This window comes from Biomphalaria glabrata, chromosome 12 (genome assembly GCF_947242115.1).
Source record: "Biomphalaria glabrata chromosome 12, xgBioGlab47.1, whole genome shotgun sequence".
NCBI lineage: Eukaryota > Metazoa > Mollusca > Gastropoda > Planorbidae > Biomphalaria > Biomphalaria glabrata.
In genome coordinates this window covers 9,398,277-9,470,365 of record NC_074722.1, presented here as the reverse complement: position 1 = coordinate 9,470,365, position 72,089 = coordinate 9,398,277, and the positions used below count along the sequence as shown (strand labels likewise).

Sequence of the window (72,089 nt, the reverse complement as noted above, 5' to 3'; positions counted from 1 at the left end):
GTTTTCAATACCCTCAGCTCACCATTTAATGCAGATGCTGATATAGCTCCAGATGACATACCTCCAAGCAAATTATGACCTGAAATAGAAGTTCCAGTCAGTTCTTTCGCGGGAGCTTCATGGGTGCCAGAAGCTGTATATCCACACTTTAAGAAACTTATACTTTCACATTTTATGGAACCACATTCATCTTTGTACAAGATGTACTTTTTGTTTGAAAATTATCAAGTGTTAGAATAGGTCGATGCTTATTGAAGGTAATTTGACAGTAGTCACAAGAAAAACAACTAGTAAGCTAGTTCCATGGTTCCGGAACATTATGCACGAGAGTAAATAGTTATATACTTCAAGTACTACTATACATATATATAGTATGTATATATATCATGGGCGTAGCCAGGGGGGGGGGGTTCTTGGGGTTCAAACCCCCCCCGAAATGAAATCCCCCCCGCAGGGGGGGGGCGGAATTAAGTGACTGATTTTTGCTTTCATTTTGTTTATTTTAGGTGAGATTTTAATACTAAATCATCACTTACCACAGCACAGCCGAGGCATTTTTGAGTTACACACTCTCTACCAGGGGGTTTTGAGTTTAAATCCCCCTACCAGGGGGTTTTGAGATTTTAAAAACCCCTATCAGGGGGTTTTGAGATACAAATCCCTCTACCAGGGGGCTTTGAGTTTAAAACCCCCTACAGGGGGTTTTGAATTTTAAACCCCCTACCAGAGGTTTTTGCAGTTAAATCCCCCTCTTCTATAAAACAAAACCAAAAAAAATGCAAACAACAATCCCCAAATTCCAACAGCACAGTTGATGAAGATTTTGATAATTAAAACCCCATCCAAAATTTACGATAACCCCATCTTCAATATAAAAATAGCAAATTACACACTCAAAATTCTATGAGCGTAGCCAAAAGGGTTTTGAGTTTAACCCCCCTCCCCCTTCCAGTTGGGGTTTGAAGCTTAAAAAGTACCTCTTCAATATAAAAAAAAGCAATTACACACTATAAAATCTATGAGCGTAGCCTAAGGGGTTTTGAGTTTAAATCCCCCTCCTCCAGATGGCTTTTTCTTTAAAGTTTAAAACCCCTCCAGATGGTTTTGAGTTTAAAATTCCCCTACAGAGCGTTTAGAGTTGAAAACCTCTCTCTTCAATATTATTTTAAAGCAAACTACAGTCACCAAATTCTATGATCGTAGCTAAATGGGGTTTTGAATTAAAAACAAAACAAAACAAAAAAAAACCCAGAGATTTTTTAGTTTAAAACCCCTCAACAGATGATTTGACGAAAAAACGTTCTTTTTCGATATAAAATCTAAAGCGAAATACAGGCATGCAATTCCAAGAGCGTAGTTAAGAAAGGTTACACATTTCTACCAGTGGTTTGGGCTCCATTAATTAAGTGTGAATAGTCTTCTGCCGAAATTGAAAATCATTAAATGTGTCTCAACAAAGATGGCTAAGACAGATTTTAGGAGTCAGTCATAGAGATCGGGTCTAAATCAAAGAAATCATATGCCGAACTGGGAGTCGAATCCTTAGTAAGGTTATGACAGAGCGTCGCATGAGGTTTTGCGGGGCATGTTTTCCGACAAAATGAATTACGCAAAATAAGAGTTGCGGAAACAGCTTGCCGGAAAATGCGCCGAACGGCGCGAGAGGGTTTAAAGTCAGTAAGAATAGCACATTAGGTTTTTGAAATAAAACTTTTTAATAGCAAGATAATGCACTGTAGATACCTCAGAATATGCATTTTGTTGGCTTTCAATACCAGAAATAGTGCTCGGCGGCGGGGCTTCGCCCCGCGCTGGGGGAGCGTTGCGAACTCCCCCAGACCCCCTTGCTAGTAAGGGCGGGAAGTCTACAATAAACAATAAACGTCTTCCGAAAGGGTCAGAATGTAATAAAGATTAATTAGTTACACACACACACACACATATATATATATATATATATAATTTTTTTTCGCGGGGGGGGGGGGGGGAGGTCGGGGGGGAATTCCCCCCCCCCCCCCAAAATCCTCCCCGAAAAAAAATCCTGGCTACGCCCATGATATATATATATATGCGGCCCGCCCAGTCTCCAAATTTTGTTAATGCAGCCCTCGGTTAAAAAAGGTTGCCCACCCCTGGTCTAGACCATGAGTATGAAATAGTATAGCTTTGCCTCCTGCAATGGAACAGTCCTTGAGCACACCCCTTCCCACCATAACTATCTTCTTTTTATGGCCTCCTTCAGTCGTGAAGCTTGTATGGATCAACTCACAGCAGTGAGATGAAAGCCGGTGCATTTTAGCTATGATTAGAAACAATGTCGTCAACATGCCACACAGCAGCTTCGCCATCTCCAACCAGCTGATGTTACAAAAGTACTGGTACCCCAGTGGAGAAGACAATGGTGTGCGTGGAGCGCCTAAAAGAACAAAATTAGGGAAGTATGCTGATTCCATCTTAATTTGAGCTCAGAGGACATGAAAGAGTCGACCGTTTGGCGAAACTAGGAACGAGCCTTGACTCATCAGAGGAAACGCAAACATTCAAGAGTGTATGAGCAAGGATTTGTGAATAGAACAAACCCAAATGGTACGATAGATGGAACCATTGTAATACTGGATGTGAATAGAACAAACCCAAATGGTACGATAGATGGAACCATTGTAATACTGGATGTGAATAGAACAAACCCAAATGGTACAATAGATGGAACCATTGTAATACTGGATGTGAATAGAACAAACCCAAATGGTACGATAGATGGAACCATTGTAATTCTGGATGTGAATAGAACAAAACTAAATGGTACGATAGATGGAACCATTGTAATACTGGATGTGAATAGAACAAACACAAATGGTACGATAGATGGAACCATTGTAATACTGGATGTGAATACAAGCCCAAATGATACGATAGATGGAACCATTGTAATACTGGATGTGAATAGAACAAACCCAAATGGTACGATAGATGGAACCATTGTAATACTGGATGTGAATAGAACAAGCCCAAATGATACGATAGATGGAACCATTGTAATACTGGATGTGAATAGAACAAACCTAAATGGTACGATAAGATATTATAAGCATCTCGATATACCCAAAACATATGCACGAGTCCTCTTCGTAGATTTCTCCTCGGCTTTCAATACCATACAGCCACATCTAATGATAAACAAACTGAGTAACTTAAATGTAAGCCCTTACTTGCAAGCATGGGTTCTAAACTTTTTAACCCAACGGCCCCAGTATGTTAAAGTCAACAACACCAAATCGTCAACTCGAGTACTATGTACGGGTGCTCCACAAGGTTGTGTACTTTCTCCTGTACTATACACTCTTTACACTAATGACATAAGAAGCATCTATGACTCAGTTAAACTCATTAAATTCGCTGATGATACTGCCATAGTCGGTCTTATTTCAGGAGACGAAACTCAGTATCGAAGCTCGATAGAAGAGTTTACAAACTGGTGCACCGACAACTTTCTAGAACTGAATGTAACAAAAACTAAAGAACTTATAATAGATTTTAGAAAGAAAAAACAAACTATACGTGAACTGCAAATAAACACTACAGCTATAGAAGAAGTAAAGGCATATAAATATCTAGGCGTTATCATCAACAACAAGCTTTCATGGGAAGACCACCTTGGAACTCTGACAAAGAAAACAGCCCAGCGACTCTTTTTTCTATACAAACTCAACAGTTTGAAATTAAACAAGAAGATCCTTGAGACATTTTACGGCGCGACTGTACAAAATCTGCTAACATACGGAATAAGTTGTTGGCAAGGCAACGCCTCATCTAAACTGTTGCAACGTCTAGAAAACATCATTAAAAAAGCATCAAAAATTACACTCACAACATTACCACATTTAAAGGAACTTTTTGAACAAACGTGCCTAAGAAAAATCGAAAAAATCTTGGAAGACAACGGCCACCCGCTCCATCAGAACTACGCCAGGTCGTCGCGAAGTGGGCGACTACTGTCAATCAAAACAAGAACGGAGCGGTACAAAAACTCGTTCGTACCTCACTCGGTCAGACTCTATCACCGCCACTCATTGATCAGGGAGCATGAAATGCACCAAGATACCTGTGTGTAGTCGCTGAATGAACTCTTTATGTTGTCTGTTGTATTTATGTGTATTTTTCTGTTGTGTTGTCTTTATATGAGAAACGAGTCCTTGTAATCACATCAAATTTCCGTAAGGATCAATAAAGCAGTCTTAGTCTTAGATGGAACCATTGTAATACTGGATGTGAATAGAACAAAACTAAATGGTACGATAGATGGAACCATTGTAATACTGGATGTGAATAGAACAAACCTAAATGGTACGATAGATGGAACCATTGTAATACTGGATGTGAATACAAGCCCAAATGGTACGATAGATGGAACCTTTTTATGGGACAGGAAGCCTTAAAATACATAAAGATCGAAAACAAACAAGTAAGTTGTGGCGGGTTATGTTTCTTTGTTGCACCTATGAGACAGTAGATAAAAGAAGAATACAATAATTACTTTGCTATGCAGAGCCAACCCTACCTGTTTTGTCACAAAGGACGCTGACAAAGTCGTAATCTGCTGGTTGTCTACTGAAGTGATACATAAATAATGGCTGAAACATTCTGAATTTCTAGCATTGCTTTGAGAGAATTAGCTGATGTTAGTAATAAAACCATTGGGCAAATAAAAAAATATGGCGTAATTTAATGACAAAACAAAACAAAACAAAAAGTAAAATAAAATAAAACTAGAAGAGAAAAAGAAGCCGAAGCTTTATGAATGTTTTCCTTTGAAAAAACAACAACATACTAAGAACAATAGGAGTGTTCATCTTACACAGAAATCAAATTAAATTTTAAAGCAAATAAAAACTAAAACAATAAAACAGTGTCAATGAAATTATCTTTCTTTATTCTTTCAAAAAAACAAAAACATTTCTAAACTCTGTGTTTTACGGCAAGACTTACAAATCCTAACTGCTCAACTCTTAGCAGCATCAGGAAAAGGGAAGTAACAACAGAACTTTGTTGTTGTTTTTTTAAATAAGCAATTAAAACGTGAAAATAATCATTTCAAAAGCTGCAGAGGCGCTGGCAGGGAAAACAATTTCTAAGTGGGAACATTTCTCTTTGAAGCAAGTTGCCGGGGGGAGTAGGGAACGTGAAAGGCAACAAGTGTGTGTGTGTGTGTGGGGGGGGACCTTGTTCGTACTACCGTAGTGGGAATAGTCACGGTATGCTGAACAATGTCAAGGACACTAAATTGAACAATCATCTTTGTTTCTAAATAGTAGTAAAAAAAAATAAGCTAGAAATGACATGCTCTAGAACGCTTGATACTGCAGTGCTAACAAATCATGCAATTAAAATTATTAAGAAAACACACACACACACACTTACCAACACACACACACACACACTTACCAACACACACAGACACACACTTACCAACACACACAGACACACACTTACCAACACACACACACACTTACCAACACACACACACACACACACACACTTACCAACACACACACACACACACACACTTACCAACACACACACACACAGTTACCAACACACACTTACCAACACACACACACACACACACTTACCAACACTCACACACACTTACCAACACACACACACACACTTACCAACACACACACACTTACCAACACACACACACACTTACCAACACACACACACACACTTACCAACACACACACACACACACACTTACCAACACACACACACACTTACCAACACACACACACTTACCAACACACACACACTTACCAACACACACACACACACACACACACACTTACCAACACACACACACACACTTACCAACACACTTTCTTGATTCTGTACACCGGATACACCAAAAAGAAAAGCTTCTAACGGTTTGTCTACAGTTGAAGATAATTTCTACTAAGCTAGTAAGCTAATAAGTTGTGATTGTGGGACTGGGTCCGATTGACTCGATTTTAAGCTAGTGTCATTTCCCAATTTTATGTTAAATTGGAGAGTCCTATTTGTGGAAGATAAATATAAATAGCCAGCTTGTGCATCGAGTGTAGAGAATTATAGATAATGCTGTAGTTACCGTTTCAGACCTTGTGGTCTATGGAGAAGATGATGTAAAGGTCATCTGTTTCTGTGGCCTACGGTTAACGAGGGTGTTATGTGGCCAGCACAACCACCAACCGCCTTTACTTTTCCCCAACTAATGTCAGGTAGTGTCAGAGCTGGGTGAACTCAATGGGCGCCCAAAGATCCAGAAAATAAAAATCCCGTCTCTACCAGGGTTCAAACCCGGGACGCTCGGTTCATAACCCAAGCGCTTTACCGCTCAGCCACCGCGCCTCCTTGTGTTGTGTTAAAAGCGTAAAATAACCATGTGCACATTTTTTTTTTTGAGCACGGCTTAAATCTAATTTCTAATTTCTCCCACTTGAAAAAAAAATTAATTAGTATTTACTTAGCAGCAGTGTTCGTTCAGTTTAGCATACTTGACCTTGCTAATTTGATCTATTCATCTCAAAGTCTCTCAAAACCTTCCTTTTGTTTTCTCTCTTTATTCTTTACGTTCCATTATATCATACCCATATTTCCCCATATCGGCTTCGAAGTAATAAACAAAACAAAAGTTCCGATCCCAGATCTCAACACATTTCCGGTCAGTTACACCAATGTTGTTTTTGTTTTGTTTTAGATATCACGTGATCGGCTTCTAAACACAACTACTTCGATCACGAATAGTTTAAACCGAAATAGCAGACGCAAATTTTATAAAAACACTTTCAATTTCCATATACTAGGACAAATTCCTACAAGTGCTCCTTTTTTCCCTAGTGCTATTAGAGAATGGAATGGGTTGCCTGAATCAGCCAGGACAGAGTTTAAGTCTCTTCTTAACATAGGCATAACTAGATTGAAACAAGGATACGTGTAGGCCGTAATTATCTTCCCTTAAGATGGAATGCCTAATTCTTAAGATCAGATTTTATAAGTTTATTCGATTTCACAAAAGAAAATTCTTTAAAAAGTTAAAGCTTATATCAACTCTGTCTGGATATAATCTTGAACACGTCATTTCTCCCACTACTCATTCTCGGATAAAGTTAAAACTTTGCACAATTATTCATTGCCCCTAGCAAAACATGATTTAATCGAAAAATGAACCAATTATTTTATCAATTAGTCATTATTAATTAATTTTGTTTTATATAGAGACAGCAGTAGCCAGAAGGAGATAAGCCGTGTGTAGCGAATTTGGTTGTCGCCTAAAAATTTGAAACTAAAAATAGATAAATATAAAACCTTCTATTTTCATAAGCACTTGGCTTGCTCAGTGGCTAGTGTGACGCTATAAGGAGGCTTCGAATTCAAGTCAAACAACTGCTTGTAAAAAAAACAACAACTTATTCTGAATTCCCCCTCCTCCCTATAACCGGTCCACAGACGTGATTGGACCATAGAAACATGAACGTGCGCTAAATAAAAACATGACCTATAGGACAGATTTATTGTTGTAAGTCGAAGCGTAGTCGAGAGGCTAAGTACGCTTGAACTTGGCTTGGTTACCTATTAAAGGGGCATAAAGGCAGCACAGAAATCCTCTCCCAGATAACCCCTCCCCACTGGACCATATGCCTTGAGATTGTTAAAAGGATGAAAGTAGCATGAAAATAGCGCTATATGAAAGCTATCACTTAATTTAGATTTATTACAAATTAAGTACATAATTGATTCAAAATAATTAATACAATTACACTTTTAATATAAGATTTTTTTTCTATACTTTTTAAATTCTCCCATTCATTTATTACTTCACCAAGATAACAACATCATCGATATGAACATAATCTATCCCAGTGCCATATCTATATTGAGCTTATAGTTTATATTTCTTCAACTGTAAACATCTCTAATTAGCCTGTCCACGATGTTTATTTCCACAAAACGAAAAAAAGATGGCTGCCTCATCTAGCGGTCAATTTCAACAATCCTTCAGTTTGTATTTATGATTAGTTTTGCTATTAATTATTTAACATCCTGACATTCTGATGTTCGTTTTGAAAAGAATTAATTAGTTGTAAGTAAATGATTGTAACATTGGAATATTATAGACCACGAGAGATAAACATTCACAAAGTTGATCAACATTTTTGCCATGAGAAAATCAAATTATTTGATTGTGCCGCTTTGAATGCGCTGACAAACTTTCAAAAAAAAATAAATTCTTCAATCAGGTCCATCCTTCTCATTAGTTCAATTATTTCTTCATTAAATAAAAAATTAATTAGATTTTTTTATTTTATTTTTTAAATTAAGATAAAATGTGTACAAAAGAAAGAATAAAAAGTTGCTGGCGCAAGAATATGTTCACTATGTGAACAGGTACTGGAGAAAACGAATTTAAACAGAAGTTAATCTTCCGAGAGAAAAAGTAGTCAGCACAGACTTGAAGTCATATTCCGTTTGGTGTTTGTGTTTGGGAATCTTTTGTTTAAAATTTGCGTTGAATGTTTGTGTTAGTGTTTGTCCTTAGTGTTTGTGTTCCGTGCTTTTTTGGTGTTTGTGTCATTGTTTGTGTTAGTTTTTGTTCTTTTGTGTTTGTGTTTAAGTTCAGGGTTGTGTTTGGAGCGTTATATATTTTTTTTATTTGTCCCATGCTAGTGTTTGGTGTTTGTGTTTGGGGTTTTGTGTCTGTGTTTGTGTTTGACGATTCTTTGTGTTTGTGTTTGGTGTCTGTCTTTAGTTCTTGATGTTAGTGTTTGATGTCTGTTTTTGGTGCTTTTTTGTTTTCTGTTTGTAGTTAGTGTTTGTCATTTATTTATGTTTGTGTTTGGTGTTTGTAAAATGTTTCTTTTTCAGACTTAGCGATCTATAGGGTCATCTGGATTTTTTTTGGAGGGGGGCAACATTTAACGAGGGTGTCATGTGACCAGCACAACGACAAACCGTCTTTACTTTTCCTCCAAGTAAAGTCAAGTGCCTATTAGAGTTGGGTGGACTCAAGGTCACCCTAAAAATCATGAAATAAAAATCCCGAAATTCAAAAGCCCAGTCATCACCATGATTCAAACCCAGGACCCCAAGTTCGGATGCCAAGCGCTTAACCACTCAGCCACCGCGACTTAATGTTTGTGTTTAGTGCATGAGGTCGGTGTTCGCTGTTTGTTCTTGACACTGTTTGTTATTTGTGTTTAGTGTTTGTCTATGTTTGGTGTTTGTATTTGGTATGTGATAGTGCTTTTGTTTTTTCAAAGTGGAAACAGTTGGGCAGGCTGTCTCAGATTTTTGAATACATCAAAGAGACTTGGGGAGGAAGGGGGGGGGGGGATCTACAAAGGACAAAGAATCAGTTGCTATGAAAATAAAATAATATTCCACAGGACATCATTTCTAATATTAACCACAGTTGAAATGTTGCCATTTGAAAACAGACTATAATGTATTATTTTGTATGTGTCAATTGAAGAGAAACGTCAAATAGTTAGTTGACTATAAATACTGATTATATTTGAAGACAGGCGCAGAAGACGGAAAGAGAACTGAAAGTGGACAGCAGCTTTGTCTGTACGAGATGCGGAAGAAAATGTGGGTCGCAGCTGGGTTTGTGTAGTCATGTGAAACACTGCACTCATCCTTAATCTTCGGAATAGAAGATATTGTCATTATTATGTAATTTAATAAAAAAAAATACACTAATTACAAAAACAAAAACGGTCAAGACATGAAAAGTAGATCAGAAATAAAGAGAACATATTTGTAAATATAGAAACTAATTTAAAATAAAAATAAAATATATATCACTTTTGCTTCCAATTTAGTTTCAGTTTCTTTGATCTAAGCTTAATTATACTGTTTTCATCTAACATGTTAGTGAATTTCTGTAATTTATTTGCCCACAAATTAATTTTTTGTTTGTTTCGTTTTATTTTCGTTTTGTTCTTAGACTTCCTATTCCAACTTTTGAGAATTGTTTTTCTACTTTGAGTCCATGTTGAGTTAACTGTAACGAAGTCAGTTCCGTTTCCGCTAACATGAAGTAAACCGCCTAGAACACATTCTTTCAAAGTCCCCATTTCCATTTAAACCATTAAACAGATTATTTTTAAAAAAATGTTGAATAAAAAAAAATAATGAAATAAAATAAAGTCTTTCAATTAAATCCACAAACAATCAGAAAATAATAAACAAACAAGCAACAAAGCAATCATTACATTTAAATGGAAATGTGTGTCTGCGGGCTGTGAAACAATCAGATGCACAATCGATTACAAACTAATCCCACTAACAAGAAGAGGGAGAAGCTTCAGGGGCCAGAACTGCTATGAATAATGTTACGCGCCTAGCTTGCGGTGATGTTATAGTGTTGAGGCCATAGCATTGGGAAGTGTAACGAAAAGGAAAGACAACTGTGGAAATAAAGTATTGTTTAATTTCTGATACAAGTTGTCCTCCTTTGCGACCAAAGGCTAGTAGAAATTCTACAATCGAGACCTAGATCAAGGGAGATAATGAAAACAAAACGCAATGAAATTAATATATTCAGTAACTGTCGAGTTATCTCCAGTTACAACAATGATTCAAATGAAAGCCTCGCACTTTGAATTGTCATATTAAACATAGCTATAAATCCCTACATCCCCCTCCCCGAAGTTAGATGCTTAATAAATTTTTGATTTGTTTTATGTGTTCAAGTGTTTACGTAATTTAAACCAACATTCAAGCTGTATCTTTTTTTTTAAATAAATCAATTACCATATCCTCCACATTTCTGAGATCAATCATTTGCCCAATGTGCAAGGTTTTCCATATTTCGCTATAAGTAAAGAGAAATTGTAAAACGCTCACAAACTATCATCTTCTCTATATGATGTCGTTATTAGAGATTTTGTGGGTCAAGTCTGAACTTTTATCTTTGAGTATTCGAAAGTTTTTCAAACCTTAATCTATTTTATCAGGGTGACATCGTTTCAAATGAGCCTTCGGCTTAATTGATTTCATAGCGTCATCTAAAAGGTACGATAACAATCGCTTGTTTGTACAGTCAACTTTGTACAGTCAACTTTGTTCAGTCAACTTTGTTCAGTCAACTTTGTTCAGTCAACTTTGTTCAGTCAACTTTGTACCGTCAACTTTTGTTGAAGCTACAACTAGAGAAAATTATTTAGACAACAATTTTTCAATTTTTTTAAAAAGATTTCGTAAGGTACAAATCATTAATGTGAGTATGAAATAATTCCATAGACCCTAAATTTCATTTGTAATTTTCTTAGAGCCCTTGGAAGTCTTCGTAGACCCCTGGGGTGTCTATATAGACCACTTGGAAGTCTTCGTAGACCAATGGGCTATCTAGACCCCTTGGAAGTCTTCGTAGACCCCTGGGGTGTCCATATAGACCCCTTGGAAGTCTTTGTAGACCCCTGGGGTGTCCATATAGACCCCTTGGAAGTCTTCGTAGACCCCTGGGGTGTCCATATAGACCACTTGGAAGTCTTCGTAGACCCCTGGGCTGTCTAGACCACTTGGAAGTCTTCGTAGACCCATGGGCTGTCTAGACCACTTTGAGTTTGGACGAGTGAAGATTTGCTCTTATACGCTAGAACAAATTCGTACAAGTGCTCCTTCTTCCCTAGTGCCATTAGAGAATGGAATGGGTGGCCTGAATCAGCCAGGAAAACCAACGTTTAAGCAAAGTTTAAGTCATTGATAAAAATGCATGACTAGATGGACACAGGAAATTCGTAGGACGTAATTATGTTGTTTTTTTTTTAAATTACGTCTGTAATCTATAAGATAAGATAATGTTTAATGCGAATGTGATATCTGTTGGTTTATTTTAATTGTTGAGTATTGATGTCAGCTGCACAACCAGATGTTATTCTTCTCTTGCTAATACATAAATTCATCTTAGAATTCAGCTTGCGCGAGTTCAATACATGTATTGTCTGCATTTGGACATTAAGATCATTCAACATAGGCTTAAATGTCACTCAATACTGCTATTAAGTGGGGCCGGTCTTAGGCCGATTGTTCCTATTGGGTTTGAGTTTTTTCCTATGCATGTTGTACAACAAATGTTGGTACCTTAGTATAATGATCTACTTAATAGTAATCGTTATTATTGTAAACATATTTAAAAGAGGGGCCTTCCAAGCATCCATTAATTGGGCCCAGCAATTCGTAAGGCCGGCCTTGCTATCTGTGAGTATTTTATCATTGTCCTGCATTTGGAAATTAAAATCATTCAACATGCCACTCAAGAATGCTTCGTCCAACAACTAAATAAGATCTGAGAGTCTCTTTACAGCCTTTCCTTTCCTCCACACAATCTGTACCGGTATCTTCTCTCTGAGTAAAAGAAAGAATCTATTTGGAACTTTCGCTGAAGTAAACCACATCGCACCAGTGTGGTCAGGAATATTGCTTTAAACTAAATTTAATATATTTAGGAGCTGTTGGAACTGAGTTAACCCATGACGTTCACTGTACCTGTTCTACAATGTTCTATTTACTTTATAACAGAATGTTTGCTGACGGTCAGTGGCGTCACTAGGGTGGGTGTCACCCGGTGCGGTAAGTTTAGGGTGTCACCCCTCTCAGCTTTCCTTTCAAATCTTCCCAATAAAAATTGTTTATTTGTTTTTTGTTTTGTTTATTTATTTATTTTTTTTTGCGTCGTTATACAGCGAGCTAATTCCCTACATTCGTTGATAGTTATTTCTGATCGAGAAAAAGAGTGTCGATTTTATTTTAAAAGTTTCGTTGTTTCCAACACTTTGTCATTAGTTATTGATAATTTAAAATTTAAGATTCTAAATAAGGAAAAAGTATTTAACATTAACTGAACATGCTTTCCTAAGTAGACTTTAAAGAGCTCCAAAATTAAGCAGTAAATAATTGTTCCGACGACAAATTAGTTAATCAGTACAAAATTATAATAATAAGTATTACTATTATTTAGCTTAACATCACAAGAAATTTTCAGGATTTCAAACTTTTCAATGTACAAGAGTGGTCCGATTTGAAATTCATGTCTCAAAAGTTCTTTATTAACTTCATTTTTAAAAAGCTTCTTTCAAAATACACCACGTTGACATGCATTTGGCAAGAAACTGTTGAAGACTCAATCAAAGGGCTGGTAAAAGTTCCTTAACTCTTTCTCTCCGTAATCATTTTTGACGTTCCGATGGAACTATTTATTTTGTTTCACTACCCTATTATGATTAAACTATTTGTATGCAATCAGGAAATGTTATACAAGGTATACATTGATAGAAGAATGTATTCTCTTTTTATATAACACAAATTAAAATTTATAAAATCAAAATTTTATTTAATTTAATGGGGTCAAATCAATGTTGGTATCGTCAGTTAGGAGTGAAAGAGACAAGTCTCATCGGTATTCCATTTGAATTGTAAAATTCAAGTACTTCCAAGTTTTAGCTTCTTTAAAAATTAACGTTGCTGCCTGTAGATGTATTCTAGTTTTGGTATCTGTGTTAAAATATCTTATCGTCTGGCTCATTTTAAAAGGGATCAATGCACTCCAGCATTAACCTCTCGTTCTCTACTGGAATAGTGAGTCCAGGCATCTTGAGATTTCTCTCCTGACATTTCATATTGTTTAAACTTACTTTTGTGTATCTTAAATTGCAACAATTTGTCTTTGTTACGACCAACAAGACAATTTGGAATCAAAGGGAACGAGAAGGCCGACAGTTTGGCGAAGCTTTGAGACCCACCAGAGGAGCCGCTAACATACGAGAGTGCAAAGGCCAGAATTTGTGAATGGACCAAGTCCAAGCGGAACGATAGCTGGGACCATTGTAGCACGGGACGAGAAGTCTGGAAGGTTCTCAAACGCCCAAACAGGAAGGACGAATGGTGGCAGTTAGACAGAAAGGATTAGGCAATTTTGGCATGGTTTCGCACGGGACACTGTCCGATAGAAGCCTACTTCACTAGGATCCGAGAGAACCACAATCCCAGATGTTAACAGTGTCACAAGGAAGACAAGACAGTAAAGCACATCCTCAACGACTGCAGGGTGCTCAGAAACACTTTCGAAGATACCATTAGTCTTGGAACAGAACTGGTGCATGTGGGGGTCTTGCCCTGTACGGAGACAAGCAGACCCTACATAACACTGCCAGGGCTATTTGGATATTTCTAGAAGCATCTGTAGTGGTGCTTGACAAAGTATACAATCCCAATCATGTTTTATGCTTCAAGAAGATCCTATCCCAGAGTTGTGTCTCGCATAACGACAAAGCCAGGTGTTCAAATGTTTATTCTTGACTTCTACCTCGCCTCTGTTAATACTTGACAGAGAAATGAGGATCTTAGTTTAATTCTTCCAGCCTTAATGTTAATGGAATTTGGAGGATCATAAAATCATTAGAAGTTGTTTCACACAGTTTGAGGACGATGCTAAGAGTGATTTTGAACTCAGTCATGACGTGCTGCCTTGTTTAAAACAATGTTTATATTCATATGCTTACACACCTAATAAAACAGCAAAAGAATTCGCTCTTCTATCGAGCACAACGAAGGTTGAGGTGAGATTATTTCACCAATAGTCCAGTTTCATTCCTCCCATCCTTTCCAATGGCTCTACAACCCACTGAGGACTCTGTCCTGCCTCAACACATCCCTCCATTCAGATCTCTCCTGAGCCTTTCGTCTCCACGCCCGAACCCCCCGAAGCTGTTGTAGATCTACCTCCACATCGTTAATCCATCGTTTTCGTGGTCTGCCAACCCGTTGCATTTTGCCGGTTGGTCAAGTTTTCATTACCTTCATGTGTTTTCATCGGAGTAGTTGGAGCCCCAGGTTTGCAGAGCGTAAATTAAGTAGGTCGAGTGTTTGGCTTCAATTTTTTGGTTGCTATTCATAATGGGGGGGGGGGGGGGGCTTTACTGGTTGGAAAAAAAGTTTTTTCACATGCTATTTTTTTTTATAAACAGTTCAAATAATGAAGATTAGTAAACACAACAGTAACTAGAGACGAATTCATATTTGATAAGAGACGAAACTCCAAGTCTTAGTATTCTATCGTATTCTGACATCCATGTTAAAAAAAAAAACAATGACGCAATACATTAACAGAATATCACATCTCTGTTAGCAAGCTCCCTAGTTTCCCACGCGCCTTGATTCATTTGTTTTTTCATTAAATGTTTTTATTTTGCATTGCATTTCTTATATACTAGACAAACTTAAAATAGACTATTGAAGCTAAGCCTAAACTATGGCGGACAACGCTAGGGCTTGTGGTGTCTCTGGTGTACAACACATAGAAAGCATTGAAAATCTGTGCATTGTAAAAGGCTGAAGATATTCTTAGCGCAATTTGTTTAAATACCGGTATTGTAGAATCTAATTTCTAAACTCTTTGGCTTGCTGCACAAATTAATTTCGTTCAATATGGCGTGTCCTTGGTCTAGTCCGTTCCAAATCTCTCCCACTATTTTTAGCTTCTTATGTTAAGATTAAAGTTTACAATATTCGAGTCAGATCTTCATGGAACCAGCAGAGACCTGGATCCAAGAACCTGAACAGCTGATCCTAAAAATAGTTCTAATGGTTTTCCTTTGTACAGTTGATGTACATCGCGGAGAAAGGAATTAGTAGCTTGTTGGCCACACAGGGAAACTCGAGTTTGATCGTTATAATTTTACAAAGCAAAAAATTAATAAATGTAAATTTGGCTGGAGGATACACTTTAGGTCTAGTGCTAGATCTAGACGTTTATATAGTGAACATAGCAATAAATAATCGCCTAAGTAGGCCTATACCAGTGGTCTTCAACGGGGGCGTTTTCGAGATTTTGGGGGGCGCTGAGAGCCAAAGGGGCGGTAGGGGGGCGCTGGGCACAAAATGGGGCGGTAAGGGGGCGCTGGGCATAAAGGCGGAAAGAAGAAACTAAAGGTGCTCTGAAACAAAACAAATTTAAAAATTCTTCAACATTAAACTAAATATAGACAAATTATAGTTAACTTGCTTCTAATTTAAGAATAGGAACAGCGTTAGAAATTCGGGAATCCTATTTTCTATTTTTTAAATTCTTACTGTTTTGCAATGATTGAAAAATATTTATTGTCCATGGATCTCGCGAATATTAACGTTTAAGATTTGGTAAACAAAGTAGGTAATACGCCTTTTAGATTATAGTTTATTTTATCTACATATGCTAATATATTAATATCCTATACTCTTAAGCGAGCAATTCTTGTATGTATGTATGTATGTATGTATATATATTTATATGTATATATATATATATATAAATTTTATTTCGAAAACGGCTCTAACGATTTTCTTTAAAATTTCAAGGTATGTGCATAATAGTGAGAAAAAAATTCTCAACTCATTGGCAACATCGGGAAAACTCGAGGTCGACCGTTATATCGGTTTGAAAATGCCTCATTATCGAAAAATTAATTTTGGCTGCAATGTTTTATGAATGAAAATTGTCCATGACGTAAACGGGAAAATTGCTGCTTACGTCACTAGGCTTACCGTAGTACACTAAAATATTTCTTTGCAAACAAGAACGAGTTTTAAAGGATCAATAGACCTAATTAAACATTTGCGCACCATCTTACTGTAGATTGATTTATTATAGAACTATGAAAGAAAAGTAATGAAATTAAATGTGCCGATATATGATTAGTTATTGTGTTTTAAGTGCGTAATAAGTTGTTTACTTTTTAATTGCGTAGAGCGGTGTAGATACCTTTTACATTGTTGTTTATTTTGCTGGTGACCTCCAGCTGTCTCGTTCTGAGGCCGCATGCAACCATGTGCTCTCTTCTATGTCAGCTAAGTAAAGTTTGCGCCATAAGCTAGTCTTGTAAGGGTTTCGGTGTTACGTCGACCACTTTTTAGCTCACCAAAAAAGACTGCCTTTGGCAAGCGTTCGTCTGAGATTCGTCTCCCATACAGGATACTGCTCTGTCCAGCGTAACTGTCGGACTTAAAGAATTCCCTCTATACAAAGGCCGCGGATACACATTTGAGACCAAAAGAGAATCTGCTGCCGAGGACAGACGCAGACGCTAAAAGAAAATCTTAATCGATCACCGCGGACAATGGTTATGCTTGCCCTGGATGTGGCGAAATATGTAGGTCACAGCTGCAATCCTCATTAATTTTCGGACTCGAAGACAAGCCTTATTATTATTATTATTTTGCTGGTGAATTATTACCTGTGTTCATGCTTCGGTATCTACTGTCCTGTACCTAAACAAAGGAAATGGTCATAACACAGCTTCTCTACGCCTTACTTGCTCACACTGAACATGATATCTAGCCAGCGGTCAACGAGTTTGCGTACACTGCAGCCTCTTTTGATTTTATTATAAACCTCGGTAAAAAGCTTGGAGTTAGGGCGTGTTGACGGAAGGCCCAGGAGAGATCTGAATGGAGAGATCTGTAAATCAGGCCGTATCCCTCCACGGGCTGTAGCACCACTGGGATGGATGGATGGATGGATGGATGACAAAAGCCGTTATGAACTTCTTATAATCCGACAGTCAGGCTGGGCAGGGCACGTATCCCGTATGGGAGACGAACATATTTTTCGGCGTAACAGAGGTGCCCCACGGAAACGTTTCTTTAGAAAACTAATGCAATGATTTAAGTCTATTAAGAAAAAATTTGCCATTTTACTTTGTCACAAAGTGCCTTTTTTACCCTATAACGTAGAGATTTGCGTCACTTGATGTTTCGTACTAAAGCCATAATGAATATATACTAATTCCATAATTAAATGTCTGAACGTAACCATCTGAGAAGTAACACTGCAAAGACTTGTTTTCAAGCCAATAATAGGAGGCCTACAATAGTTTTACGCAAAAGATGGATTGTAAAACTATAAGATGGATGTGAGCTGTGGTTGGTCTAGACTATAGGAGGACTTAAGAGACTTTATATTTAATCGCCATGTACAATTACATTTAGAACTAACAGAACAACTCTTCAGATTAGTAGTCTTTATCTGATCGATCATTTTCATAATTACAACAATAGCCCAATAGTTTTACGCGAAAGAAGCAATGTAAAACGTTAAGACGTAAGCTGTGGTTTACTATAGGCCTACTGTTGGGGGGACTTTCTATTCTAATCGCCATATACGATTACATTGAGAACTGACAGAACGAAAAAGCAACTCTTCGGATTGATAGTCTTTACCCGATCGTTCATTTTCGTAATTACAACAATATTCCTAAAATGACTTCGGGGATGTATTCTTCCTTAACAAATTATTCATCCGAGCGAGGCTCGGTCACCTGATATTGTAAATGTTAATTGCAAAAAACATTACAGGTTTGATGTCATTTTCAGATGAGGTTATGAAACCAAGTCGGCTTCACGAACATATAGCGATATCCAAAAATAATTTAAAGACTCATGAACAAAATTAAAACAATATTAAAAACAAAAAAAACAGCAAAGCAGGATATGTTTTAGTGGCTTCATAGAAAAATGCATAGCTTTTTAAAAATTCTTATGATATTGTTGAAAAATTGATTAAAACTAAATTTATTTTAAAACATATGTAACACAAAAATACTTTTTTTTCTGTCAGAGATGAAATATTATTTCAAAATTGTCTTGTTATGTAGCTTATGGGGACATATAGGAAACCATCAGTGGTTGGACGCTACAATGACTTCATAAGTAATATAGAATAAAGAACATATCTATTCCCTATTCACATTGCGAGTTATGATACACAAGAAAAGTTTAGCCCGCAATTTCATTTCTATTTGAATCATTATAAAACTGTAAATAAAATACAAACACATGCCGAAAATAAGCGCATCTTGCAACAGTTTTATGAAACAAATGATAAAAAAGGTGTTAGACTCTTGTTGTAAACTGATGTTCGCTGGATTTCGAAAGGGGTTTGTTAATGGTTATGGCTCGTTTTTTTAGCTCTTAAATATTTATTTTTTTTTTGAAAAACAGGAAGATTCAACGGTTGGCGATGACTTAAAGCAGGCTAAAAAAAATTGTTTTACATGGAAGGCATCTAACATAAACGAATGAAACCAAGCTCCGACTGCAAGGAAAGAAATTGATTTTCATTGATTATATCATTTTCTCTTTTATCGAGATATTAAATCTATTTTAAAGGGTTTTACAATCTCACAGAACTTGTTTGTTGACTAATGAATTACTGCCCAAGGACATCGATATCTTTGCAATTCACATAACAATGCTCTATGAAGAAATTAAGATTCGCTTCTAAAATAAATAAAAAAAATATATAAATGACAATTATTAAACATCTGTTACTGACGTTCAAATTGAGTTGCATGAAAAAATAAATGTACAAAATCATGTCTTCAGTAAAAAAGAATGTAAACATAGGAGGCACACAGTGGCGTAGCTAGGGTGGGGGGAGGGGGGAAAATTGGAAATCTCCCGGGCCCCCATTTAAAAGGGGGGGGGCCAAATTATTGCTTTTTTAATTAATTAAATTAAATATTACGCAAAATGCATCGGCCTCCAAAGATGTCAAGCCCCCTGGCCCCCAAACGATGAAAATTCCTAGCTGCGCCCCTGGAGGCACAACAGAGATGTGGCTGCATTTAAATGTTTCAGTAAAATTCCAAACTTTGGTCGAAATTGGAATTATGTTTTAGCTATTCCATCAACATACATGTTTAACATAGATTTAGTGGGTAACAATGAATGTATAAGCAAAGAAATAGACTGTATGTAGCAAATAGAGGAGACCTTCGCATTGCCTTGGCTAATTTAAAGCTTGAAATTTCTAATATTGTTAGACTACAGGAGGCACAAGGTTAACATTAGCTTAATTTCATTTTGTAGTGAATTAAGCAATAACAATACTTATATTAAAAATTAAAATTAAATTTACAATTAAACCTAAAAACAGTAGGCCCTAATATTCAAAACTTCAAACGGAGACTATTCTTAGGATTTGAAAGAAAGTCTTTACAATTAATTTTTGTGTGTAATCACAAATTATTTGACATAATTTTTGCATAATGATAATATTGGCTGTTGCCTGTTATTGTCTTTAATTCCGAAGATTACGGCTGAGTCCACTGTTTCACATAACTACGCAAACCCAACTGCGACCTACATATTTTCCCGAATTTTATGCAGACAAAGCCGTTGTATGCTGGCCTTTCTTTGAGTATCAAATGTTTGTCCCGCAGTTTTTGTAAGAGCTCTCGAACTGTTTCTCTCAGAGGCTATCTGCTGCCAGAGGATGCTGCCAGGTACTTTTCTCTATGCCAGTGAGAGCGAAATGGCGCCTGAATAAATCTTTAAAGCGCTCACGGGGGAGAGGGGCACCTCTGTAACTCAGTCCTCCTCAAAGCTCGTCAGTCATAGGCCAAAGAGTTCACAACAATTGCCTTTGGCATGCAGTCGTCTCCCAAGCGGGATAAGTGTTATTAACAGCATTCAAATTAATAGATAGATGATATTTTGTTCAAATTTGCCTTCTTACGCTTCTTTATAACTGTTTTTCTTAGAGGGGGGCGCTGGCGGATTTTTGTAAAGAAAAAATTCGAAAAGGGGGCGGTAGGCCGAAAAAGGTTGAAGACCACTGGCCTATACCTTGCTCGCTGGCCGAATAAAAACAAATATGTGTCAATTCTAGCAGCCAATGGCGTTGCGGGTTCGACGGCCGAATTGATTCAAAAATTATTTTATTATACCGGGTATTTGAAGTTTAATCATGGAGGTTTTAAAAAAAATAAATAGGCCTACATTTTTTTTTTCTTGTTTAGTTGATGTTCAATTCAGCGTCCTTGACATTGTATAGTTTATGACAGTTTATGTGGACATTTCCAATGGAGGCTTTAGGATTTCCTAGCCAGTGTCAGAAATGTACTGGAGCTTCTATTTGTGTGACCTAGTTAAAGACCTGACACTGACAGCATCAAACACATTAGAGACTGTAACACTATAGACAGTAGAATTTATTATGTACATAAAGCGTCATTTATAGTGAAACATTGAGCAAATAGGAGACGGAGATTCTTAGCTTATTATGTTCACATGCATTCACCACTAATACTACGAGAGAGAAAGAGAAAAAAGAGAGCGAGAGAAAGACAAAAAGAGAGATGGATTAATTGTTCATTAGTTAAAACAAGTTAAACATAAAAAAAAAATCATAAGATTGTACTCAATAATAAACCAATCACAAAAACTTCTCAAAGAACGGACAAAGGCAGAAACAAAGATTGACACATCAAACATCAAATGAAAATCTATTTTCTTTCTGAGCTGGTCAACCCTCTTTAGGAAACTATTTAGAATACAGAGCAGACTTTACAACCACTATGTATTGTAGACATGTGAAGAAAGTTTCAGCCTTTCCTTAGATGACCTCAACTACAGGTTCTTCATTAGGATTCGAACCCGGGATGCCCAGTTCAGAAGCCAAGCGCTTTATCACTTAGCTACAGCACCTTGGGCCAAGCTTACCTTTCAATCCCAAGTGAATGTTCAACGATGTTTAACGTTTAACCTGGTAGCTAAAGCTCTATTTACTTTGATCATTAGGTCTGACTGTCTGGGGATAGAGTGGATAGAAACACACACACACACATTGGATGGCGTTTGATGTAAAAAAAACAACAAACAAACAAACTTAAGACTGGAGAATAAAGACTTGATGACACGAGTCCAGAGTCCAGAAGGAATGTTCGGGTGTTAGTTCTATGATGACTGTGTCTAAAACATGGAACACTATCCAGTTGAACAAAACTATTTCATACACAACTAGGACCCACTCTAAAACTTGAGTTGATTCTGACAAGTTGAGTATAATCATCTTTTTAATGATCTATAATGTATAATGATCTTTTCATTATGGTATTTAGCTGGAGAGATGAATTTATTTGTTGACATATGACTTAAGTCATTTTGATATAGACAGCACATTGTTAGTACATTATGCATACATGAAAAAAAAATGCTATGAAGTGTTCAAAGTCCCCCCCCCCCCTCGTCTTCACACAACAACAACTCACTCTGATAACATCCAAACATCACATTATGTTCCTATTGTTAAAGTGTTGACACACTACACATTACATTTCTATTGTTCTTGTTGGCACAACCTTTCAGCATTAACAACTGTGTCCATTGAAATTTATACATCTTTCCCTTCAGACTTAGTGGCTTATCAAGTGGGGGTGGGGTGGGTGGGGAGGGAGTACATTTTTCCTCCAGGACTTACAGAATTGTCAGGCAATATTTGTAAAAAATATAAATGTTCCTCCTAGTAAAGTAACTTACAAAAATGACAAAATGTCAAGTAACCAATAAATTTACCAAATTAAAAAAATGACAGTATACATCTCAAGTTAAACTCAAGCCTTTCTGTTTGAGCACTGAGTCCTCTAGCACTCAGCCATAAGACCTTTATATATATATATATGTATCAAAGAATTGGTCATTTTGATACAATAAATCATATTTGACATAAACTTCATAAGTACATTATTATTATTATACTTAAGTGTCAAACATTTGATCAGTCTAGAACCAATGAAAATATGCCAATTAATTATTAAGGTTTCATTGTTCCAATTAACACAATGTTGTGAGCATAAAATGTTTCTGGATCCAACAGTTTGATTGAAAGTCAAGACTCCCAGGTACTTGTCAATGTTTCACATGTTTCAGATGCTTCTTCAGAGTTGAAGAAAATAAACTTTACAAATACTAAATGCTGCTGGTAAAATCATTGGCAAAAAACAAACCCAAATTGGGCAGCTGTTTGAGACAAACATCCATAAAAAAAGCTAAAAAGATTCTAGAAATAAAAAAATAACCCTTTGGGTTGTGGTTTTACCATCACAAAAGAGATACAAGACACCAATAGCAAAGACAAACAGACACAAAAACTCTTTTGTTTCCCTGGCAATCAAATCATTAAATAAGAACAATCTGATATAAACTTTTCACATGTAAATTATGAGTGAGTCTGGTGTGAATGTACACTTTGTTTTTTTTATAGTTATAATGTTTTGTTTGGTGTAATGCACAAATTGTATTATTATTATTATTATTAAGATAATTCACTTCGTAGTCCAAACCTTCCCCAGGACGACAGGAGATGGCAGTGGGCAGGGTATGAACCCAGGACCATTGTCAAGCCTGAGCAACAGTCTAGTAGCATACCACATGACCAGGCAGCCACCCACCCACTCAAGTGGTGCTAATACTAAGCTACCACATCCTTGGTGAACCACTGGTCTCATCTAAAAATGTATATTTTACAATTTCCGAAGGGTTTACAGTGGCCTACATACATTGAAAGTCATAAAAATCTTGAATAAATTATTCTGCTCTGCATGATTATGAAATGTGAAACTTATAACAAGAAAACCAAATGAAATGGTTAGAGCATAGAACATCCTTCTCAGTGTGAACATTTGATAAATGTAGCATGATATTTGTAAACAAAAATAATTATTGAAACCATCAAAAACATCTGTGGAAAACTTTGTTAAAATAGCAATACAACCACCAGGGTGAAGGTCAAGACATGAAACAATGGACTAGCAGGGCTTGAGGAGTTGGCAGTATCAAATGTGTTGACTGTGGAAATGGTACTATTGGCAGCACCCTGCCTTCTTGGTGTAGATGATGTGTGCTCGGAACGGTTGGATTTTAAAGACAACAAGATGTCCTTCCGTGTCACCCCATAGGATTGAACTTTGACAAACGTGGAATAGCTCTCGTACAGAGGATGGCTAACCTGTGGGTCAAACAAATATAAAGACTGATGTAGTGTAAATTAAATCAACGACAATACATTGTAAAACAGCGGTGAAGATAGTTAAACTGTCACTTAAATCAACATCAATCACGTGTCAAACAACAATAATAAACTCTTTCGTTTTCTTGCTCTAGATTAAAAAATAAAAAGTTCTTGTTAAAATTCTTCTGAGAAAGTAAATCAAAGTTCACGATTTCTGTGGTTAATTGTTATTAAGGATGTTATGGGGTCAGCATCGCCCACTGCTTAAGTCATATGAATAGAAAAACTCGAGACCTTCAAACTGGCGACTAAGTCCCTTACACCTGAGTCACCTTAATTTAAATTCTTTTTTTTTTTTTTTTTTTACTTTTCAACAGTTTAATAAGAAGAGAAGGATGAATTCTCTGTCTAGAAAGATGAGAAAAAAAAAGAGAGAGGGAGGGAGGGAGGGAGGGAGGGGGAGGGAGAGAGGGAGGGAGGGAGGGAGGGAGGGAGAGGGAGGGAGAGAGAGAGAGAGAGAGAGAGAGAGAGAGAGAGAGGGAGAGGGAGAGGGAGAGGGGGAGGGGGAGGGGGAGGGGGAGAGGGAGAGGGGGAGGGGGAGGGGGAGAGGGAGAGGGAGAGGGAGAGGGAGAGGGAGAGGGAGAGGGAGAGAGAGAGAGAGAGAGAGAGAGGTTAAAAAAACCCCAACAGTTTTCTGTCTAGGACTGAGTTATATAGGTTTGACCAGTGTACAGGAAATGGTCTCATGTCATTAGTTGTTTAAGTGAAAATCAAATGTAAAAGCAGTCGTGGGAAACCACCAGCTAAACCTTTAATTAGCAAATAGTTTATGATGGAATTTTTGGTCAGGTATTTGTAGGATTCCCTCACCAAATCAAATCTTAATTATAATGAAAATACTATTTTTGTTTTTTTCTGTGTTCATGAAAATTATCCTCAAAAATATGAAAAAGTGAGTGACATTACAAAGTCTTTTTCTTCATTATTCAAAGATGGTGTCATATGGTTGGTGCCACACAACTGACATCAATTTCAAACCCAACACATTAAACAGGTTTTGAAGCCTACTGAATGGGCTAGAAACTCCTGTAGGACAGGAGAAGTGGCAGCAATCAGGATTTGAACTCAGGACCATTGTGATGACAATGTAAATGGCATATTGCATGACAAGGCAACCAAATTGAACTTTACAGCTAAAAATACTTTATCTTTTTTCTCTACACTAAAATATGTCTACGTGTTTTGGATTAATTTCTTGTTCCATATGCTAGCACAAATTCGTACAAATGCTTCTTCCCTAGTGCTATTAGAGCACAGTAGGGTTGCCTGAGTCAGCCAGGAAAACCAGTGACTTGGCTGAATTAAAGTCACTGATTAACATGCATGACTAGATTGACCTAGGATGTAATATCTTCGTTTTTGAAGTAACGTCTGTATTTCATAAGATCAGAAGATAGATAAGTTTGTGTGTATATCTTATCTTATAAAATACAGACGTTACTTTAAAAAAGATGATTACATGTCCTACGCATCATGCATTTAGTCATGCATGTTAACAAATGACTTAAATATATATATATATATAAGTACAAATATATATATAAGTATATAAGAACAGATCCTGACTTGTGATGAGCTGTACAGATATTATAACACAGTTCTCCATAGAGTTGGACTAGAGAGGTCTACTTGAAACCAGTGACTTGTTTATCTATCTATTAGCTTCCTTTTCTTTTTCAACTTATTATGAAATAAAGCTCATTAAATTCTTAGCCAATTATCTTGCAGGGGAAGGTTTCAACTTCCAGACTATCAATTAAACTGCTAAGTACAAAACACACAACCAGTTAAAATTATTTTCTAAAACTTACCATCAAAACATAATTTCCTGGTAGTAAAAGTTTGTAATATTCTCCCCTGGATGTAGTGTAGAATGGAATATCTCTGCCCTTGATAGAAACAGTAGCTCCTTTTAAAGGGACACCACTTGAATTTTGTACAGATTCTCCATAAATAATACCTTTAACACCTACACAACAACAATAAAAAAACAACAAGATCAAGATCTATGTACACAATAGATTAAGTTTTATTGTACCAATGAAAGTAATGAAGAGGAAACGAATAATTTAGTTCCATTTCCTACACAGTCCGACTGTAAACTATAAATAGATCAAACGTAGCAGTTACTTGCCTATGTGCACAGTCATCATGAAATTGATTAAAGCATCCTTGTTATAAATCCATAACTTGGGCAACTCTGAAGGCCTTGGGTACTTACAGCAAGAGATTTCTATCAAAACTTCATAGCCACTGGCCACTTTGTACACAAAGTCTTGCATTCCACCTGCCAGCAAAGAAAATACACAAAATACAGACATGAAGAAAACACTATGCGACATATTATAGTGGGATGTGTGTCTGAGTGGCACATATGGAAAATATCAAGAAGACTTGTGTTCGAATCCTGCCTTTGCTTAGTCCCTAAAGGTCACAACAGAACCCTTCTCCCAAAGACCTGAGTGAGATTCATAACTAACAAATATTCACATTTGACTAGAGTAACACCTTTAGTAAAATCTCTAAATTTAGAAAGCCTTCAGGATAGAAGACTCAAAAGTAAAGTAGCAATTATTCATAAAACACTGAACCATACTCTTCAAATACAAAAACAAAATCTAATGAAATACTCTGAAAGACACAAAGATAAAGGCACATTACTCATCCCATATGCTAGGACAAATTAGCACAAATGCTCCTTCTTCCCTAGTGCTATTAGAGCATGGAATGGGTTGCCTGAGCTAGCCAGGAAAACCAGTGACTTAGCAGAATTTAGGTCATTGGTTAATATGCATGACCTAATGCATGATGCGTAGGATGTAATCATCTTCCTTTTTGAAGTAACGTCTGTATTTTATAAGATAAGATAAGAAGATAGACTTGCAATAAAAAGACAACACTACTTACCCAGGACTGGGTACCATTCAGCGCCATTTGTTATCCCATTCACAAAATGATCGTCACAATGATTTCCTTTGTACATATTAGCATGAGATCTAGAGAAGACAAGGGACAAATGTACAAACACATCATCATCTGGAGAGGGAGAGCTTCTGGTGCTATAAATATCTGAAGGGAAGTAAAGAGCAGCATTTCAAAGAGCAACACAGACAAGGGGGACAACAACATCTATAGTTCTATAGGCATTGGCACCAAATCTTGGAGTGTAACTGCTGCCATGTAAAAGATCATTTCAAATCCTAGATTAGTACTCAACTGTTTGAGGACAATTCTAAAATTTGGCAAGGTCTAACGGATACTTTTCGGGGGAAAGTAAAGATATCTAAGGTGACCAAACGACCCAAATTAAACCTGGCAGTCATGATTTGGACTGTCTTTCGCACTCTTTTGTAAAATGTCCAGGTGGGACAGCAAAGGCTATGCCACATTTTCATAAAAAGAAATCAATCAAAACTTTTATTTCAAATAAAGATTTACAGCATCCCCTTTTGATCCTTTTCTTTTCAGGCAAGAGAAGTGCTTCTATTTTGTGGCATACTTGCATCTTCACAGAAACTGAAGTAAGCACTTTCCTAGTTGACTTTCAGCATGTTGTCTCCCTGAGTGTTTCTCACTTTCAAGCTTTTGATTGATCAATTCCTTGGCTTGGGTTTCCCCTCCTGTTCTAGAAGTGAAAGGGTTAGAAATGTCTGGCACAAAAGACGTCAAGAGGAATCAATAATATCAATGGGGTGCAATGTGAGAAATGTCGATCACAGTTTTTATTTGTTTTTTACATATTTAAAAAAAAACTGTTATAAAATTTGTGAGCAAAGTCTTTTTGTTGACATTCCATAGATAAACTTGCGCCCTGGTTTCACTCCCCAAATATCTGGTCACCTCAAACTATCACATTCTGTGTGTAAAGAGATCACATTCCTGATATTTTGGCAAACAACACATTCAAACACATTCTGTTTCCTATTCCTAGTATCATTAGAGCACAGAACAGGTTGCCTGAATCAGCCAAGAAAACCAATGATTTAGCAGAGTTTAAACAATGATTAACATGCAGGACAAGATTAACACATATCCATATATCCAATAGGATGTAATTATCTTTTTTGCAGGAACATCTATAATTGATACAATAAAATAAGATCAATGTACATTAGTATGTTACCTCCTGGAAACACGTCCAATGGATAATTGACAACCATCGCACCACCGTGTAAGTTTGCTGACAGAACAAAATGGGTCGAGTGCACCCATCGAATGACCGCTGCTGTCTCGGGCTGAATTGGTGGGGGTCTTGGGTTGTTACTATCTGGAAAATTTCTGTTCAAATCAAAATTGTTGCTATTGTTTCTGAAAATAAAAACACCAAGATTTTTTTTTAATTTTTAAATTCTGAATTTCATTTACTGAAGTACAGCCAGAATTTTAAAGCAGGAGCAGTTAATTATTTATAGAGACAATGATTTCTGGCTTAATGTTTAGATCTCATTACAAACAATTTGAAACTCCACATTGGAATCAGCAAATTAAAAGACATTAAAAAAATTAAAATGGTGACAAGAAACAAAAATGAATTAAAATGATTTTTTTTTTGCTTAATCGACAAAAAAGGCCAGATAGCTCAACCATGTTACAAGACAACTGCAGATAGTTCAACCATGTTACAAGACGACTGCAGATAGCTCAACCATGTTACAAGACGACTGCAGATAGCTCAACCATGTTACAAGATGACTGCAGATAGTTCAACCATGTTACAAAATGACTGCAGATAGTTCAACCATGTTACAAGACAACTGCAGATAGTTCAACCATGTTACAAGACGACTGCAGATAGTTCAACCATGTTACAAGACAACTGCAGATAGTTCAACCATGTTACAAGACGACTGCAGATAGTTCAACCATGTTACAAGATGACTGCAGATAGTTCAACCATGTTACAAGACAACTGCAGATAGTTCAACCATGTTACAAGATGACTGCAGATAGTTCAACCATGTTACAAGACGACTGCAGATAGTTCAACCATGTTACAAGATGACTGCAGATAGTTCAACCATGTTACAAGATGACTGCAGATAGTTCAACCATGTTACAAGATGACTGCAGATAGTTCAACCATGTTACAAGATGACTGCAGATAGTTCAACCATGTTACAAGACGACTGCAGATAGTTCAACCATGTTACAAGATGACTGTAGATAGTTCAACCATGTTACAAGATGACTGTAGATAGTTCAACCATGTTACAAGATGACTGCAGATAGTTCAACCATGTTACAAGACGACTGCAGATAGTTCAACCATGTTACAAGATGACTGCAGATAGTTCAACCATGTTACAAGACGACTGCAGATAGTTCAACCATGTTACAAGATGACTGCAGATAGTTCAACCATGTTACAAGATGACTGCAGATAGTTCAACCATGTTACAAGACAACTGCAGATAGTTCAACCATGTTACAAGATGACTGCAGATAGCTCAACCATGTTACAAGATGACTGCAGATAGTTCAACCATGTTACAAGACAACTGCAGATAGTTCAACCATGTTACAAGATGACTGCAGATAGCTCAACCATGTTACAAGACAACTGCAGATAGTTCAACCATGTTACAAGACAACTGCAGATAGTTCAACCATGTTACAAGATGACTGCAGATAGCTCAACCATGTTACAAGACAACTGCAGATAGTTCAACCATGTTACAAGATGACTGCAGATAGTTCAACCATGTTACAAGACAACTGCAGATAGTTCAACCATGTTACAAGATGACTGCAGATAGTTCAACCATGTTACAAGACAACTGCAGATAGTTCAACCATGTTACAAGATGACTGCAGATAGTTCAACCATGTTACAAGATGACTGCAGATAGTTCAACCATGTTACAAGATGACTGCAGATAGCTCAACCATGTTACAAGACGACTGCAGATAGTTCAACCATGTTACAAGATGACTGCAGATAGCTCAAACATGTTACAAGACGACTGCAGATAGTTCAACCATGTTACAAGATGACTGCAGATAGTTCAACCATGTTACAAGATGACTGCAGATAGTTCAACCATGTTACAAGACAACTGCAGATAGTTCAACCATGTTACAAGATGACTGCAGATAGTTCAACCATGTTACAAGATGACTGCAGATAGTTCAACCATGTTACAAGACAACTGCAGATAGTTCAACCATGTTACAAGACAACTGCAGATAGTTCAACCATGTTACAAGACAACTGCAGATAGCTCAACCATGTTACAAGACGACTGCAGATAGCTCAACCATGTTACAAGATGACTGCAGATAGCTCAACCATGTTACAAGATGACTGCAGATAGCTCAACCATGTTACAAGATGACTGCAGATAGCTCAACCATGTTACAAGATGACTGCAGATAGTTCAACCATGTTACAAGATGACTGCAGATAGTTCAACCATGTTACAAGACAACTGCAGATAGTTCAACCATGTTACAAGACGACTGCAGATAGCTCAACCATGTTACAAGACGACTGCAGATAGCTCAACCATGTTACAAGACAACTGCAGATAGCTCAACCATGTTACAAGACGACTGCAGATAGTTCAACCAAGTTACAAGATGACTGCAGATAGTTCAACCATGTTACAAGACAACTGCAGATAGCTCAACCATGTTACAAGATGACTGCAGATAGTTCAACCATGTTACAAGACGACTGCAGATAGCTCAACCATGTTACAAGACAACTGCAGATAGTTCAACCATGTTACAAGACAACTGCAGATAGTTCAACCATGTTACAAGATGACTGCAGATAGTTCAACCATGTTACAAGATGACTGCAGATAGTTCAACCATGTCACAACATAAGAGAAGTGACCAACAGTCAGAGAAATGGTGAACAGTAAGAGAAGGCTTTAACAATCAGTGATGTGGACAACAGTGTTCAACAGTAAGTGAAGTGGTCAACAGTTAGCAAAGAGGTCAATAGAAAGAGAAGTGGTCAACAGTCAGTGAAGTGGTCAACAGTCAGTGAAGTGGTCAAGAGTCGGTGAAGTAGTCAACAGCCAGCAAAGTGGTCAACAGTCAATGAAGTGAAATAAAAATGTACAACTAATTAAGTACAAAAGAGGACAATAAAAAAAATATTGTACAAATGTCTTGAAGAGCGCACCTTCCCTGAATACCATCACAATAGTTGGGCTTAGAGATGTGGAAGCCATCAGGATTCATGCATGGCAACAGATGGATGTTTGTAGAGTCTAGAAATGTTTGTATAGTGCTGTTTGTTGAGTACATTGTTAGGTAATGCTCAGCCAGGTGGAGCAACAGTTCTCTGCCTACTACCTGCAATAGAAAATTAAAAACTCTCTCAGTTGCCTTCATATACATCTTAAGCAGGTTACACAGAATGGGGGGGGGGGGGGCTAAATGGATGTTTCTGTTACAAACTTGACGTCTGCCTCATTCACTCTTGAAAAAAAATAAATTTGGGCCCGTTTCAGAACAAAACTTGTGTATGCCTTATAGGTTCTTAAAGCTAGCTTCTTATGCAACTCAGCACTTATCTCAATGTAATGTAAAGGAAACACAAATATGGCCTTCAGTTCCAGTTGATTACAGTTCAAAACATGTGACAATGCCTGGGTTGCCAATAGACATTCAAGTATTATTAAAGAGGATAAAACACCTTCAGGGCATTTAGGAAAATTCTTTCCAATCCAAATTTCCGTAAGGATAATTATTATTTATTATTAATTTTAACAACAAATTAGTACTGAATTGTATATGTTATACAAAGACAGGCAGACAAATTAAAATGAAGCTCGACAAATTAGAAGTAAACTCAATGATGTTAAAAAAAGAAATTTTAAAATGCTATGTAATGCGCCATTGTAATATTGCATTAGACAGGCTGTGTTCACTGGAGTTGAGACGACATTTTGATCACTATAAAAATGCTGACTAACATGGTACATTTTAAGTTTTAACTTAGTACAGAAGGTTGTTTGACATCACTGCATTAGTTCAAATATTGTATCTCCTGAAATAATCTTCTGTTTATAACTTTCAGAAGCTCCTTCAGGATTGAAGATTATTACATCCTAGCCAAAACCTCCAGCACGATTCCTGGAGATGACAGCAGGAAGGGTTTAAACCCAGGACCTCCAAGACGACAGTCCAGAACGCGTACCACATGATAAGGCAGCCATCTTCTTTCTAGAAACAATGCTTTTGTAATACAATGCATTAACACTTACAAGAAAGGCATCAGTTAGCTACAATGTCTGGTGCCTGATGAGGAATTAGACAGCTTACTAGAGAATGTAATGTAATACATGAAATAAAAACTGTACCTCATTACCATGAATGTTCCCAATGTATCGAACATTAGGAATCAGCGGTACCGGGCTGGCGACATGTTTTCCAATGGCAAGGACCCACAACTCTCGACCTACAAAACATAAAGTTTTCTCAAATCAGAAGTCAACAACTTTTACATAAATTCTTGATTTAATACATGAACATAGATAGGCCACAAAATACATGAACATAGATAGGCCACAAAATACATGAACATAGATAGGCCACAAAATACATGAACATAGATAGGCCACAAAATACATGAACATAGGCCATAAAATACAAGAACATAAATAGGCTATAAAATACATAAACATAGGCCACAAAATACATGAACATAGGCCATAATATACATGAACATAAATAGGCCATAAAATACATGAACATAGGCCACAAAATACATGAACATAGGCCAAAAAATACATGAACATAGATAGGCCACAAAATACATGAACATAGGCCACAAAATACATGAACATAGGCCACAAAATACATGAACATAGATAAGTCATAAAATACATGAACATAGATAAGTCATAAAATACATGAACATAGATAAGCCATAAAATACATGAACATAGATAAGCCATGCAATACATGAACATAGATAAGCCATAAAATACATGAACATAAATAAGCCATGCAATAAATGAACATAGATAAGCCATGCAATACATGAACATAGATAAGCCATGCAATACATGAACATAGATAAGCCATGCAATACATGAACATAGATAAGCCATAAAATACATGAACATAGATAAGCCATAAAATACATGAACATAGATAAGCCTTTATAGGAAAGTAGCCAAATATTACCCGCGGGCTACGGGTCTTAATTTGCGTATCACTGATATAGTGTAATAGAAACAATTAAGAGCTCAATAAGCTTATTAATTATTGTATGTTAGTATATTTAATATTCCCCGTAGATGGTGTCATCTGGCCTGTCCAATCATAGTGTGTTTAAACAGCACATGTTAGATGTGCGCAACACATGAGTGGAACTATTGAAACGTATGTCGACTTGACTTAAGTCACATTTCGCAGCTATAGCGAACAAATTTATGTAATAATGTTTTTGAAACACAAAGTTGAAGGTTAATTTTACTAAATAATGTACATTCAAGTGTTAGATCTAGGGTTCGAGAGATTGTAAGTTCAGCACATGTGTAACCTTTCGGTCTTGTCTAATGAAAGAAGCACACAATGAATGCGATATAAAGTGATATAAAGTATGTCGGGATGTCTAAATTCACACATTTAAGGAACAAATTAATGTAAAAATGCTTTTGAAACAAAAATTTAAAGGTTACTTTTATTAAATAATGAAATCAATGGACTACAGTTTGTATTTTCATGTGTCAAAGTAAAAAAAAACTATTTTTGCAAAGCGTAGTTCTTAAAATTAGATTTAGATCCTTTCGGTCTTGTCTCATGTAAACATGGCTATATGACCTCCCCAACAAACAAACAAACAAATAAAAAATCCCCAGAAATATGAAAACACTTAATGTGAGAGAAAGTATTATAAGAATAATCAGAAAAACAAAATCCTCCAAAATTATTTCCCCTTGCAAAATAATTTTTTTTTTTAAATTAAAAAAGATGAAGTTATGTGAAAACAGAAGTGGTCTTACTTAACGTCTTCCTAGGTTTATATCTTTACCCTCTACCTGGGTTGATATTCTTGACGTCTAAATAGGCTTCTATCCTAGATGTCTAGCTGGGTTAATGTTCCTGACATGATTAGCCAAAGTGAGGTGATTCAAGTTTTAACTCATTCATGCTTACACATAAATCTCTCCTTCCCCCCCCCCCCCCCCCCCCACCTCCTAGCCAGGTCCGCTACCCAACACCATTTTGTTCATGTACACAATGTCTTGAAGTAAGCAATAGAAAACAGATTTAGAGGAGGATCATTCACTTTTTCCCAGTGAGGAGCCCACATAAGCACTTCATAATTCTAGACCCTAGAAAGTAGGTTTAGATTTTTTTTTCTTCTAAAGGCTGCCTCAAGACATTAAAACAAAAAAACAAAACAATGACAAACGTTTTAGGAAATACAAATAAATTAACTGGTAGAATTATAAAAACAACTTTGCTTCTTCTATACAAATACAAATAAATTGACTGGTTGAATTAAATAAACAACTTCGTATCATCAAATCATCTCTACAAATATAAAAAGAGCAAAATATAAAACAGTTCTTTTTAAAGCTTATAAAAGGGAAAAAAACACCCAGTTACTGGAATTTCTCTCAATACTGCAATATTTATTTTCCCCTTTTCTATATAATATAAATAAATTAATTTTCACTAACTAATGAATTGCTTAATGTTTTGTTTGATTCTAGTATTGTCAACCACAATGAATAAAGACAATAGAAAGTGGAATAAAAAAAAAACTTGTAAAAGAATCCAACCAGACAGACAGACAGAGCGAGTTAATATAAGCTTTGTAAAAAAGCTCTTTGTTCTGTGATATCACCTACTTGCACAATTAAAAATATTTGGAATTGAATTTTGACATGTGAATGTTACCATTAGGGAATTCCAGTGTTAGAAACGGTAACATTTGCACTTAAAATTTAAGATCAGCTGGGATCAAAATGATTTAGAAGCACCTGAACACAGGTGTGGCATGTGCAGGTCTCCTGAGTAATGATTATGCTAACTGGCTATCAGTGACTGACTTCTCTATCTTCTATATCTGCTCAAGTAGATAGTTCAGAAATTTAAAGCAAAACAAAAAAAAAAAAAAAAAAAGAACAAAAAAAAACACATTTTGAAAACTATCATCTGGTGATACGAGACTTCAGCAAACTTCTGCTACAGTTTGTTGGTTTTATAAATGGGAGTTTTGTCTCACAAGCCACTCTTAAAACACTGACTGCGATATTCATTGACTGACAGAGCATTTCATGAAATTATTTAGATTGATTACGATGAGATGTATTGATGATTAAAAAATTTGGCACAATGGGCTGACAAAAAATCTTCCAAGCTTCTAGTCTGATGCATCTTAATTACATCTTCCTGTCTGTCACAGCCCTATTACATTTTTCTGTCTGACACATCCCTCTTACATCTTTCTGTCTGACACATCCCTCTTACATCTTTCGTCTGACACATCCCTCTTACATCTTTCTGTCTGACACATCCCTCTTACATCTTTCTGTCTGACACATCCCTCTTACATCTTTCTGTCTGACACATCCCTCGTACATCTTCCTGTCTGTCACAACTTTATTACATCTTTCTGTCTGACACAGCCCTATTACATCTTTCTGTCTGACGGATCACTCTTACATCTTTCTGTCTGTCACATCCCTCTTACATCTTCCTGTCTGTCACAGCCCTCTTACATCTTCCTGTCTGTCACAGCCCTCTTACATCTTTCTGTCTGACACATCCCTCTTACATCTTTCTGTCTGTCACATCCCTCTTACATCTTCCTGTCTGTCACAGCCCTCTTACATCTTCCTGTCTGTCACATCCCTCTTACATCTTTCTGTCTGACACATCCCTCTTACATCTTTCTGTCTGACACATCCCTCTTACATCTTTCTGTCTGTCACATCCCTCTTACATCTTCCTGTCTGTCACAGCCCTCTTACATCTTCCTGTCTGTCACATCCCTCTTAGATCTTTCTGTCTGACACATCCCTCTTACATCTTTCTGTCTGACACATCCCTCTTACATCTTCCTGTCTGTCACAACCCTATTACATTTTCCTGTCTGACACAGTCCTATTACATCTTTCTGTCTGTCAAAACCCCATTACATCTTCCTGTCTGTCACAGCCCTATTGCATCTTTCTGTCTGACACATCCCTATTACATCTTCCTGTCTGACACATCCCTATTACATCTTCCTGTCTGACACAGCCCTATTACATCTTCCTGTCTGACACAGCCCACTTACAGCCCTCTCACAGCTTTCTGTCTGACACAGCCCTCTTACATCTTCCTCTCTGACACAGCCCTCTTACAGCTTCCTGTCTGACACAGCTCTATACCAGCTTCCTGTCTGACACACTCCTATTACATCTTTCTGTCCGACGCAGCCCAAATGACATCACTGTACAGCTGTTTGAACTAGTTGCCTGAATATGATTTTTAGGCCAGTTAAATAATACTAGCACTTCAACAGTATTAAACAGTCCATACCTTAAAAATAATAAACCTCTTTCATCCCCAAACACCTACCGTGCACTAATCCCCCCCCCCCAATAAACACAGAAAATAAATAAGAATAAACCTAGAAAACACAACACTAAATAAATAGAAACCGCAATTTACCTTGAACACTCTTGCCAATTGAGTACAATTTGGTCATGTTGGGATACTTCTTGTTGAGTAATCTCAGATAATTTACCATCTCCTCTTCTCCGTGGTATTTGAAATCTAAGCCCCTCAGCGCTGACATCAACAGGGACAGCTGCAGCCAGTACAGCAGACAGACAGCAGAAAGCCGCATCGTTAACTGGAACATGTAAATAATCGATCTAGATCAGTGCACACTGTATAGACATATTGTTTCCAAATTCAAAGTCAATCAAAACTTCATTCTTTACAAATACTATACGTAAACAAAGTTACACAGGTAATCTGTCACATCTCCGGTTTAATATCTATTTACAATATAGGCCTACATATAAACATAGGGCATAATCTTTGTCTGGGCTAGTTAGTTTTAAAATGTAGTCCAATTTCTTTCAGAAGCAAACTGGCCTCGGTCTAAACATTTTAATTGCACGCATTGGATCTATCATTGACTGTTTATAATCAAAGTCTCTCCGTCACGCGTTTCCCACAATCCCCCGAAGCTCGCGAACGCTACATCGTAATGAATGTGTGGAGAAAACTGAAAGTGCCGTCAATGAAGCCAACCAAGAACGTCTGTAGTACAGTCGTCCGATACAGTTCAAATGTGGAGTGAGATTCCCAGGGGGAGTAAGGCTACATACACTTCTCCGCCTAATTCACATATCATCGATAGATCTTAGTTTGATTAGCACAATTCACCTGTCTCCACCCGAATTCACCTGGAACAGTAAAGTAAAGACATAAATACACATTTTTTTTAATTATCAGATTCTGACAGGGGAAAAAACGGAGGGAGGGGGGGGTATCGTACAAATAAATTGAGGGTCATTAAGTTGTTCACAGAAAGTGAGGCAGCAGTTTGTTTAGAAAAAAAAAAGATTAACAGTTTGTTTAGTATAAGTCAAGCAGCAGGTTGTTCATAGACACTGAGGCAGAAGTTTGTACAGAGAAATTGAGGCCGCAAGCTGTTTAGAAAAGTGAGGCATAAAGCTTTTTTTTTTTAAAGAAAAAGTGAGACAGCTGGCTGTTCAATGAAATAGAGGCAGCAAGATGTTCAGAGAAACTGAGACAGCAAGATGTTCAGAGAAACAGAGGCAGCAAGATGTTCAGAGAAACTGAGGCAGCAAGATGTTCAGAGAAACTGAGGCAGCAAGATGTTCAGAGAAACTGAGGCAGCAATATGTTCAGAGAAACTGAGGCAGCAAGATGTTCAGAGAAACTGAGACAGCAAGATGTTCAGAGAAACAGAGGCAGCAAGATGTTCAGAGAAACTGAGGCAGCAAGATGTTCAGAGAAACAGAGGCAGCAAGATGTTCAGAGAAACAGAGGCAGCAAGATGTTCAGAGAAACTGAGGCAGCAAGATGTTCAGAGAAATTGAGGCAGCAAGATGTTCAGAGAAACAGAGGCAGCAAGATGTTCAGAGAAATTGAGGCAGCAAGATGTTCAGAGAAACAGAGGCAGCAAGATGTTCAGAGAAACAGAGGCAGCAAGATGTTCAGAGAAACTGAGGCAGCAAGATGTTCAGAGAAACTGAGGCAGCAAGATGTTCAGAGAAACTGAGGCAGCAATATGTTCAGAGAAACTGAGGCAGCAAGATGTTCAGAGAAACAGAGGCAGCAAGATGTTCAGAGAAACTGAGGCAGCAAGATGTTCAGAGAAACTGAGGCAGCAATATGTTCAGAGAAACTGAGGCAGCAAGATGTTCAGAGAAACAGAGGCAGCAAGATGTTCACAGAAACTGAGGCAGCAAGATGTTCAGAGAAACAGAGGCAGCAAGATGTTCAGAGAAATTGAGGCAGCAAGATGTTCAGAGAAACTGAGGCAGCAATATGTTCAGAGAAACTGAGGCAGCAAGATGTTCAGAGAAACAGAGGCAGCAAGATGTTCACAGAAACTGAGGCAGCAAGATGTTCAGAGAAACAGAGGCAGCAAGATGTTCAGAGAAATTGAGGCAGCAAGATGTTCAGAGAAACAGAGGCAGCAAGATGTTCAGAGAAACAGAGGCAGCAAGATGTTCAGAGAAACTGAGGCAGCAAGATGTTCAGAGAAACAGAGGCAGCAGTTTGTTCAAAGAGAAAATGTTAATTTAACTTTATCTGAATGTGACCCGCAATCTACCAATGTTTTTGGATGAAGTTATTTGGGGGGGGGGGGGGGGAGTAAGTAAATAAACGAAGCCAAGAAAACCTTGTTTGTCTTTATGTTCTTACAGTCAGCCACACGTCCACTACTTTGCTTGTGTTGTATATTTAGAAACGATGCCCCCCCCCCCCCAGCAAATGAAATCATTTCCAAATTGTAGGCTACTTTCATGCCTATAGCATGCTCATGCTGATGGAAATTTGTTGTGATTACAAGGACTCTTTTTCTCATATAAAGACAACGCAACAGAAACATACACATAAATAGAACAGACACAACATAAAGAGTTCATTCAGCGACTACACACAGGCATCTTTGTCCTTTTCATGTTGCCTGATCAACGAGTGGCGTTGATATAGTCTGACCGAGTAAGGTACGAACGAGTTTTTGTGCCTTTCTGTTCCTGTCTTGATTGACAGCAGTCACCCACTTCGCGACGACTTGACGTAGTTCTGATGGAGCTATCGCTGACTGTTTATAATCAAAGGGCCAACATGCTGAAATACCCTGTCAAAATAACGCTGTCCTAGTGTCGACAACGAGCTAGTAATTCTTATACATCAACTTTCAAATTTCTAGTGACATCGTTAGAGCCGTTTTCGAGAAACATGTCCAAACAGGCTCCATGAACGTGTGACTTGAATAGAGGTACCCGGTATTGTACAAAAAAAAAAAAAAAAAAAGGGTGGGGGGTATGAAATCTCAAACTATTTTGATCTGCCCCCCACCCCACATCTCTACTTCCATTTGTTTCCCACACAGAGCTGGTCTCACACTTGCCTCCCCTGCACTAACCTTGGCGAGTGTCGAGCGAGGGCTTAGTTCAACAAGTGCCACTCCGCCGACATAGACCAGAAACATTTACGGAAGTTTACTATCGCAGTGACGCCATCTACTCTGTTTATATAGAGTCCAGGTGACAGATAAACAAACAAACAAAACAAAAACATGACCAACAGTCACGTGGGGTCAAGCTGAAGGGGAAACATTGAAAAGAGAACTCTCCACAAACATCTGCAATGCAAATAAGCGATCATTTTCTCACCGCAAACAGGCCCCTTGGCTTCCTACCCTTGAGAACGCTGCAGAGTTTAACTGCTCACAAACTGAACAGCTTGATGGTGACCCAGAAGAAACAAAAGGTCACCACTCAGCCGAGATTTGAAGAAAACGCAAAGAACTTAAAACGCAAAGAAAAAAATATTATGGCTGAGGAGAAGGGAGTTTTTAAAAAAATGTGCGTGTTTTATTGGTCGGTTCCGTAACATAAGTTTTCTTTGACACACATATGGAAATGCACTCTGATAACAACAGGGCCGGCCTTAGACCACTGTAACCTATGCGGCCGCAGTAGGCCCCGCGCTAATTCTAGATGTAAATTATTAAATTAAACATTTCAACTTATTATTTAAAGGTTACAGCGGTCTCATGATTTACCAGGAGCTCCTGGATATCTCATGAAATTGCAACATATGCGAAAAAGTCATGAAAATATCCGGAATTTATTCAAATCTTCTGAAAAATCATACAAATCTCCTGAAAAATAGACGAAATTGTCATTTTGGGGTGTCATTCAATATGGAAAACGCCAATCCTGCTCATGAAAAAAAAAAACGGTTTTGTCAGCTTTCATTTAATAAAAATTTAAGATATTAAGAATTTTAACCAAAACAAGAATTTCAAATACTTAGTTAACTTCAATAGTCACTGGCATGTAAATATAGATCTAAATCTATCTCGACATTGTAAAAAAAAATAAAAAAATCAAGCGCGATATTTTGCTAGTCGATAGTAAATCTAAAAGGTAGATCGAATGTTTATCGGCTTTTTGTTGGAAAACTATCATCTATTGTAGATGGCTCTTAAAGTTAATTTGAACGTGATTTTGTACTTAGTAAAGTATGAATAAATGCAAAGACAAATTTATTTTCTAATATAAAATCTTAATTTTTACTTAAAATCCTTATCACTACCCAGGCTGGGCCTCGCGCAATCCGTTTCGCATAGGGCCCCGCAATTTGTAGGACCGGCCCTGGATAACAATGTGTTCCCTTATTATTAAAACACAATACTTAGGAAAAGAAAACAGATTGTTTAGGAAACTGTTTCAGCAAGCCAGACTACAAAGAAAACATTACTTTCTGGAAACTTTGCGGCAAGACCTCGAAAGTTGTCTGTAGATAAACACTCTAGCCAGCGAAAAATAAACATTCCAAAGAATATTCGGAATCAAGAATAATTGGAAATATCTAGAAAGATCTTTGTGGCAGACTTTAAAAGAAAGGCGAGAAACCAGGATTCGTTGTTCAGTGTATGTTCATAAGACGTTTAGCATAGTTCCTGTTACTATTAATAATGTCCAACTGTGAGCCGATGTTCTGATACTTTGATTTGATTCAACGGATTGTATCGTTAGATTTATATTCATTTTCTGTGATTTTGTTTGAGACCATTCAACTTTAGTCACATTTACGTCGACACTATGCCACTTCAGTTCACATCCCCCGGTATCATTCGTAAGAACTCGCGAGTGTGTACGTTGCGTTGAGAGACCAAATCAAATCGATCAACACGAATAAACAACTTTCAAAACAAACAGCCATTAAACAAACAAACAGAAGACAGAAGAGTCTCTAGGGCTAAAGTCACCAGGTATGGTAAGCAAATGGTGTCACAACCCATATTGACTTATTCATGTGAAACCCCTGAGGAGCATAAAGCCACAACCACTGCTCTCCACCAAAGTCGGTTCTGAGCAATGCGATTTCGTGAACAAGTTATCAGTTCCACCATCTTTGTTAACGCTAATTCCCAGATAGGTGAAGCAGTCCGTATAAAGTACTCCCCCCCACCCGGGTAGTGCGCTTGGGTTCTGTCACACCCCATCCCCCCCCCCTTTCACAAAATACCCCCCCCCCCCATTTTTTTTTTAAGAAACCTAAACCAAGCTACTGATTACATCCATCAGTGATTGGTACAGATCAGTCAAACATGCGACGATGTATATTTTTGTATCTTTTTTATTTCGTTTGTCACATCCTGTTTAGTCGCCCGGTGTGGTCCGCATCCTTCCCACGTCCTATGCGACGCCACTGGCTATACATTTGACATTACAACTTGTCTGAAATAAATTGTTGAATATATTTAATACAGTTGTGTATTATTGCAAAGTGAATCGCTTTTTAAAAAAAATGTTTTTAACAATTGTATCAATGTTCAGTTTTAATTCTTTTTTTGTGTTTTTTTTTTTTTTTTAATTTATTCGTATTTGTTTTACAACCAAGAAACATTTGTATGATTTTGGCTGAGGAGGCGGCGACAACAGGATCTGAACTGAGATACTCATGAAAAGTATTGCTGCTAGAGGGCGACACTGGTTCAGATCTGTCGCATCATAGGATCAATTCTTTTACGACGACTGCGAATTTTCTCTTAAACTCAATCCCGGCAGCGAATGAAAATGAAAATGTATTCAAGGGTCAAGGTTATTCGTTAGAAGCTCCAAGGGAAACAAGTAAAAAAAATGAGGTGAAGGGGTATATGAATAATTTCAAAATGTTTGGTTCTTTCTTCGCTTATTCAGAGCTTTGCTAGTGAAAGGCCAGGCTCTCTACTGGCCTAGCAAAGATTTCGATAGTGAAAGTTCAGGTCCTCCCAGAAGGATTCTAAAAGGCAAGGCAGACAGTGATAGAAGACAAGGTATAGCAGTTTCTGGTTAATAGGTGCGTGGGCGATTGAAAGAGAATGTTTGATTCATAAAGCGCCACTGCAGACAAGAAAACAACAGATGTGTCTGCAGTGTGTTGAAACTTGTACGACAAGAAGCAAGAATGAGATAGAGAGATAGAGATAGATAGAGAGAGAGAGTGAGAGAGAGAATCTTACACGATAAAAAACAAGACTTAGATAAAGAAAGCGAGAGAGAGAGAGAGAGAGAGAGAGAGAGAGTGTCATAAAATTATTTGTACGATCGACCAAGACATAATAAATCTGTGCAATTAGAAATATTGTTACCAATTGTTTTTGTTTAGCTTTTAGCTTTCTCAATACTCAATGTTCACTCCGGGCTCAAGAATCCTCAAGGGGACTAATTCAATTTATACCACACCTGTCGAGTACGATTTCTTTCGATTGTTCAAGATACCAAACAAAATAATTAATTAGCTATTGATTCTTGTGTTGTCAGGTAAAGCAAATAATTGTGCAAAGTTTCAGCTTAATCTGAGATTGGGTGTGGGAGAAATAACGTGTACAAACTTTTTACCTTATAGACCAGTGATGCCCAAAATACGGACCGCGACGTGGTTTCTATCGGCCCGCCGAAACAAATAACGGCATCATAAAACAAATATGGCTGCATTTTTAGTTTGAGTCGCGAATAAAAGATTTTTAAAGTACGCTTATAGATTGGAGGATTTATGAGAATATTGACCAAAAAGTGACAAGAAAATAAGTCGGTCGTAATATTAAAGCTACAATGTTGCTCACATTTTAAGTAGAGAGATGAAGCCACTTTCCGACACGTCAAAAAATAAAAACGTCCAATGTCCCATTAATTAATGTAAGTTTCTAATCAAATAGTTTCAAGTCTATTTCATTTCGTTTTTGCACCTTTTCGGTCATGTGGCCCGCGACATAAGTGTCCGAAATTAAAATTGCCCGCAAGTCGAATTAGGCTGAGCATCACTGATATAGACAGAGTGAGTTGTATAAGCTTTGTACAAAAAAAAAAGGTTATTTCCTTACCAGCACAAATATCTGTACAGTTACTCCGAAAAAAAAAGAAAAATTTTTTTTTATAATACAAGCATTTATATTAACTCCTTGAACACGAAGCCTTGTAAATCCTTAACAACGCAACGATGTCAATCTGTTTGAGCTAGAGATTGTTTTTCAATTCTGATTTCTCTACTTTCATCTTACTCTAAATATTGTGAAGTCACATAATCAACAGCAGTTCCTGCACGGAGCCAAACGCGATGTTCCAATTTGACATCGTTGATCTATTGCTCTGATAAGTGGAAGAAAAACATCCTAGTCAGCAGACGAACAACCGTGAGTAGCTCCCCTTGTATGAACCTCACCAAATCGAAGGTCCCGCCGGAGCACTCGGGTTAAAGTAACTCAAGTCTTAAAACAACAAATTTCAACAAACCACGAGTGTTGAAAAACAACATCGCGCAGCGGCGTCAGAAAGTGAACTGCTGAGGTGGTGATTATGCCGAGGTGAAGCTAGCAACTAGATCTCGATCTAGAAAGAATGACAGTCTTCCTTTCTCTCCCCTCCCCTTCTCCCCCCCCCCCCCCCTTTCTATTTCCCAGGTCACCATGAGTTAACGGAATGCGAGATACAGCGAGATTTACACACCACACACAGCAGTTATTAGAATCGGGTATTATTTTTTTTTTCTTACCAGCAACAAAAACGTAAAGCCGCTAAATAAAACAGAGAGAAAGTGAATTCATCTTAAATTAGAAAAAGACATTGACTTCTTAGTTGTGACACTGTTAGGAATACAAAGTTTTAAAATCTTATAAATGACAGACGTTACTTCAAAAAGAGAAGATAATTTCGTCCGAAACATTTCACGTGTCATCTAAATAAAGAAACCGATGTTTTGTCAATGAATTGTATCCCAGACACAGTATCACACTAAGACACAACACAAAAGGGACACAGCTGATAGATACAATTCAAAACAAGAGCCGTCGATCAATCTATTTACAAAGACACAATAGACAAGACAGGAAAAGTAATGACCTCTTCTTTATACTAAGTTTACACCATAGACTATATATATATATAGTCTATAGTTTACACTAGTACATTTAGTTTTGAAATTCTAAAATAATATATTTAAGAAACAATATAACATTATTTTTTATATTATAGCTACATTATAATCACTTGTACTAATATTATTACTTTTCAATAAATACAAACAATACATGAAATAAGAAGAAATGTGTACTAACAAATAGTATACAAGGTACCGTTTGTTGAACTTTTTGAAAGATTACACACTGCTCTTTGAATAGCCCGCCATAGAGACAGAGTTTGGTGTTTAGTATGTTACAAGATTAGCAAGTAACATTGTAACAAATTAATGTTTAACAAACTATGTAAATATTACAACAAACAATATAATAAAAGGGAGAGCACTTTAGTTTATTAACACACACACACACCTAGGTACCAATAATTTTGTTTAAACTCCGACCCTCATTATTTTTCTGGTACAAGTTCTTTCATAACTCAGCGCCTTATTGGTATTAAAATACTGTGCATGATTGATGTGGGTTGGAAAATATACTAACAATTTTTCTTTCATATTGTTTTCATTAACTTTTCATTTTGGAACATACACTCACCCAGCGTGACATTACATTTTATTAGAATTTTAGAAAATTCACTACATTTATGAAATAGTATATAAATAAAAAGGTTTGCCGATAAAATCAGGTGTTTCATCTATGCGACTGGGAGGAAATAAGAATTTCTTTGCAGTCAGTCTTTGGCATAAGGCCGCCCCCCCCCCTTTTCACCATGCATAGGTAAAACACACTGAACAAAAAGTAGGAATTGATTTTAAAAAATCTATTACTTATTAATTGAGTCGTAGAATGTTGACCTCCTTCAGTCGTAACGACTTTTTCGTGTGACTGTGGATCCCTATTTTGGAGAGACACTGCCGTCCACATATACTGTACGCCATGTATTCTAGTCCATGCGCCAGGAGTGTCAGATACATCGTACATAGCAATGTTTTTCATAGACACTGACTTGGACCTCTACCAGACAGAACGGTTGTTCAAGCAGGCTTACACGCCTAGAGTTCAAAAAGCCTTCGTCTCAACTCTTTTGACATTCACACGGTTAAGGTTTCTTTCGCTTTGGTGGTAGGGAAACCAGACATTTTTCGTATGGCGCGCTTTTCTTCCAGAGCTGAGGCCCATGTTGTTTCGCTGTCCATAGCTTTCACCCTCTCTCTCCAACTAGTGCGATCTAGGGCTATGTCTTCCCAATGGTCAGTATCAATGTTCACTGTTTTGAGGTCGCCTTTGATTACATCCACGTATGGGAGGTGGCGGCGACCAGTTTTTCTTGAGCCAGGCGCGAGTTGCCCGAAGAGAATGTCAGGGTTTCAGGTCGTATGTGACTAAACAAAAGAACTGAATCCCAAAAGAACCACACGCGATCAACCTAGATCAGGGGAGTAGAAAACCTACAAAATTTTATGTTCATTCTAGACTTACCTCACTTCCTGATCCTAGAGAACTTCTGCATTGCGCTCACGTTGCATTTGATCCCTAACGATGTTCATGGTCTCTATGCCAGCCACCTGCCATGACACACATCTACATGAGAATCAAACAACTTGGAGGAGATAAATCACTGATAAGCCGTCGTGCCATTGTCATTAAGCTCTACTAATTGATGATCTGAGCCAATCTGTTTAAAAAAAAATAAAATAAAGACAGTCCGAGACAGCATCTTTAAGAGCTATATCTGAGAAAGATCAATCTCTCCATATTTTACCAGACCAAAAAAAAAAATGTTTCAGAAAAGTTGACACTTTTAAAATGTTAAGATTGTTAGAGCGCCATATGCAAGAAGCGTCTAGTGTGAACAACTGTGCATTACACCTATCAATTAGTCTACGATAAGCTAATTTGGAGGCTTGTGCCAGCTATAGGTAGATATTTATTTATAGATATAGCAATGGAATTAAGATGATACAGAAGGACCCTAGCGCTAGCAATCCTAGGTATCACATTTACAGACCACATCACAAACCAAGACCCCATGTTGACCTGCTAACTTACGTAAAAAAACGCAAGCTAAAAATCTATGGCCATATTACATATTCGGGGCTCGCAAAAACCTTCCTCCAGGGAACAGTACCAGGAAATAGAAGGCAGACAGAGAAAAGGATGGGAAGACAACATGTAAGAATGAAAGAGGTTCTAACTAAAGCAAAAGACAGAGAGGAATGGAGAAAGACGGTCGACAAATATTGCATGGTGCCCCAACGGTTCAACAAACTAGGGGATAGGTAAAAGATTAAAATCCTCACCAAAATACTGCTACTACCAAGCGGTGCAAAGTAAAAGTCTACCCCAAATCATACAAATCAAATATATTTTTAGAAGTTTTTTTTTTCAAAAGTCAATTTGTGAAGCTGAAGACTTTTTCTTAAGACCAATTATTTTGCTGTTAATAACTAAGGATTGATAGATAAAAGAAAAATTATAACTTTTTTACCCCGTCGTAATCCCTCCCCCCTTTAGCCCGAAAAACAACAACTGGTTTAAGCCAATGTATGAATGTACTGGGAGTACCGTCTATACCATTCTACTGCTAGGCCTATGGATCCAGATTTACAAGATGGTGCGCAAAATATTCCTCAACCTCTAGTTCTTTATTTACTTAACCCTTTCGTTAATGCATGAGGGAATGCTCGGTGACATACTTTTGTGTGTTATATGTAACGTCTAGACCTCCAGACCAAATTTTATTTTAGAAGATTTATTTTGTAACATTATAACGGTCAGGCCAGAGTCTTCCCAGTGTGAACAACAGCTAGTAATGCTTTTCCCAAAGGAGAGTTTGCAAGCTGATAAGAGGAATTGTTAAACAATGATATAACTATCTAAGGCCTGCTTCGGTCGTGAAGGAACTAGATTATATAAAGGGGATGAAAGCCTGGGAATATAGCTATGGTCGGAACGATGTCGCCAACACAGCTGTCTCCGTGTGTGACGGCAGTGTAGATACAGTACCGGTATGGCATCAGTGGCGTCACAGGCTCTGCCAGGGTGTAGCACAGTGGTACAAGATGCCTAAGAGTGACCGGCTCCTGGTTTTAACTCAGCCTTTACCGTGTTTGGGTAGGCAGCGGAGGTTTAGATTCTGACTTTTCTTCTCCTAAGTGGGCAGTGATTTAAATCTAACGAGCGCCTCCTTCCCTAAGCCTACTGAATTAGGTGCCAGATGCTCGCCTTTGCCCTTTCCGCCGTACCCAATATCTGAGCCACACGTGAAGGCCAGGAGTTGGACTGGTTGCCAGAGGTAATCTGAGAAGCATGCATGACATTTGAAGCTTTTAATAGGTAGTGGAGTGCTTTAAAGCCATTACCACTTTCGGGCTGTAACAACGTTACACTGATATAAATATGGTCAATAAAAGAAATGAAATAGATGAAGTGAATACATGAATAGAGTCTGGCTCGTAATCAACAGATAACATGGCTAGGAAATGTTTCATGACTAGCACCACAAAATGTGTACTTCCGGTTAGGCAGACACGTTATCTTCTACATCACCAAGTGGATAAATGTAGAGGGTTCTAAAACTGGGGATAGCAGGTTTCAGTTATATCGGAGTGCTCAATCGTAAACAACACTTTATGTCATTCTCTTATTGCCTTCACGAGACCTATAGAATGTTAACACTAATAGACAAACAATTCATCTTCATGCTTTCAAAATTCATTTGTAGCTAAGGTACCATTTACCAACCTTGTGCAGATAGGCAACTTCACCATCTGCCGGTCCCAAGTCCGGTTAAGAAAGGAGGAGGGCTTGCCGTTGGGCTAGCGACCCCACCCTGTAAAACCTCAATTGCTACAGAAACGGCAAACTTGAAACCTAAAGAAAATTACAGATCTTTGTGGAGACAGCTTGCCGCCCAATGCGCCGAACGTCGCGGGAGGATCTAAGTCTAAGTAAATAAGCAGTTAGGTCATCTGTTTCTGTGGCCGACAGTTAATGTGGGTGATACGTAGCCAGCACAATGACCAACCATCTTTGCTTTCCCAAACTAATGTCAGGTACCCATTAGAGTTTTGTGGACTCAGGAGCGTCCTAAAATCATGAAGTTCAAAAGTCCTCAAAGAGATTCAAACCCGAAGTATCGTTTTGGAAGCCAAGCTCATTACCACTCGGCCACTACATCCTAGATTTTTTTTTTACCTTATTTAGAACATAGATATTTAAAGAAAAACATGGTTAGCCCCAGACATCCATACACCTGAGCACGCCACTGACACTCAAAAATGTACCTTGCTGAGGTCTGAAAACACAGGTGAACACTTACTGGTCTAAGTTAGCTTTTAAAACGCAGTTGTGTGACATCTTTCATTTTCTATCTCAAGTGAGTTCCACATTCATTCCTAAAAACATATTTATGCTTTTTTTTTTTTTTTGGTTTATTTAGAAGTGGATTTTACTGACATTAAAAATCTAGAAAATGTTAAGTTATACTCTCTCTTTTTTTTTAAAATGGTTTTCGAGCCAATTTGCTTCATCTCTGCTGCATCAAGTTTTTAGACACAGAGTGGATGCGTGTACTTTGATTTCATTGACCAAGCTTAGATCAAATCACTCTCTGGTAAACAAAAACAAATCTTGCACACAATATTTCTACCACCTCTCAGATCAAGTAGCCTAGAATCTTTGCACAATTATTCATTGTTGATGACAACACCTGCATCAATGAAAATAAATAAACAACTAATTAATCAATAAGTCTTAATTAATTAATTGTTTTCTATGGAAAATGTACTAATTCGGCGGCGGGCGACCGTGCAGTGGCGTAGCTAGGAATTTGCCAGCATTTGGGGGCCTGGGGTGTGACCTCTTTGGGGCCCCTGCATTTTGCTTAATATTTAATATTTATTGTAAAAATCAATTTCAAACATTCATTTGGGCACGACTAAAGTGGGGGCCAGTAGGGCTTTTCCAGTTCTCCCCCCACTCTAGTTACGCCACTGGACCCGTGACAATAATCACACACATCTGCAGTATTCTGCGTATTTTTGGTACCTGGTAATCTGAACATTTACAATAAAAATAGATTAGTTAAATTAATTTATAATTCTAATGGCATTACTGGCAATAAATAGAATCCTTTTACAATTTGGCTTTGAAAATAAAGTTACATAGATAGGTAAAAAAAAAAAGAAGGATGCAACATAAGTCATGACATGACATAATCATCACTATGACATGAAATAATTTTAATTCAGTTCAAAGCTAAGGTTATTTAGAATGTGTTTGGTGTTGTGCTTATTGTTACTAAACTGATCACTTGTGAACATTTTTGAAATTATTATTCATTTAAAATTGTTCAAATAATAACAAATAATTCAAAACTTAGGAAAACTAAAAACATAAGGGAGACCATTCAAACAAAAAAATGTGAATGACCTAAAGATAGATAACTGTGGGATAACTTGCCCTTGACTTGACATTACAAGAGAGACATAATCCTAATTACATGAATTAATACAAATTACATGAAGTAATAAAATATTGAAAATGTCCATGAAAAAGATTTAATAGCAATTTTATTGTTTTTTTTAGGATTTATAATAAAAATGTCATTGAAAAATAATGTAAATAAAGAATATATGAATTACTTGTGTGGGACGTATTGTCTTGTACTCATTGGGGAGTAAAATCAAAAGCAGACTCATTTCCTTACTCTACAAATAGATTCATATAATCCAAAGTGCACTTTTGTGTATTATCCTTTGTGGTTGTGTGGTGGGAATGTGTGTCTGGACAATAAGAAAAGACAACTTAGCTAGAGTCAAAACCTAATACAAAAAAATTCCCTGCCTACATCATGATTCTCTAATAAAAAATGCCCTTGTCTACATCATGACTCTGGCCTTCTTGTTAGGAAGCCATCCCAGAAGAATTGTCTTAAAGAATTTTCATTAGCTATTTACCTCAACAGCTTATGCACATTTAAAAACAACAATAATTTATATTTTATAAAATTTATTTTGAAAAAGGTGTGGGGTGGGATTAATACCAAAAGTTAACATTACCAGGTTACACCAACACTATTTTTTTAAAACAAGCAAAACAAGCAAAAAACAAAAAAAAAAATACTTTAAAAAAAAAAAAAGCTTATATTAATATGTATCAATTAGTTTGGTTCAGTCGTGTAATTAGATTTATAATAGATCTAAACTAACAATAATAAATCTGTGCGATTAAAAATATTTTTTTACAAATTGTTTTTGTATAGCGCAATATCATGCTTTTAGCATTCTCAGTACGCTATGATCCCATCACTTGTCAGGACCAGTTCGAAAGGGGAAGAGAGAACGGGGTATCTGGGTGATCACTTTTCAAATGTATTTTTTTTAAAAAAAAGGGTTTGAGATTGAGTTTAAAAAAGGGGACGCTTTGAATTTGAAATTGAGGACTAAAGCTTACTCAGGCTTCTCAAGCCAACACTGTAACCACTCTGCTATGTACATGGAAGTTTGTATAGTTATCTATTGTTTTTATTTCATCATTATGTTCACTAAGCCTGAGATGGCAGCCTTATATAAAGGGAACTAATTCAACATATACTGCCACTTCCTTCAAAAACTATTTCTTTCCCTTGTTTTTATTGATTCTTGTGTTGTCAGGTAAAAGAAATAATTATGCAAAGTTTCAGCTTAATTTGAGATTAGGTGTTGTAGAAATAATGTGTACAAACTTTTTACCACACAGATAGACATACAGACAGACAGAATGAGTTGATATAAGCTTTATAATAAAATTGTAAATTGATGCACTTCATAAAAAAAACCCCTAAAGTTTAATAAATTGTGTAGTTAACCTAATCCAGCTAGATTATTCAAAGAACTAAGCAATGTGCTATCAACAGTGTTCAAAATAATTTATCAGACATCACTTAATCAAGGTAGAGTACAGAAGGGCCAAATGGAAGCTAACATCACTCCCCTATTTAAAAAAGGAGAAAAAATCTGATCCAGGAAACTACAGACCAGTATCACTAACCAGCATAATATGTAGTAACATAATAAACCACTTAGATAAACATAATGCCCTTACTCTCTACCAACATGGCTTTAGGACAGGGATGGGAAAATTATGGTCCGCGGGCGACATGGATTGCCTGATGCGGGCCGCGGAGACCTAAAGAATTCAGGTATGCCCACACATTACACATATAAAAATACAAATATATTAAAAATAAATAATTGTAAATATCTATAGAAATTATTGAAACATTTGATTCTTAATGAAGAGGCTAAAGAAACATTGTCTCTAAACGTCATTCTAAAAAGTATAAAGTAAATGAAGACTATTTTAAATGGCAATATTTTGAAACATTCAGTCAAAGACAAAAGCCCAGGCCAGTACTAAGTTGAAAGAGTTGGGTTGGCTTGTACAATATGGCAGAATAACAGGCTTTTATTAAAATAAAAAAAAACAATATCACAACCATAAACTCATAACGGGAAAGTTTACACAAAGCTGCATTGAATTTCAATTTGTTATATGCTGTAATATTTCAATACTAACATTGATGGCAAAGGGCTGACCTTAGGCATAAGCCAATTATGCAGCCACTTAGATGCTGAATGACAGAACCTTCGCGTGTGTAAAATTATCATCGAAAAGAATTAGTGAAACTTGTCTCAAATGTTATCATTGAAATACACTAGTGTTTTTAAAAAATAAATTCCATAATTATAGTTTTTTCGCTGTTCATTTTTCTTTTTTTATTGGGGAGGGGCTACCAGATTTACTTCGGCTAGGGCCCCCAATCATCATTCCTTGACTCTATATTGTACTCGGTCACAGTGTTCAGCCGACTTGGATTTGGGGGAGGGAGGTTTCGTTTCCATGATGTGAGAGACAAACAACATTTTTTTAAAATTGAAAATCACTCTTCCCTTAAAGTTAATTTTCCTGTTTTTGTCACTAGACCACACATCACAAGGGTATTTAGAATAGAAGATTATCCCAACAGTTGCTGTTAGTAACCAACAGACTACAAGGCTACACAACAAGGCTATTGGTCAGACCAGTTGTACCTATGCTCGAATCTTATATCTGACATATTATTTAAATCTATTTCTAAGTGCAACCTGTGTAAAAAAAAAAATGTAATCTCAATTTTTAGGTCATTTTCTACTCCACTTTTCTGTTTTTTTCCCCATACCTTAATAACAGATCTAGTCAATCTAGATACCCATACATATATAATTAATAATATATCACCAATATTCAATATTGAATATATGTATAGAATATAGAATTATAATTATAGAATAAATCTAAATCTACAAGATTTAGAAAAATCTATATTCTATATTATAGGTCTAGATCAAGATAAGTAGATGTAGGATGACCAGTCTTAAGTGCAGTCTCAGAGTCTGAGTCTCTTACTCTTAGTAGTCTTAGTCTACAGTCTACATCATACACTCTGACTCTGTCACTCTACTGTCTGACTCTAGCTAGATCTAGTAATACTAGTATTAATTTAAGTCTAAGTAGACCTCACCTATCCTATATTACTATAAGTAACTATATAATAGTATATATTATATATATATAGAATATAGATCTATTTATGTACACTTACACTTGTAGTCTGTACTGTGTACACTACAGTCTAGATAAATTTAAACTAGAATCTAGATAGAAGATTACTCTAACTCTAACTCAAACCGATCTAGTTGAGATGAATCTAGACCTAGATTAGATCTAGATTGTAAACAAGTTCAGCATCACAAAATCCGTAGAGTATCCTCCCTTAATTTTGTTATTTAAAAAGTTAAATTTGTCAGTTTTTGTTTTGATCTATATTTTAAACTTAGAATTTAAGATCTATCCTAACCTTGATTTGCTTTTATAGTTAAAATGTTTTTTTATAAGTTAAAATCACATCATTGACATATCTAGATCTATCTTTATCAAGAATCTAGATCTTTATATTTATAAGCTTATGCCATGGCTTTTCACTAGGTCTAGATCTAGATCTATATAGACTTAGATTTATGTAAAAAACACTCCAGAATAAGTGAAAAGAAACGGAAGTGTATATACAAAAGGGTTGTCTTGGCACTAACTCACAACTGGTCTAAAAATTTTACTAAAAGGTCTAAAAGGAATCGAGATTTAGTTCTAGACTCCTAGAGGTACTAGACTCTATATAGTATATAAATATACATCTAGAATTTCATCCTTAAAATTGTAAGCTTGTCTTGTTTAATGATTAAATCACTAATTAAAACTATCCAATAAGACTGGGTTTATAGTTTATTATTATAAAAATTAAAATATTAATATTTGTTAAATAATAAATTATACTATTAATTATAATTAATTTCTAGAATCTATACTAAGAAATTAAAGAATGACTAGATTATTCTAGAATTAGGAATAATCAAGATTCAAGATCATTAAGTAAATTGAACTCAAATATTTCAAGATGAAGATATAGAATATAGATCTATACTAAGACTAAGTCTAAGACACTAAGTATTGTATAGTAAATAGATAGTACTATATAGTACTAATATAGTGATAGTTGATAGTCTACTCTAGATTAGATTCACTAGATCTAGATTGTCACTAGATCTACTACTAGGTCTAGAATAGTCTAGATGAGATCTAGTACTAGGCTTACTAGGGCCAGGGGTGGCAGGGGTCTCTGGATAGATTAGTCACAATTACTGAATTAGTGTCTAGATTGTAAATTTAATTTAAGACTTAGGGAACGTTAGAGTTAGAGTTAGTAAGTAGTAAATCTATATAGTTAATATAGAGTCTAGATTATAAATTATACTAATTATAGATCTATAATAGATATTATATTTTTTATATTTATTTATTATTATATAGATTCTATAATTCTATATTAATATTATTATCAATGAATTAGATCTAGATTATTCTAGATCTTGAATCTAGAATAATCTAGATCAAGGTCAAGGGATGTATATTGACTGTCACTATATATGGTCTCTCTCTCTCTATATATATATATATAGATAGATATACATATAGATAGATAGCATTTCATTTTATATATCACTATTGACCTTATCATACATATGTCTGAAGTTTAAGGTAACACAGAACTGAACAGTATGAGTATAACTATAACATAAAGTTTAGATCTAAGTCTCTAATATTATTATCTATATAATAGTTAACATGCATGATCATTCATTATGCAAGGCTTTAATTGAATACAATACTAAATTGGCATAGGAGATAATTCTAATTATCTTCTTTTTGAAGGAACATGTGTTTTCTTTTTCTTTATTCTCATTATTTTGTTGGAGTGTTGAGTTGACTAGTCTAATGAGTGTAATGTATCTAAGATGAACTGCATGGTGGTTTCCAGACTATGTAGCTCTCCAACAGTTTTGCTTCAATATTACATGTGTTTTTGGACCAATGTCTAGTTTGGGCCTCTTGATGGAGAATGCAGTTTTGAAGGACATGTTTGTTAATTAATTTATGACTATAAGACTATAAGATCTAGAATATATATATAGACTTAAACTGTTAAGAGTACTTTACATTAGTTTGGGAAAAGTAAAGGTGGTTGGTCGTTGTGCCACATGACTGCCTTGTTAATTGTAGGCCACAGATATGACCTGTGCATCATTTTCCCATAGATTGCAAAGGGTGCTTTACTTAAAGATGATAGTCAATCTCTATGACCTATCTCTATAGAAATGAGAGGAATGCCTGACATTTTCCCATAGATTGCAAAGGGTGCTTTACTTAAAGATGATAGTCAATCTCTATGACCTATCTCTATAGAAATGAGAGGAATGCCTGGCATTATCTGTGGTCCCAAAATGTCCACACAGCAATTTCCTCCTGTATTCCAGGGAACGGCAAGTGCTGATGCATTTTGGGATCAGCAGCATTGGAGGCTTTGCTAGGGTGTAGCACTGATAATAGAATAGGAATAAATCCTGGTGTAAATTGTACATTTTATGTTTGATTTACATGTTTGGGATGTTCCTTCAGAATTGAAGATATAATGCCCTTATTAAACCTTCCACAGGGTTTGAACACATGACTTTCAAGTAAAGAGCTCATACCACATGACCAGGCAGCCATTCATTTATAAAATCTAGATCTACTTGTTTACAGATAAAAATAGTTTCAATCTGTTAAGATCTAGTTTCTAGAAGAAAATATTGATTTGGGAAAATTGACTGCTGTTTGAAAGTGAAAAGTGCTTAGTTGATGAGTCGTGAGTCAGATTTTCTCTCCCTCTCTCTCTCTCTCTATATATATATATATATGTGAGAAAAAAAAACAGCCAGCCATAATGAATAAATGTCCAACAGTGTCATGGAAAGATTGTAGATAGATTTTTTTGCATTTTCCTTTTTAACATCCTGATCTTGAGCTTTGTATGTAAACGTTTTGATGGCCATATGCCGATATGGCCTGCAAGGGATAGGTAGGTAATCAATTTTATAGATATCTGAATGATTGTAAACTAGAAATAGTCTGGAACTAGATCTAGATAAGCAAGAATAATAACTAGATTGTTGTAGCTCTGGTACAGGAGTACTTTATCTAAAGCCACATACATTCAAAATGCTTTACACATACATCTTATTAGTTTATTCTAGTACACTATAATCTAAGCCAATGTTGATTACATTAAAATGTAAGATACGTATCTAAGACCCACATGCGGCTTTTGTTGATCTCATTAAGGTATTTGATACTTTGAGTGATTCATGATGGTTTGTCAGGTCTAGCCTTTATCCTTATAATTTTTTTCAATTTATCTTATCAATGTCTACCAGCTACAAAAACTGCTTTCTCATAATTGTTCTCAATTGATGATTGTATTAAAGTTTATGTATGCTGATGATTGCATGCTAATCTCCTCACACTGAAAAAAGACTTCAATTTACAATAAACTAATTCACGTATGTTGCTGCATTCTTTGGAGTAACTATAAACTTGGATTTAAAAAACCCCAGCAGAAGCAGCAGTAAATCCCAAGTCACATGTCACATGGGATTTACTTCACAATTACTGTATTTGTCATTCTCTTTATGTGGTAACTCACAATTTATGTTGTAAGTAATTTACTTTATTGCCCAGGATCATAGTAATAATGGCATATCACTGTTGAGAACAATTAATAATCCTCTGACTGAAGCTAGCAGTGCCTGTGACTGTTTTTTAATGTGAGTTTAACAGAGTAGGTCTGATTGACCTATACTGAAGAATCCAGTTAATCTCACCACCTGTTAACCAGACAAGCTGCTTATTCAGACCCTATCTTAAAGTACTGAAGTACCCTGTTAGACCATTTAATATGGCATATACGATCTTCTGGTTGTTTGGACCAAAACATTCACATCCTGATGTAGTTTGGTTAAACTTATTTGACTGCATATACTTGCTTAATGTTTCATTTTTGCTAAAAAAGTAAGATAATGAATATTTCTAAAAATTTGAAACCTTTTAATCCATAGAAAAATACCATAATTGTGAACAAGAATTGTGAAAGTGGTCTTGATTTTTTATTTAACTCTTTCTCTCCGTAATTATTTTTCCATGTTTCGACAGAATTCTTCATTTTGCTCAGTAGTATTTCACTACGCTGTAATGATCAAGCTTCAAGTCGTTTGTTATCAGAAAATGTTTTATTTGGCACAGAATTAAAGGGGGATGTATGCTCTTAATATATAACACAAATTTAAAAGTTTAAAGAAATAAAACATTAATTTAATTTAATGAGGTCAAATCAACGATGGTATCGTTGATTAGGAGAGAAAGAGTTTTTAAAAAAATCGATCTCTATTTAGCAGACCACAATATCTGACTGTTATAGTTTATTATTTAGCTGAGTATTTATTAATTTTTTTTTTTGAATTATAACATAATACAATTGACCTATATTTCATTAAATAGCAAATATTTGTAACAGTAATATTTAGCCCAATCAACCCTATTCCATTTCTTTTTTTTACACTGAATTAAAACTGAAATATAGATTTTAGCTATGATGTAACATTCCCTAAGCTAACAGGGGTAAGAATGATTTATGATCTAATAATAATAAATAAATAAACAACTTTTAAAATAGAACAATATGTCTAGTTAAAAAACAACAACTTCTAAATCCTTACAATATTAAAAAGCTTAAAAAATACTAATTTTCCTGGAATTCTCTGAAAAGAAAAGTGATAACACATCACTAAAAAAAAAGAGTCATCATGCTCTTGTTCTCTTTGTACAGGAGACATGATAAGCTCTTTGTATATGAAAGTTTAAGAAACTGCTGCTAGCTTCCTATCACATTCTAACCAAGGGGGTTTATGTCGTCGACACCACATCCAATAGCGGTAGGGTTGTTTTGAGTTAATTGACATATTTTAGTCCTCGTTTATATCTATGATGTTTCAAAAATTATTTTGAGATGAAAGTTTTGCAAGTTTTAATTGCGCTTCAAAAAGAATTATATTTTTCAAACATTTCTCAGTCAAGAAATTTTGGTTTGTTTTATTATTTGGCATTCATTTCTGTTTTGTTTTATTTTGTTCCTGTCACCTCTCCCCTCTTTTATTTTTGTGTGTGTTCATTTGCCTCCCCTTAAAGTTGTCCTTAACTAATCTTTTATTTGTTTATCTTTGACTTCCTCCTTCAAACACAAAGAAAACCAGCAGGGATCATGCAAACCTCTTACAGTGGAGAATGGTGTTGGCTCATTGGTTGTACAGAGCAAGACTGAGGAGTTCATGAAGTGTGTACTACTACACTACCAAGTCACCAGAGAGGAGGGACCACAGTATGGATTATGTTGGATTCATTCAGCACTGCTGAATAACTGGGTGAAAAACTTTCACAACTTGACCCAAGGGATCAAAATTTAAAAAAAAAGTTTTTAACATGAAGAAATTTCTTTCAGATATGGTAAGTATTATTATTTTTTTATATTGATTTATAAACTCATATGGGGGTTAGTGGAGCAGTGGTTGAGAAATTGGTTTACAAAATATTGTTCATGAGCTCAGACCCTTCTAAAATGTATAATTTCTTTTGGGTTTTAAGGGCATCCCTGAATCAACCAAGCTCAGATGTTACCTGATAAATGTTGCAAGATATGAAGATAGTTTTCTGTTGTGCAAGCCACATGATAACCTCCTGTAAGCAGTCAGTTGTAAATCCTCACTAACCATTAAAAAACAACAACCTTTCACTTACCATCAACTATAGGTATAAATAAAGTTAACAGATTCAGGTCTCTAAACATATTCAAAGGTAAAGTTATTACTAAAAGAAAGATGCCACAAACCTATTTGGCAAGCCCAAGTCTTGAACATTGCTTACTGTAAAAATTTATACTTGAATTATGTCATCAAATTATTGCCTCATTCTAAAATGGAGTCAGGGTTCATTTTAAATAATAGATTTAATTTAGGTGTTTTTAATTTCAACTTGTTGATTTTATATCCTGTGCTTTGTTCACTGTGAAATTTTGTTTTATTGCCCTTAAGTGATGACAAAGAATTCAAGAATTCTCTAGATATAAACACAGCTGCTTGAGATTTACACAAATCAGCATCAAACCACGCTATACATTCCTTTGAGTGTGGGAAGCAAATTTGACCAGTTCTTGTGGCTGGATGTTTTAAAATTACTTCAATTTACAAGTTATAAAAAAAAATTAAATGTATAAATAATTTCTGGCTATTTTCTCTAACAATTATTAATTTAGTTTTGGTCTACAAACATCAAAACACTATGTTTACATCATGTGCCTCTGGCCAAGATGCATTTGCTTAGCATATGGCACATTAAACATATTGGCATATGTTCTGTGTCACTAAATACTCCATAACAAATTTTTCTTCATAAAAATTGAACCATAAAAATACTTAAACTTTTTTACAAAGCTTATATCTTCTCACTATGTCTGTCTGTCGGGTAAAAAATTTGTACACATTTTTTTCTCCCACACCCATTCTCAGATCAAGTTGAAACTTTGCAGAATTATATGCATAGCCAAGACTTGAATCAAAAACAATTTACTAATTAGTCAATTTATTACTGGTAAATAATTATTTTGTTTGATACCAACACCCATTAAAAACTTGAAAACAATTATTAACTGTACATTTATTTACAAAACATCAATATTTAATAAATTAACCAATTAGTCAATTAATTAATTATTGGTAATTAATTCTTTGTTTGATAAAGAAGATAATTATGTGCTCAGAGCATCCTTGTGTTAATCTAGCCATGTATGTTAAATAGAGACCTAAGTCAATGGTTTTTCTGGCTGATTCAGGCAACCCGTCCCATGCTCTAATGGCAATTGTGAAGAAAGAGCACTTATGCAAAATAAGAAATGCACCAATGTGCCAAAAATCCAAATTCTAGAGGTCTATATCTTTGTATCCTTCTGAGTATTTTATGAGGCTGTGTTTTTGTATTTGTAAGTAATGGCATCTAGTGTTTGATGTATTGTTGCTAATTTACTTTTAGTCTTCTGTCATGGAGTGATTTGACTAATGATGCTACTCAAGTCGAATGTGTATAGTTGCATCTTTTCTAGTTTCTTTATGATTACACATAGTCTGGTATTCGTTTAAACAAGGTTAAATAGCATTCTAGTTTCATGTTCTTGTTTGATTTGTAAAAAAAAAACAAAAACTTTTAAGAAATAAATATATGTTCTTGTTTGATTTGTAAAAAAAAAAATCTTTTAAGAAATAAATATATCAATTTATGTCATCAATATAGGGATTCTATGATAAATTTTATTTTTTTTAAACCTAGGTTCTAGGTATTTTTGGTATTTTACTCCATTTACTCTCTACTGTCTGTGTAAGATTTCTTTGGTATGCCGTTTTGTTTTAGTCCCTTGAAAGGTCAAAGGCTTGGACAAGGGAGTAAACTCAATGTTACCCTACTCAGCCCCTGCATCATTTGAAAAAAAATGTTCACCATTGTGTGGAAGAAAAAAAACGGCAGAGGGGGGGGGGGGGGTGTTGTCATCTTAGTTTGTGTTTTGGGGCATCATGCAAAAAATGATGAAGCTTTAGAGATTCTTGACAACATCCTATTGCAGTCTTGTTCTTTCTCTACATCCCCACTGGGTACATTTTCAGCCTAAATATTGATTTTGTGTTGGTTTATGAATTTAATTTTAGCTTGACAACATTCAGTAGTGTAATGGGGGTAATTATTACCAACATTTTATTTTGTTTTCTACAAGGTTATCTCTAACTGTCTAATTGGTGAAGTTCTTTTTAAATGAAAAGAAAATTAATCCAGCTAAGCTTCATTTCATTAATCTTTGAAAAACTCTTAATGGATTTAAAAAAAAAAAAGTTTTAGTAGAAACAAAATTCTGCCATTAATGATCATGATTCTAAACAGAGCAAGGCATGTTCTTTTTCTGAGTGTCCATATGTTGATCTATTTCTTTATTTCTATTGTATGATCCATTTCTTTCCATGGTTTTCATGTTTGGAATATTTCTTTGTTTCCATTATAAGATTTATTTCTTTGTTTCTGTGTGATGATCTATTTCTTTGTCTTTGAGTTATTGTCTATTGGTTTATTTCTCTTGTATGATTTATTGATTTATTTCTCTTGTATGATTTATTGTTTTATTTCTCTTGTATGATTTATTGATTTATTTCTCTTGTATGATCTATTGCTTTATTTCTCTTGTATGATTTATTGCCTTATTTCTCTGGTATGATCCATTATGTGATGTCAAATAGCTTAGGGCCTTATCAAATCTAAATCAGGTCCTTCCTCCCTTATTGTAACTTTGAAGACAAAAAAAAATTCACTTTTTTTTTAACAAAAATATGCATATTAAATATATATATATAAAAAAAAGGGAGATTAAATTTACAATAACTATATTTCTTTCTTCTAAAATGTGCCAAATGCCGAAAGTATCAATATAGAATGCTTATAGATATAAGCATTTCTTTTTTTTTTTTGTACAAGAATAGGTGCCGGTACTCAGTGATGGATTGCCTAACTTTTAACTACTAATAAATGAATAATAAATGTTAAAATACAAGAAAAGAAATAATTCTTTTCCCCACATTAAAAAAGGTGCCGGTCGCCTTACCGGTGTGTACCGTCACAAAAAAAACAAACACTGGATATAAGTATTTTCATTCATAATTGGATCTTTAATAAAGGTCTTGAAAAAATTCACAAAACTCCTGCCCCGGGGCCTCCCCATACTTAAATCCGGCCTGACTCTTCCTTCATCTTTGGACTTGAAAGACAAGCCTTATTGACTGTAGGATGAAAAATCAAGGGAAAAATATTAACTGCACCGCAGCCCCACACTTGTAGATTTTTGGCTATCGATGCCTTAATAGTATGATTGGTGAAATAGATGTATCTTTGCTTAACTGTGGGATTGGTGAAATAGATGTATCTTTGCCTAGCTATGTGATTGGTGAAATAGATGTATCTTTGCCTTGCTATGTGATTGGTGAAATAGATGTATCTTTGCTTAACTATGGGATTGGTGAAATAGATGTATCTTTGCCTAACTATGTGATTGGTGAAATAGATGTATCTTTGCTTAACTGTGGGATTGGTGAAATAGATGTAACTTTGCCTAACGATGTGATTGGTGAAATAGATGTATCTTTGCCTAACGATGTGATTGGTGAAATAGATGTATCTTTGCCTGACGATGTGATTGGTGAAATAGATGTATCTTTGCTTAACTGTGGGATTGGTGAAATAGATGTATCTTTGCCTAACGATGTGATTGGTGAAATAGATGTATCTTTGCCTAACGATTTGATTGGTGAAATAGATGTATCTTTGCCTAACGATGTGATTGGTGAAATAGATGTATCTTTGCCTAACGATGTGATTGGTGAAATAGATGTATCTTTGCTTAACTGTGGGATTGGTGAAATAGATGTATCTTTGCCTAACGATGTGATTGGTGAAATAGATGTATCTTTGCCTAACGATGTGATTGGTGAAATAGATGTATCTTTGCCTAACGATGAAGTGAAATCACTAATGTGAAAGTAATATGGTGAGACCAAAACACATCTACTGTTGAGCAGTGCATCGTGAGTACACCCATTGCGTCCAGTCAAGTGTGGGTTCAAGTGCATGAATATTTTAATGTCCCAGTGCCGTTATGTTGAGTCGCATCACGTGGCTGGGCTGTCGTCTGCTGTTGAGAGCATCGCGCGGGGCTCGCACTCGTCTGTCGTCGTCACAAACTCTGATGTGATAGCCGGTATCGGAGGATTTGGAAAAAAAAAATATTTATTTTATCTCCCTTGGCTTATTTTGTCCGTCACAGACAAGACGGCAACTCTTGGGTCAGACGATACCATCAATGTATCGATAACTTGTGTCACACGCTTGTACAATAGTTGTACCGATCTGTGTTTTTTTTTTTTTTTGGACCTAATTCTAGTTCTATTTTTAACAAGATCAGTTTCCTTGGGAATATTTGACGGTAAGTGACTTGTAAATAATGTTCAAATTTTGAATTCATCCTTCTCTCCTTTCTCTAGATTTTAATTCCTTAGATACGTGTTAAGCAAAGAGAGAGAGAGAGAGAGAATTGATGTCAACAAAAATAAAAACCACAAAAAAGCGCATTAGTTAAATACTTAGAACTAGAATGACTGAGCATTAACATAGACGGATGGCTGCCTGGTCGTGCGGTTTGCGCGCTGGACTGTCGTTTGGATTTATCGATGGTCCCGGGTTCAAACCCTGCCCCTTCCATCCCCCGTCGTCCTGCGGGAGGTTTGGACTAGGAGTAAACTATCTTTAACTCTGAAGGAACATCCGAAACATGTAAAACATTTTTACAGACATACTATAGATCTACATGTTACTCTATCATTATTTAAGTTATTATTGACTAATAGTGATTAGATATGCACATACTTGAATCAGTATTAGTGAGCAAATAGCGTATTAAATATACACATACTTAAATCAGTATTAGTGAGCAAGTAGCGTATCAAATGTACACATACTTAAATCAGTATTAGTGAGCAAGTAGCGTATTAAATATACACATACTTAAATCAGTATTAGTGAGCAAGTAGCGTATTAGATCCATCACTAGCTAAACAGTTTATTCTTTCCCCATTTAATATTTTAAAATAAATATCTTAACAACAAAATCCATGGGGAAAAAACAACAGTATTTTTATTTAATTGATGTTTTTATCATTATTTATTTTACTGAAGAATCATCAAAATTGCAGACAAATGATTGAAATGAAACTATGTCTAGATCATACATTTAGACACATAAAGACTAAATAACAAAGAATGGCTTACTTATTTATAACATAGCAACCCATTTAACCTTCGCCTTGCATTGAAAAGGGACCTGCAACGGAGATCCTCTGACGTATTGGCCGTTGAGGTTCAATGTACCGTTTTGTTGGTAAAGTGTTCCCGCGGCTTCCGGTGCATCAAGGTTGGCCAGGATGTCTCTGATAGATACGTACAGTGTAAATAGAGAACGCATTGGTCGTGGAACCCTAAGCTTTGGTCTCTTGTGGTAGAATTAGACTAAAACATATCTTTATGGCCTACCAAATGAACACGTGATAACATTGAGTGTGAACTGATCATTTATTATGCATACATTGTGTTTTCACGGCTGCTACAATCTCTGGTGGTGTAGCTAACAGTGGGCCATCGACTGACTCTGTAGATTACAATCTGCGAGTTATCAATATTATCATGAGCTACAATGTCCTGGCAGTCTAGCTTCAGGCCTATTTTTATATAACAAAAGATTAACAAAACCACACCATTTGTTTTTATTTCCGTAGTCTCTTTGCAGTTTTCTCTTTAGTTGTAACCAAAAAAAAACAAAAAAAATTGTAATGGCGTATTCGCTATTAATATTCATTTACATGCAATTCTTCTTCTTTCAACGTGATGTGCATGTGTCTCTCGTGTGTCACTCGTGTGTCTCAGGAACTTGCCTATCGATTTCTCATTCATCTGTCAATTGACGTGTTTATGTTTCTTATCTTTCATTTTCATAAGGTATCTTTTTTTTTTGTGAGGGCAATTTTCTTCTAATTGTTTAGAAATACGATGGATTTAAAAAAAAATTGGATTCATATTTCCATCGTCCTCCTTTTGTAATATTAAATAGATGTGAAAAAAAAAGTAGATCTAGGGATCGATCATTTTTAAATATGGTAAGCGTTTAAATAGGAAGGGTTTTCGTGTTTGTGTGTGTACGTGTATCTGTGTGTGGGTGTGTGTCTTTGTGTGACCGTGTGCCTGGGTCTCTATGAGTGTGTGTACTTGTCACTGTGTGTGTGTGTGTGTTGTTGAATTACGTTTGCTTAAAATAAAAAGTCTAAAAAGTCAGGCTAATATTCAACTCCCGTGGAGTGGGTTGGGATGTCGTTCGCTGGGGCGCCCCTGACGACTCTCTTCACTGTGACGTGTTTATACCAAGGTATGCTTGGACTCGAAATCATCGCGGATTTTTTTTTTCCCATTAATATTTTTTGATAATACGTAGTATGGACCTTTCGCGAAAGTTGGACCCTCGAAAGTCAAAGGATCACTGTAACTGCTATTTCATTAAATTATTTCTTTTGTTACATAACAAATCTTCAGTTCTCCCTCCCCTTGTAACAAATCGTAACACATTTTTATACCCCCCCCCTTTTTTTTTTTAAAGACTGAGACTGCTTTATTCCCCAAGTACGTTATTGAAAATTGTTGTTTGGACTTGATAATCTGGAGGCCTGCACCGATACACACATTGATAGCGATCCTTTTTTGTCTTGGTACACCGGAGTGAAAAACCACAATAGTGTTTGTGTGGTCTGTCGTATCTATACAAAAACAAAACAAAAACATGGTTAAATCAAACTTTTATACTGGAAAATAATTCGTCTTCTGCAGGAACGCCCTTGTTGTTGTTTTTTTTTGGTAATAATTTAATTATTACATACAGAAAAGGGAAGTTAAACCTTGCAGTATTGAGATATATGGCAATGATTTTGCGATTCTTCCTCTTAGATAAGCTATGTTGTTTATTTTTAATTAGTTTTATACTTTGCTTGTTATTTCTATAAGCCTATTGGTAACAATAATGCTTCGTTATTGGATGTCGAATGTTGTGTTGACATTTATGATAATGTCATTGCATGACAGCATATTTGTAGACGCAGTCTTGCATAGTGATTCGTGTAAACATCACATAGTACCGGAACTAGGCTGGCCACAGCCACTCGCTTCCCAGAATAGAACACACTTGATAACACTGGCTCTTTGACGGACACGTTTAAGGTTCCATTCGTAATAGAGATCTATGATGATTAGTCTTCACATACATTCCACACGTAACACATACAAATGGTGTATTGAGAATAATAAAGGGCACAGAATCCCTAGATCAAGAAGGTGGTCAAGCCACAGCTTGGTCAACTTGAGTAAAATGGGAAAAAATCACACATTTTTTATGTTCTTCTTGATATTTGGTTCTTGTGGACAATGAACTAAAATTTAGTGTTTCCAGTTATAATGGATAATTTTCCGTTAGGACTTGACCTCCTTTTTGTATTGAAAGAGATAATTTAAACAAATATGCTCATGATTATTCTATATACGAGTCTATTCCGAGCTAACATATTGCAACATGCTATGTTATGATATTATGATATAAGGCAAGTAGCAGTGCAGAAGTTGAACAGGTAAATTGACAGGTAACTTGAGTTCCTTTTGTTAACAGCATACAGTGCAACAATGTGGTCATGTCCATGCAGTGTCATGCATCCAGTGGATAAGGATGTACAATAGTTCAATGACACTGTGTACGCACACCTCAACACCTGGGAAGTCTTGTCAGAAGGTGTACAGTGCACCTTTAGGACTACATTTGTCACTGACTCAATGTTCATAAAACTGTGACTTAATCGTCTTCTTGCACCAGTGCATTCCATTGTCAGTTACTCTCTTAAATACGTTCAACACTGGATACTCCCTAATGATTTATTCAGATATCCTTTATCAGTCAGTTCGCTTAATGGAATGATACAATGGTCTTGTCATTTTGAGACTTTCAGTTCAACAGCCGCGTCTCATGAGCTCCAGTGAAATGACAGTCACAGGTTCTCATTACATTCTGTTGGTCTCTCAGGCTTCCGGTCATGTGATTTGAATATCGTTTACTCATTTCTTTCATCACATACATTGAACGACTAGTTATGACATATTTCTAACTCAGTCTAGTAATGTCATTGGTCGACTCTTTATCACTTTTTTGCACATGACTTAATGTTTGAGAACATTTGACCTGCAGGGGACACCTGCGGTACCATCTTCTTTTGACATATTTTTTTTCAAATTGTATTTTCACAATAATCCTTTCCCCTGAACTGCTGAGAGAGTGTTGTGGGAAACAGTTTTCTTGTGCTGCACCATCACGGAACAAATGCTTGTCAATTAGACATCGAGAAATATGTAAATGAACACAAGACTAAATTTTTCTAGCTCTAATGTTGATACGTTGATCTGACCAACGTTTTAGGGTGAAGTGGAAGTAGTTGTAAGTGGTGCATTCTTCCTGAGGTCAACTGTTCACACTGCTAATGTCTACACACACACACACACACACACTGCTAATGTCTACACACACTGATGTCTCACACACTTCTAATGTCTACACACACTGATAATGTCTACACACACTGATAATGTCTACACACACTGATACTATGTAGACACACACTGCTAATACATGTAATAGTAGATTTCCTGGCTTGTAGCATTGAAAAACTCACAACGAATCTGATAATGACATAATTGAGGCAAACCTGCGCACAGATAACATTACGTATGTTCTCCGGTGCGCAACATGATGCCTAGCTTCTTTCATTATTTGCTTGATCGTCTGCTTGGATCAGTGATGCCCAAACTACTTCCAGCGGCTCACTTCCGGCCATTGATGTGGTCCTACCTTGCTCCTCAAGACGCCTCCTCCTGTTCATACCGCAGAGGCTAAGCTTCATTTAACTCGACTTTTTAACTTTATATTTCATACACTTTGTCTGTGACAGTATCCATACAATTTCACAGAATTTAGCCTCAACTTAATATTTTACAAACTTGGTTTCTGAAACTCGTATGTTAAGACAATGAAAAGCTGCCTTGTGTCCGGTTACATCGTGGCTATCTCACCATTGTAGGTCAGCTGTGTCCTTCTCTACTTGAACGTCATCTACTGCCCACTTGAAATGTTCAGTTGTGACATCCAAACACAGGGTCACATTGTTAGACGTTCTCTGCCTCCTCGGCCACTTAGAACTCTTGGCAAACGTTTGAAACTACTGGACAATACCAGCGCTTTAGACAACGACAGCAACGACAAAGATTTACGAAACAAAAATAAAATCTGTTGAGTAACAATAAATACGCACTCACATAATTACTTTTGAAACCAAGTGTTAATATCGTTGGCTCATTGAGTAATTCGATGTATATAAACACACGCTTTTGGTATTTTATTTGAATAATTGAGTTCATGATTTCTTGGTAACGAAAAATAAATACAAAAAACAACTCATCAAATGTTTGTTTAATTCTGTCTCTCCCAAATCCTGACATGCTTAGATAGCCCTGTCAAAACAACTCGCCTTGGTCTCAGCCTATAAGGACGGAGTCTCGTTTCTGCCATTGTGGATCTGAGCTAGTTAGATCTATTTGCTTTTATTGATAATGTAATACAGTGTAGCAAGAAGCCTGTTGTGAAAGAAACATTGAAATACAACATTTAGCATGAGTACTATCAAGTCCTACATAGAACAATGCATCAATATGTTCCTATACATACATTTGTTCCTATATGTCCCTACAGTGTATTAAGATTTAGTCAAACTTAATTGTATTTAAAACTGTATCTAGGTTTAGATCAAGCCGTTGATGTCAATGTAGTAAACACCATTCTACCAAAACTGACATAACATTGTATTAGCTCAAAGCGGGGTCGTTCTAATGAAGTTAGGATGTACGCAGTTTGAGATCCCTCTCCTATGAAGAAGACTATGATCCCTTATAGCAAACATCTGATAAGGGGAGAGCATTCGATCCTTTTTGAAAGAGCTACTCATTATTCCAAGACGTCCGGATAGGAGATACCAGGTCTGCGCGGTCGGTCTGTTGACTCTTATCATGGTATCATCATGAATGAAAATCTCTTGAGAACTCTTCCGTGGAGAAACTAAATTTCTGTTTCTTTGTGTACGCCATCCTATCTTTCTCTGTCTGTCTGTCTGTCTCTTTTGCCCTCTCTTTCTTCCACTCACTTTCATGGCATATATATAATCTATCACCATAGTGTGTGTGTCTTTAAAAAGGAAAGGGGGGGGCAGTGCAGTACAAACCAACTCCATTAACCCTTCCCATTAACACCACGATAGTTTCCCCCTCCCTTTTTATCTCTGATGGTTTCGCCCCTGTCAGAGCCCCCACCTCGCGCCCCATCCAATCGCTAGACTGACGAATGATGCGTATGGAAATCACAAGTTTTGCAATTCTGTTTCTACCCAGCCTTGATACTTATTGATTCCCTCGGGATATTAGACGCCGTTCGTCCTGTAGACGCCCTCGTTTATATGTGCTTTCGTAGTTGTAAAAAAAACAACAACATTTGATGGACGATGATAGCGTTAACGAGGTTGTCCAACGCACAAGATGTCACTGAAAACAAAACTAAAGCCACCGGTCTTGTTTCATCTCGTTTGGCCGTGCACCAATAAGAACAGCGCTCTAATAGCTTGCAGTCTGTGGGTCACTTCTTGCTGCTATCTCGCCATTTGGACATTGAGAAATTGTGCTTCGTTATTGGCAGCAACTATACAAAAGTAACTCAACGTTAATGAGATATCGGGGGGGGGGGGGGGCGAGGTGGCCGAGTGGTTAAGCGCTTGGCTTCTGAACCTGGGGTCCTGGGTTCGAATCTCGGCGAAGACTGCGATTTGGAATTTCGGGATTTTTTAGGGCTCCCCCTGAGTCCACCCAACTTTGATAGGTACCTGATTTAAGTTGGGGAAAGTAAAGGCAGTTGGTCGTTGTGCTAACCACATGAAACCCTGCTCATTAACCGTTGGCCAAAGAAACAGATGACCTTAACATCAGCTGCAAGGTCTGAAAGGGGAAATTTACTATTTTTTAATGAGATGTTGAAACACGATCTTTGGGTTGTAGCTACAGACATCTAGTCAGACTAATACAACATGGAAAAACTTATTTTAAAAAAATGAACATAATTTTATTGATACTAGATACCGCCTTTTATTAACAGTATTTACAGCTTTTGACTTCTATATAGTTGTATGTAGTAACCACACATGAAAAATATCTTGAACAGTTACAAAGCACAATTAATAAAAAAAAAAAAAAAAACCTAATAAAATACCCAGAAAGACACAAAGATAAAGGGACATTTCTTATTCCAAACGTTAGAACAAATGCATACAAGTGCTCCTTCTTCACTAGTGCCATTAAAGAATGGAATGGGCTGCCTGAGCCAGCCAGGAAAACCAACGACTTAGCAGAGTTTAAGTCATTGATTCACATGCCTGACTAGATTGACCCATGAAATGCGTAGGACCTAATTATCTTCTTTTTTTTGAAGAGACGTCTCCTTGTTCTTACCACCTCTATAATTCCATGTATAACCTCGTCATCTAATCAGCCTATACAAATAAATTGTCGTAACTTTACTCATGGTTACCCCAGACACACATACATTGCACTTCTTAGCAGCATAGAAGTGTATTCTAGAAACAGGAGAAACAAAAAGAATATTGTTATCATAATAATGATTGCATGTTACATGCTGCATAAATATAGAATTTAGTTATTTATTTTAAGTACACTCATGTATAAATGTCACAACGACCTTAAATGAGAATACATATTTAGAGCAGTTTTTCGCACACATCAACTAACAGGGAAAACAATCCATTCGATACAACAGATAGTGGTAAGACGTCCAATGCCTTCCTGCTGCGGGCAGTACATTATAAAGATTTTAAATCTTGGGGGGGGGGGGGGAGTCATTCGTGAAGTTCGATCATTTCAGATCATTTGTCCAAATACAGGGGACAAACGCAGACAAGCAAATCGTACGACACCAGCCTAGTCCGAGTACCGGGTCAACATGATACTGACTCACCCCCCCCCCCATCCCACCACCACCAACCCTTCTTTAAGAGTAAATTAGAAGGTAGGTAAATGGTTGAAGACATTGAGAACCTCTGCTTTATAAATTGACACTTTTTGTGATGTCTAAACATAACGTAACGTTACGATGGTTAGATCTGGTAATAGAAGGGTACGATATGGCACTAGATTGTGCCGAGGTGCCATAAAATCTAAATCCAAGAGCACTAGTAGAATTGGTCAAGTCAATGTATGTATTTGTCAGCTTATAGGTCATTTCCGTGGACCTTTATTTTGGATGGCACTTGTTGAGTGCAGCTTTCATGTTCTAGCATGCTCGCTGCGCTATGGTCCAATCACTTTTGGTGGACCATTTGGGGGAAGGGGCATCTGGAAGGTTCCTCGAGTCTGAATTCGAACTCGTGCCTCCATGATGGCAGGCCGACTGTTTTGCCACTGAGCTATTCGAGTACTTATAAAAGAGAAGTTTGTATTAGTCTATTGTTAGTTAAAAACTTTTAGCTTGTTTGCTACTGGTCGGGATTATTGTCACGGGTCGCCCGCTGCCATTAGAATACATTTTCCTTATAAAACAGAATAAATTAATTACGAATAATTGATTAATCGGTTAGGTTTTTTTAAAATTGATTCGTGTGTTGTTATTGACATTGAATAATTATGCAAAGTATCGACTAGACTGGGAAGTGTGAGAAATAACGTGTCCAAGATTTTGACCAGACTGATAGACGGAGTGAGTTGGATAGAATTTCTTTACAATAGTAGGAGAAGGCCAAGTGTGTCATATACATAACATCGGCTTTGAGTCTCCAGGTGGACAATGTGTACTCCTCACTATCCTAGGCTCGTCAGCAATAAACCGTATTCTGACGGTGCTAGAGGTCGAGATGGAAAGGGGGTAACCCCCACCCCCCTCTTTGCTAGTGAGTTCTTGTCCTCACGAGAACTAAGATGTTAAAAAAGGCATGTGTTTTAAAACATATTGTCGTTCATGAATATCTTAAAAAAAAAAAGAAAATAAACCCAGAAAACGATCAAGCTTGCAATTAAGATTGAAGAGCGTGTCCTATTTCTACTCTGTCCACGTCTAGTTGGCCCATTGTTGGCATCATTCTCCTGGGCTCCAGACTGAACGAAACACAATGGCAGCACTAAACGGGATCTCAACCGTCTGGTAGAAATCCACCCTTTCCTTCTCTGGTTTTCTTTGTTCATGGCTTATGTTGCCTTGTGCTCAATCCAATGATTGGACACATTAAGAAGGAATGGGACGGGCTTGATAGTGTCTTTAATAAATAGGCTGAGATAGTTGGTTTTTTAATTATTTTGTTTTTGCATCCTATAGACGTGCCTGTTAAAATGTGTTTTCATTTTCTATTTCCTTCATCGATAAAATTATGGCTG

The 72,089-nt window shown here is 36.5% G+C and overlaps 3 protein-coding genes across 10 annotated transcripts in view; 1 reads left to right on the top strand and 2 right to left on the bottom strand.

Moving 5' to 3' along the window:
* Positions 1-22,067: 22,067 nt before the first annotated feature.
* LOC106070270 (carboxypeptidase D-like) lies at positions 22,068-46,120 on the bottom strand. 5 transcript variants are annotated; one of them, XM_013230116.2, is made up of 9 exons: positions 45,927-46,120; positions 36,500-36,720; positions 32,185-32,282; positions 31,002-31,174; positions 27,990-28,174; positions 26,774-26,935; positions 26,001-26,153; positions 25,678-25,835; positions 22,068-23,803 (listed from the first exon to the last, which is right to left on the bottom strand). In XM_013230116.2, the coding sequence occupies exons 2-9, from the start codon at positions 36,690-36,692 to the stop codon at positions 23,552-23,554; spliced, it is 1,374 nt and encodes a 457-aa protein (XP_013085570.2). In that variant the 5' UTR covers positions 36,693-36,720; positions 45,927-46,120; the 3' UTR covers positions 22,068-23,551. The 5 variants fall into 5 exon arrangements, with proteins under 5 accessions (XP_013085570.2, XP_055862679.1, XP_055862677.1 ...); XM_056006704.1 differs by having other exon boundaries at positions 32,193-32,282; XM_056006702.1 differs by having other exon boundaries at positions 36,500-36,683; positions 45,927-46,119.
* A 7,512-nt stretch (positions 46,121-53,632) lies between these two features.
* The window catches only part of LOC106054309 (protein-tyrosine sulfotransferase 1-like), an 81,469-nt gene continuing 63,012 nt past the window's right edge, over positions 53,633-72,089 (top strand). Inside the window, exons 1-2 of one of the 4 annotated variants that reach the window (XM_056006313.1) lie at positions 53,633-53,684; positions 58,143-58,400. The gene's annotated coding sequence lies outside the window, so the exon portion shown is untranslated. Of the gene's footprint in view, positions 53,685-55,769; positions 55,924-57,721; positions 57,833-58,142; positions 58,401-62,395; positions 62,962-72,089 lie in introns of those variants that run through there. The other 3 variants (XM_056006314.1, XM_056006312.1, XM_056006311.1) reach the window with 3 other exon arrangements.
* Positions 62,024-62,608, bottom strand: LOC129922120 (melanoma-associated antigen E1-like). Its single transcript, XM_056006755.1, has one exon. The coding sequence runs from the start codon at positions 62,606-62,608 to the stop codon at positions 62,024-62,026; it is 585 nt and encodes a 194-aa protein (XP_055862730.1).

Bases quoted from the DNA above. Each gene is read 5' to 3' on its own strand.
- LOC129922120 (XM_056006755.1), bottom strand. From the start codon at position 62,608: ATGCACTTGAACCCACACTTGACTGGACGCAATGGGTGTACTCACGAT.
- LOC106070270 (XM_013230116.2), bottom strand. From the start codon at position 36,692: ATGTTCCAGTTAACGATGCGGCTTTCTGCTGTCTGTCTGCTGTACTGG. The intron at 28,175-31,001 runs GTGCGCTCTTCA...TTTTATTTTCAG, and splicing joins TGTGATGGTATTCAGGGAAG to AAACAATAGCAACAATTTTG. The intron at 23,804-25,677 runs GTAAGTTTTAGA...TTTGACCCACAG, and splicing joins CAGGAAATTATGTTTTGATG to GTTAGCCATCCTCTGTACGA.